This window comes from Bidens hawaiensis, unplaced genomic scaffold (assembly GCF_021521415.1).
Source record: "Bidens hawaiensis isolate Kalapana, Puna unplaced genomic scaffold, B.hawaiensis_p1.1 tig00419489_1, whole genome shotgun sequence".
NCBI lineage: Eukaryota > Viridiplantae > Streptophyta > Magnoliopsida > Asterales > Asteraceae > Bidens > Bidens hawaiensis.
The window spans coordinates 91,322-157,817 of record NW_027504877.1 but is presented as its reverse complement, the minus strand read 5'-3'; the positions used below and the strand labels follow the sequence as shown (position 1 = coordinate 157,817).

The 66,496-nt window shown below is 35.1% G+C and overlaps 6 protein-coding genes and 3 pseudogenes across 6 annotated transcripts in view; 6 read left to right on the top strand and 3 right to left on the bottom strand.

Annotated features, from left to right (window-relative positions):
* Positions 1-903: 903 nt before the first annotated feature.
* LOC143609099 (large ribosomal subunit protein eL29z-like) lies at positions 904-1,818 on the bottom strand (annotated as a pseudogene).
* A 1,437-nt stretch (positions 1,819-3,255) lies between these two features.
* On the top strand, positions 3,256-6,901 carry LOC143609061 (acetate--CoA ligase CCL3-like). Its single transcript, XM_077083926.1, has 3 exons — positions 3,256-3,572; positions 4,373-4,969; positions 5,956-6,901. The coding sequence occupies exons 1-3, from the start codon at positions 3,357-3,359 to the stop codon at positions 6,850-6,852; spliced, it is 1,710 nt and encodes a 569-aa protein (XP_076940041.1). The 5' UTR covers positions 3,256-3,356; the 3' UTR covers positions 6,853-6,901.
* Positions 6,902-18,072: 11,171 nt separating this feature from the next.
* On the top strand, positions 18,073-24,633 carry LOC143609075 (putative receptor-like protein kinase At2g39360). The gene is made up of 5 exons (XM_077083939.1): positions 18,073-18,181; positions 22,733-22,756; positions 22,810-23,741; positions 24,179-24,250; positions 24,470-24,633. Exons 1-5 carry the CDS (start codon positions 18,073-18,075, stop codon positions 24,545-24,547), a joined length of 1,215 nt encoding a protein of 404 aa, XP_076940054.1. The 3' UTR covers positions 24,548-24,633.
* A 4,316-nt stretch (positions 24,634-28,949) lies between these two features.
* On the top strand, positions 28,950-33,314 carry LOC143609074 (putative LRR receptor-like serine/threonine-protein kinase At5g48740). The gene is made up of 4 exons (XM_077083937.1): positions 28,950-29,768; positions 29,863-29,976; positions 30,652-30,971; positions 32,723-33,314. The coding sequence occupies exons 1-4, from the start codon at positions 28,950-28,952 to the stop codon at positions 33,312-33,314; spliced, it is 1,845 nt and encodes a 614-aa protein (XP_076940052.1).
* A 1,204-nt stretch (positions 33,315-34,518) lies between these two features.
* On the bottom strand, positions 34,519-35,433 carry LOC143609097 (large ribosomal subunit protein eL29z-like; annotated as a pseudogene).
* A 1,437-nt stretch (positions 35,434-36,870) lies between these two features.
* LOC143609064 (acetate--CoA ligase CCL3-like) lies at positions 36,871-40,516 on the top strand. Its single transcript, XM_077083929.1, has 3 exons — positions 36,871-37,187; positions 37,988-38,584; positions 39,571-40,516. The coding sequence occupies exons 1-3, from the start codon at positions 36,972-36,974 to the stop codon at positions 40,465-40,467; spliced, it is 1,710 nt and encodes a 569-aa protein (XP_076940044.1). The 5' UTR covers positions 36,871-36,971; the 3' UTR covers positions 40,468-40,516.
* Positions 40,517-53,428: 12,912 nt separating this feature from the next.
* LOC143609072 (putative LRR receptor-like serine/threonine-protein kinase At5g48740) lies at positions 53,429-60,605 on the top strand. The gene is made up of 5 exons (XM_077083936.1): positions 53,429-53,452; positions 56,255-57,049; positions 57,144-57,257; positions 57,933-58,252; positions 60,014-60,605. The coding sequence occupies exons 1-5, from the start codon at positions 53,429-53,431 to the stop codon at positions 60,603-60,605; spliced, it is 1,845 nt and encodes a 614-aa protein (XP_076940051.1).
* A 1,205-nt stretch (positions 60,606-61,810) lies between these two features.
* LOC143609100 (large ribosomal subunit protein eL29z-like) lies at positions 61,811-62,708 on the bottom strand (annotated as a pseudogene).
* Positions 62,709-64,145: 1,437 nt separating this feature from the next.
* The window catches only part of LOC143609062 (acetate--CoA ligase CCL3-like), a 3,646-nt gene continuing 1,295 nt past the window's right edge, over positions 64,146-66,496 (top strand). Inside the window, exons 1-2 of the mRNA XM_077083927.1 lie at positions 64,146-64,462; positions 65,263-65,859. Coding sequence (XP_076940042.1) covers positions 64,247-64,462; positions 65,263-65,859 — 813 coding nt within the window. The 5' untranslated portion in view covers positions 64,146-64,246. The remainder of the gene's footprint in view (positions 64,463-65,262; positions 65,860-66,496) is intronic.

The window sequence follows — 66,496 nt, the reverse complement described above, 5'->3', positions numbered from 1 at the left end:
AAAACCGAAGGTGAATGATTAATCAGTAATTCACACACAGAAGAAACAATTTCTGCTGACTATATTGATCAGCCCAACCTGGATACAGATGAATCGGATAAATGTCTTGATATGTCTAAAAGCCTAAAGGAGGTGAAAGATTATGTGCATGCCTATAGGTCTCTGACAAAAGAGGTCTTTATGAATTGGACAAGCCGACAAAGGGAATATTTTGTAGTTCTTTGTCGAGACCTAGAAATCAATCTGGAAGACATGGATGACGAAGAAGAGGTAGCCTCTTAAAAGGATGGTTTTGCTTAACTTTTGAAGACGTAGTTTGTTTAACGGGTATTTCTTATGTTTAAACTTAAGTTGTTTTTCAAATTGTTTGAGCTTGCCTTGCTTTTATTTTGACTCATGCTTACGAAATAAGCTTGTATGTTTGACTCTACTACATCATGCATTTTTGTATATATAGTTTTGTGCTTTCCTGATCATGATATGCTAAAAGGCATGTAACCCCATGCAGATTTCGTCTAACTTAAAACTGAAGCAGATTTATACATACTTGAGTCACCTGCTTAATAGTTGAAGGTTGCAAAGCTTAAAAAATATTGTAACATTAACTCAATAATTTAAAAAATGGATCCTTTTAGAAAATGGATTGTTCGTATAAACAATTTCAATAATTTAAAAGTACATTACATCTATTCCTTATATCAAGTCAGCTCATGAGCAAACTATGTTGTGTTGAGCTACAACTATGAAAATTATAAACCTATGTTCAAAAGAATAAATTTCATCTGGTAACACAGTCAAAACACAAAACCATAATCATCGATAACATCATATAGAATCTAGGCCAGTTTCTAAGAGACGGCATGAATATAAATGTTATAGTTAACCTAAACTGCTAAACCGAAAACATCTACTCTTCTTGAGCAGATTCACCACTCTGCTTGTTGTGCTTCCTTGCATACCTCTGGTTCCTTAAAAACTTAGGATCCATCTACAAGCCTAAACACAATAAAACATCATTAACAACCTTATTTTGTTAAGAAAGACTAATTTCCAAACACCAACAAAAAATACTCACTACTTTATTTAAACTAAAACATATTAATCCCATCCCTTAACAAGTCAACATTCAGACTGCTGTTGGCCTAAAACCGAACCAAACATTCGGATTTCGAGTTTTTGAAACTCAACCTTTTTTTTTTGGGATTTTGCGGTTTTCAGTTTGAATACATTTATTATTTGAGCTTTGAATTTTTAGGACTGAAATTTTTTGGCCCAAAAATCTTTAGGCCAAAAAATATAGTCCAGAACGTTAAATTTGGGCTTTAATATTTTTGTAAACTAAAAATTAACTAATATTATTAGACCTATAATATTTGAAAGGCACTCTATATTGAATTATTATAATCTGCTTAAAAATCCCAAAAACTGAAAGTTAGGTATTTACAAATTGAATCATTTAGTTTTCTACACGCACCAATGTTGTAAACTAGCTAGACCCTATTCGGAGGGTGAGATATGGACTAGCGATTAATATTGGAATTTGTATGTAATTTTATAAATAAAATTTTCAATTTCGAACGATTTTGATCACATAGCAATTACTCTGCAACTAATCTTAGCGATTAAGCGGTGATTAACCATAACCAAAACCATCAACCCGAATTCACAAATCCAACATAACAAATAAGAAATTAAACTAAAAAATACACACACGGAGTGTGTCTTTGCTTCCTTGGCTTTTTGATGCCGTTACGGTGAGCCTTGTAAGACTGGTTATGTGCCGTGTGGTTCTTAGACTTAGCCATCTCTCTTTCTCTCTCACACACACACTGTTAATACGAACCTTTTTGGCTTGGCTGCTACTGCTACAATGAAAAATTAGAGCTTGCAAGATAAGATAGGAACGAAGATATGTTGTACGAATTGGTCTTTAAAATCCTTAATTTGGTTTTTTGACGAAATAGCCCGTTTGGATTGGGCTCGGCCCAAAGAAAGAAATGCATGTTAAATGGATTAAAATGATTGTAAATTTTATTGAATACAAGTATACACCTTGCTTTTAAAAAATGATATTTTTCTACGAAGGTAGTTATGTTATGCTAGTTTTTTATTATGGAAAGATAAAAAAGAAGTTATAATTATAGTTATGGTCTTATGGATGTAGAAGTATTTTAAGCCATCCTTGATAGGTAGGTTTTAGGCGTTCTTCCAAGGATGAGATGGTTTGGGTTGGCGTTCTTCGTCATTGCGTGAGAATGTTTGTGTTGGCGTTCATGTGCAAAGGGTGGAGTTGGGTGTGGGTGTGTTGGCTTATACTAAAAACAATTATATATATTCTCATAAAAAAGTTTAAAAATAATATTAATTTAAATATTATAAAACTAAAGGACTTCTATATCTATATCTAAGTTTTTACTTTAGTTTTATAGCTTTTATAAAGTTTGATTCTAACTTTACAATAAATATTTACATATGTTCTATTAAACTAATAAGATTCAGTCGTAATTGCAAACTCATTCTTTTGCTATCGAATGGCGGTATTATATTCACAAAGCGGCTAACAACAACTAGCCACCATCTAATCCAATCTATTTCGAATTCCTTCAATCTTGAAACCACCCATAAGAAGCTAAGGATTTTTATATTCTCCGTGATTTGATTAGAACATATGTTAACACCATTAAAGATGTTATCGTTGCTTGCCCCTCAAATACACCAAACCATGAAACGGAAGATTGCTTGGTTTAGTTTGCTATGCGATTGATTTGGGCCCAATCCGTCATGGTAATTAAGCACATCATTGATTGAGAAAGCAAAGAAATGCATAAGCATGCACCAAGGTACAACATCATGCCGAACCAAATTCGAGGTCTAGCAAAATAACAGCAAATGGTGGTTCTGGTAGCAAAATCCGAGCAAAAAGGGCACAATGCCGTACCCACGTTTACATTCCTTCTCAAAAGAGCGGTTCTGAATGATAATGTAACAAAACTTTTTGACACATTAATGTATTTTTATTAATTGAACATTCTTTTTATTAGATAAGCATTTTACTTACGTGACACATCCGACCAGTCACGTTTTTATTTTTCCGTTATTGTAAATCTCACAAAAAAACAAACGAAGTACCCAAGTACAAATTCTCCAAGTTAAACTAAATAGTATAAAAGACAAAACTATACTCTTTTTAATAATTTTATTTTAATAAATAGTGTAACTCGTATAAATTCAACGGTTCCTGTATATCAACTCCTCATCATCACAAAAACACCATCGATTATATTATTATTATTATCAGCCATACATGCATACACAACACTCCGAGATAACCGGGGAATAATAATAATATTATTATTATGGCGGTTCAGAGAGACATCGACGATTTACCCAAAAACGAAGCGAATTACACGGCACTAACTCCGGTTTGGTTCTTAAAGCGAGCTGCTTTGGTTCATCCTGACCGTAGATCGGTGGTTCACGGTTCGGTTCAGTACACGTGGCGGCAGACGTATGAACGATGTTGCCGGTTAGCCTCTGCGCTTACCAGACGGTCCGTCGGGTTTGGTTCAACGGTAACGAGTTCCGTCTAAGATTTTAATCTTATTAATTTTTTTAATAAAAAACTTATTTTTATTCTTTATTGATTGGTGCTTGTGTTTGATGATGATAACTGATAAGTATGAAGGATGTTATATTGGGTAAGTTGTGATTAACTGATTAAGGTACTTAATATAGCATTGACTGGAAAAAAGTCAAAATCGATTGGGAGTTTGAAGTCAAAGTTGGGATTTTGAAAAAGTCAAAATTGATAGGGTGATGTGTTTAACCTGGGGTGTTGTTGTTAATGGATATAATCAAATATTGATTGAAGGTAGAGTTAAGGGGTGTTTGGATGTTATTTGATTTATTTATCAAATGGTTGATTAAGTTAGAATTAGGGGGTGTTTGGATGCTTAATTGATTTATGTCATGTAAAAATCTTGAATTTTTAAATAGATGATCGAATAGGTGATTAAAGTTAGAATTAGGGGTTTGGTTCAACCGTCTTCGATTTTAGTTTTAGTTGTATTTTTAGTTTTGGTTTTATTGACGCTTGTGTTTGATGATAAGTATATGTTGGATTTTGTGAGTTGTGGTTCTGGCGATTAATATGACGTTGACTTTGGAAAAAGTCAAAATCGATTGGAAGTTCGAAGTCAAAATCGTGATTTTGTAAAAAAGTCAAATTGATTGAGTGATTTGTTTGACCTAAGGTATTGCTGTAAGTTGATTCAAGATTGAATTAGGGGGGTGTTTGGACTTTGGAGGTTAATTGATTTATTTCATATCTCAAACAAATTTCCAAGTTCACAATTTGTATTCAATCCAACAGGTGGCGGTGATTGCACCAAACACCCCAGCCATGTTTGAAGCCCATTATGGAGTTCCAATGAGCGGAGCGGTTATAAACGCAGTCAACATTCGTCTAAACGCTCCAACCATCGGCTTCCTTCTAGAACACTCATCATCCGCAGTCATAATGGTTGACCAAGAATATTTCAAGCTAGCCGAGGAAGCTTTAAAGATCCTAAAAAATAAAATCAAAACCAATTTCAAATCTCCACTTCTGGTCGTTATCAAAGACGAAAGCGTTGAATGCAATCCAAAGAATCTCCAATACGCTTTAGCGAAAGGTGCGGTTGAGTATGAGGCGTTTCTAGAATCTGGTGATCCGGAGTTTGTTTGGACACCGCCACAAGATGAGTGGCAGAGTATTGCGTTGGGGTATACTTCGGGCACAACGTCTAGTCCTAAAGGGGTGGTGTTGCATCACCGTGGGGCGTATCTGGCGGCTACTAGTAATGTTCTGGTGTGGGGTATACCAGAAGGAGCGGTGTATTTGTGGACTTTGCCTATGTTTCACTGTAACGGGTGGTGTTTTACCTGGACTCTTGCTGCTATATGTGGGACCAACATATGCCTCCGACAGGTACTTTATGTCTACTTGTATGGGCGGTTCATGTAACAGGTTTTGGTTTAACGTATTAGAGGTGCAAACGAGCCAAGCCCAAGCTTGACTAGGCTCGAGCTCAGCTCATTTTGAGATCTAATTCTAAAACTCGAGCTTGGCTGTTGAGCAGCTTTTTAAAGCTTAAGTTCTACTTGGTTCATTATTTATTAATTAACTTAATTTATATACATCTATAATTATTTTTATATACTTTCTAATTATAATTTTTACATATAAGTATATAGCATAGTATATGTTATGTAGTTATTTTTATTACAATTTTATACATAATAATTTTTACACAAGTATATATTTAATATATTAAAAAAATTATATAAATAATAGGCCCGTTTAGGCTCGCGGACCAGATCAGGTTTGATAAGTGAAGGGTGGGCTTAGCTTGTTTATTAAACAAGCTTGTTTTTCGGTTCGAGCTCATTTAAACTCAGCCCGATTCGAGCTTTTAATGAGCCAGCCTCGAGTAGGTCACGAGCAACTCAGTTCATTTTGATATCAAAGCATGGTTTTGTCCGTTTTTTTAAGCTAATCCATTAAATGGATTAGAAGTCAATATAATTACAATAATAATGCGCTTTAGGTTTTTTGCGACCTAAATGACCTGTTTAGCCCATTTTACCTGTTCCTTTAGAATTTTCCTTAATCCTTATTTCACATGTTCAAGATTAAAGTTAACCCAAATCGACCCATTTATAAGTAAATGGGTCAATATTGCCACGTCTAGGCTTGAAATTTTGAACCACTTACGTGTGCATAATATAAAAAAAAATGTCAAAGACATAGCTTAAAAGAACCCAAAGTAGGTTTTCAAAACATAAAAACTTTTGTAAATCATTTTGTTCATCAACTAAATTTGGAGTAATATTTTGACCCGAATCCATTGTGACCCACTCCATGGCCCGCCCTTGTCGATAGCATTAAGTTCTTGTTCTTGATGTTTTATGCAGGTAACGGCTAAAGGTGTTTACTCGGCTATAGCCAATCTAGGGGTGACCCATTTTTGTGCCGCCCCTGTAGTCCTCAACACAATAGTAAACGCCCCGGCTAAAGACACCGTCCTCCCGCTTCCCCGCCTAGTCCACGTCATGACCGCTGGAGCCGCCCCACCACCATCCGTCCTCTTCAAAATGTCCCAGAACGGGTTACGCGTCACCCACACGTACGGCCTCTCGGAAACCTATGGCCCGTCAACGATATGTGCATGGAAGCCCGAGTGGGACAACCTCCCCCCCGAAACCCAAGCCAAAATGAATGCCCGCCAAGGTGTCCCATACACTGCCCTCGAACACCTAGACGTTGTCGACACGCAAACCATGAAACCGGTCCCAGCAAACGGGACCACGGTCGGTGAAATCGTGTTCCGTGGAAACATTGTCATGAAAGGTTATTTAAAGAACCCGAAAGCGAACGCGGAAGCATTCGCACACGGGTGGTTTCACTCGGGTGATTTAGCAGTGAAACACCCAGACGGGTATATCGAAATTAAAGATCGGTCGAAGGATATTATTATATCGGGTGGTGAGAATATTAGCAGTGTGGAAGTTGAGAATACATTATACCAACACCCATTAATTTCAGAAGCGTCGGTGGTGGCCCGGCCCGATAATAGATGGGGCGAGTCACCGTGTGCGTTTGTGACGTTAAAGGACCCGGTTGAGAAATCGGATGAGGGGAAAGTTGCGGATGATATTATGAAGTTTTGTCGGGAGAAGATGCCGGCTTACTGGGTCCCGAAATCGGTTGTGTTTGGGCCGTTACCGAAGACGGCTACTGGGAAGGTTCAGAAACATTTGTTGAGGGCTAAAGCTAAGGAAATGGGTCCTGTTAAGATTAGTAAGTTATAAAGTTAGTTTTTGGATTTGGGATATGAATAAGGGTTATGTTGGATTTTAAATTAAAGGGACTTTTAATAAAGTTGTATGAAATTGTTGCATTGTTTTTTGTTTTATTGGTCTATCCTGTATCATGTTATTAACTGACCTTTAAGATTTATTCTTCTTATTTGATTCGTAATAAGATAGAGTATTTGACCGTGTTTTGATTGGGTTTTCTAGGCTTTTAAGGTAGGGTAGGGTCTGGTTTTGACCTGATATTTCCGGTTATGGCGAGTCCGGGTCAGTTCGATTCCGGGTACGGCTCCGGGGAGAAATCCTATACCAAGTCGTGCCTGCGGGTCGGGTACGGGTAGAACCAGTTCTGGGTCGGGTTCGGAACCGGGTATTTTGTGCACCTCGCCTGAGTACTACCAGCAAACATTTGTTCGATCAATACCCGGAGAGATTTTACGCAATGTGGCACTGTTATTTGCTTACCAAACCCACTTGTCATCCTCATGTTTGTCACAAGGCTGCTAAGAATTTATGAGCACAGGTCTCCCTGGTGCATTTCATCCTCATTAACCAATGCTCTTGAGTCTTGATCATCTCATTCCCATTGCATACAGCCATTTGCTTCCATAAATGTACTGACGGATTGACATCAGTAACTTATAATAATAATAATAATAATAATAATAATAATAATAATAAATTAATAACAACTTAGACCTTAATGGGCTTGTCATGTGTTAGTGGGTTGTTCAGGCTACACAAACTCATATTAGGTCATGATAAATCATTTGGGCCTCGTGATAAATGTACATGATTATTTTACACTACTAGGTAGAGGTGCACAAAAAACCTGAACCTGGAACCGAACCCGAAAAAAATATCCGGAACCGGTTTTTTTATACCTGGATTTTTAATACCCGTACCCAACCCTACTCGTAGGGTACGCATAGGGTATGCATTTCGGGTGCAAAACCCGTACCCGGAACCGGACCCGATTTATACCCACTAATACCCGAAAACCGAAACCGGTTCCATACCCGGAACCGGGTTTTCCAATACCCAAAACCGGGTTTTTCAAATATCCGATCTATACCCAAAAGTAACCGAAAAATACCTGAAAAATACACGAAAATACCTCTAAAAATTGTAACCCCTTAAAAATATTCAATCTATACCCATAAAAACCCCGGAAAAAGCCCGAAAAAACACGAAAATAGGGGTTTTTCAATACCCGAAAATTGGTATCCGATTCTATACCCGACCCGAACCCGATGATAGGGTATGGTTTTTAGAGACAATGCCCGGACCTGAACCCGACCCATGTATTACAAATACCCGATTGTCTAATACCCGGTCATACCCGGAACCAACTATTTGAAAAACCCGATTTGTGCACCTCTACTACAAGGCATTGGCGCATTGCCATGTTAGGGGGTTGTTTTGGCTACACATTTACTTGTTCATTTAGTTAAACGAATGACATGAACGTTTGTCTACCTTCATTCATATATGTTTGGAAACGGTTTTTTTACGTTCGATTATGTTGTTTCGTTTGTAAATTTATTCAGTTTATTCAACTTGTTTTCAAATTACTTTTGATAATAGTTATGTTTGGATATTCATGTTTACTTTTCGTAGGGGTAGTTTAGTTAAATTCATTTTTGGTTATTTATATATGTTTGTTTGTGTTCATTTACGTTCGTGGATTGTTCGTTTATAACTAACTATAAAGAAAGAACACAAAACAACAAAACAAGAAAGCAAGCCATTCATATATGTCTTGAATTTAAGAGAGAAAGATAAAACGGATTATAGATAATTCTTGGTGAGTTATTTATTGAATTTTATATTTAAACTAGAGATAATTATTAGTTTAAATTAATTAGGCTTATCTAGGAATTTATATTTATTTATTAAAATAGAGCTTGAGTTGGGTTGAGGTTGGAATGAGTTTAGGATAAATAAATGGTTAGGGGTATTATATTTAGTATGCTTTCGTTGATCTTACTCTGCTAATAAAAGAAAATGTTGAAACTTAAGTGTTAAGCATGTATTTCTCCTAATTTCTCATCTTTTATTTCATTCATTCTATTTATCCATGGGCCGGCTCTACCCATGAATTATCCAGTAATAGGTCTTTCACAACAAGCTCTACCTATACAGTAACGGTATTTAATTATGAAGGTTGGCTGGGTAGCTGACCCTGTTAGTCCGTTCTTGCAAGAGGGGTCTATGTTAGCTAAGATTTCCTATGCTTAATGGATAACCATTTGCTACCAATGGAAAAAGGGTCAAAACTATTTAGTCAATTGGGTTATAGCATAGTGTAGATTTTATTCATTATTAAGTTAAGTGCCATTTGCATACCTGAAGTTTAACCAACTACGCAACTTTAGTACATTTCTTTAATTTCGTGCAAATCAATACATGACGTTTCCAAATCATGCTATCTTAGTATTTTTCGTTAAACCCGTTTGTTTTTTCCATTAAGTCGTGGATAGAATAGTATTTATTTCATTTATCATTTACTTAACCCTATGGTAAAAAATAAATGAGTTGAACTACTTTTTTTAACAAAAATAAACGAACCGAACTACTTTTTTTTAACAAAAGTAAATTATCTGAACCAGTTTTTTTTTAATAAACGGACCAAACTATTTTTTTAACAAAAATAAACAAACCGAAATACATTTTTTAACAAATAAGCGAACCGAACTACTTAAAAAAACAAAAAAAAACGAACCACTTTTTTTAACAAAAATAAATGAGCCCGGCCACTTTTTTTAGCAAAAATAAATGAACCGAGACGGTTTTTAAAAAAAGAAAAGAAAGATAAACAAACCAAACTACCATTAAGTTCTTATTTTCCATCATGTGTAGTACATGGGTGAAACATAAAAAAGATACATTTCATAAGTCGTGAACTGGAAAAAAAAACATAATTCATAAGTTTTACTTTGTACATTATAAAATAAGGGATTGCTCTATAGAATAATAACCAAGTTTTAAAATTATTCTAATTAGGTCACTCATAAAATATTTTGTTCAATTAGGTCACTAAAGTTCATATATGTTTCAATCGTAAATATTTTACCTGAATAGCATGTTATATATGTTTTTTTAATTTTTAAATATCTTGACATTGCTAAATATTTTTTTAAAAATTGAAAAAAGTAGCAAAAAATGAGAAAATAATTTTTAAATTGCGAAAAATGGAAAAGAAAAAAGTAGAAAATTTTAAGTTACGGTTTCTTTATAAGAAACCATCATTCTTTTAGAAAAATATAAAAAAGATAGTTAGTTGATATTAAAATATTTAATAGTAGAATTATTAATCGATTCAATACCAAAAAAAGGAATATATTAATTATCTTGTAATTTTTTGGAATTTTTCATTTTTATTTGGCAATTTAAAAATTATTTTTCTCCATTTTTACTAATTTTAAAAAAAATATTATGCAATATCAAACTATTTAAAAAAAAAACCTAAATTACCTGCTATACAGGTAAAATATTTAGGATTGGAACAAAAAATAAACTTTAGCGACTTGATTAGAACAAATTTTTTTATGATTGACTTAATTGGAACAAATTCAAACTTGGTTATTATTTTATAAAGTCATCAATTAAATTAATCATAAGTATTTTGAGAATCATAGTTGAAATAACGAACCTAATTTATTTTTATCATTCGACAATCTCGTGTAATACGCAGGTTCAAAAACTAGTTAATAATAAAAAGAGTCGAACAAGTTGTTTAATCTCGTGTTTGTGTGTTAGATCAAGGGCCCAATTTCCAACACATGTTAGATCGTTTGTTCGGTTACGTTAAAAAACAAACACAAACATGCCCCAATCATGTTCATTTGGTTCGTGTACATGCTAGTCTTCGTCGATAACCATCAATGTGCTCATGAACATGTTTACCGACAGTTTTATTCAACTCACAATTTTCATGTTTTTTGTTTTGTCGATCCGTGGGCAATAGTGTGTGGCTCACTTATTTAGTAATGTTTATTTGGGTTGGAAGGATTGATAAGGAATGTTTATTTTTATGTATGTGGACCAAATGTTTATCAGTATGTTTTGGCTAAATGTTTTCTTGTTTGCTTAATTATTGATTGATTATTGTGTATAAACTATTATAAAATGTAGCATAATATAATCTTAAACGAATATTCTCGGAGTACAACTACAAATTAGTTAGCCGAATATGTTATGTAAATGTTAATAGACAATTTATTCTATTCTAAAATATCATATTTGGCCAAGTATGTTATGTACTCAATACATTAAAATGTAAGATATTAACGTATTAATATTTAAAATTTTGTCCAAAAAATTGTCTATACGCCCGTATAGGTCTATACGGCCATATTAACATATTAATATTTAAAATTGTGTCTAAATAATTATCTATACGCCCGTATAGCCCTATACGGCCCGTATAGGGCTATACGCATTGGCGGATCCAGCATACAAACGGGTGGTTCCCGAGTTTCGAAATAATAGTGTACGGATATATAGAAGACGCGTAGGAACCACCTTATAAATTAAGAGGGAACCACCTAAAAAAAATTCCTGGATCCGCCACTGGCTATACGAGGCACTATAAACAATGACTGACAATCTATGACACAAACTGACATGATTCAGGTGCTATACGACCGTATAGCCTTATACGAGCCGTATAGGAAAAAAAAATTGTGTGGGAATCCCAAGTGGTGTGAGAGGATCCTAAACCTTACTAAATTATGAGTCCACATCTTATCAAAACTGAATTATTAAAAATAAATAGATAAATAAATATAGAGGCATAAATAACAAGACAAAACTATATTTTTCCTACCTTCATACGCTTATATACAAATAATAAGCTTAATTTGGATTTCCAGGGAAAATAATGACAAAAAAGGAGACTTAATTGTTACCATGCAATAAAAAAAATTGGTTTGGAAGGATTTCCTTGAAAAAAAGTAGTCAGTGGATAACAACAGGCTAAACTATTCTTATCTTAAATATATATAAATAAAACTTTTAAAAGCTAGTTGGTTGTTTCTTACATCTTAAATCATCATATTGTTTTATTTGTAAATGAAGATTTCTCATGCATTTGATTCGAATTCACGGCTATGGGGCTAACCAAACCCAGATAGCCTTTAAACGGGTTATCTCATTAAATTAAAAATTAATCTCACCAAATATTTGATATGAAAATCCTATTAAATAGGGATATACTGTAAGATTTGGATCAGGAAATTTAAATGAATCAAAGAAACTGGAACTAGTTGCTGCCAAAAGTAATCTTTATTATAATAGCCAAATGCTTAGGAATGATTGAAAGATTACAAAAGTGGATTTCGGCTAATTGAAAGTGATGATAAACAAAGCAAACTAAAGATGCTTAAATAGAAAAAAAAATTTAGCAAACTAAGCAGATAAACTTGGTCTTCATTCTGTTCCTTTATTCTTGGACTCCAACGTACATTCAGCCCATAACTTGGTCACCACACCAACGACTCTTTTTCTGGTGGCTTAGTCAACATTAATCCAACACTCTCCTCCTTAGTGTTGACCTCTTTGCTAAAGTTCTCCATACCCACAAGGCTCCTCATTTCTGCAAATTTAATCCGGGCCAATGGCTTCGTTAAAATATCAGTCCTCTGCAGATTCCCGCTTACATGTTCAACAGAAATTTGATCATTTTCACCACATTCACGAATGAAATGATACTTCATGTCAATGTGTTTGCTTCTTCCGTGGAAAACAGGATTTTTCATCAATGCAATTGCTGACTCGTTATCAACCAGAGGCTTCACTTTCTCTGCAGCTCTTCCAACTAAATCACTCAGCAAGTTTCTTAACCACAATGCTTGACGCGCTGCTGATGTTTCTGCCATAAACTCTGCTTCACATGAACTGAGTGCTACAGTCTTCTGTTTTTGTGAACTCCATGTGATTAGATTATTCGAGTAATAAAACGCCATACTAGTTGTGCCTCGTCGTTCTTCAATATCAGTACCATAACTGCTATCACTGTACCCGATTAATCTGCCATCTCCGCCACTATTATACTTTAGCCCATATCCGGCTGTTCCTCTAATATACCTTAGGATTTGTTTAACTGCTGCATAATGACTTTGCTTTGGAGTTTGCATGAGCCGGCTTACTGTTCCTACTGGATAACTCAGATCTGGACGGGTGTGAATCAAATAGCGAAGGCTCCCTATTATCTTCCGATACATGGTTGGGTCGATATCCTCCCCGTCTTCATCTTTAGGGTCGACTGCAATTTGGGAGTCATGGGAAATGTTGTTTTGTTGCAAGCACTCATACCTGCCATGCTAAGAATTTTTCTTGCATACCCTTCCTGTTTGAGCATTATTCCCGTCCTTGACTGCTCAACCTCAATACCAAGGTAATATGACAAATTCCCCATGTCGCTCATATCAAATACCATCTTCATTCTTTTCTTGAATTCATGAATTTTCCCTTCGCTAGATCCAGTCACTAATAAATCGTCTACATATACCCCAACAATTAAGACGAAATCTGGTTTATGTACTATGTACACGGCTTGTTCATGAACACATCTACTGAAACCGAGTTCTTTCAGCACTTTATCTAGCCTTGCGTTCCATGCTCGTGGGGCCTGCCTCAGGCCATACAGAGCCTTGTTCAGTTTGTTCACCATCTCCTCCTTACCTTTCACTACAAACCCGCTAGGTTGCGTCACATAAACCTCCTCCTTGAGATCACCATTTAGAAACGCTGACTTGACATCTAGGTGATGCACAAGCCACTGTTCCTTTGCAGCAATAGGAAGGAGTCCAATTGTTTCTAATCGGGCTACTGGTGCAAACGCATCTTCGAAATCAACTCCCTTTCTTTGTACATACCCTTTTGCCACTACACGAGCCTTGTACTTAGTAACATTCCCATTTGCATCTTTCTTCACTTTATACACCCACTTTAACCCTATTGCGTTATGACCAGGCGGCAGCCGGGCTAAAGTCCAGGTGTTATTTCTCCTAATGCAGTCGAGTTCCACCTTCATAGCCTTTACCCATTCTTCTTTGGTTGCAGCTTCATCGTATGAAGCCGGCTCGTCATCAATCAACATTAACTCTTGGTTGTACCTATCTTGTACCTCTTTGTCAGTCATGGCTGTTGAGTTACGGTACAGCCTTCCAATTGATCAAAACCCCTGACACGGAGTGTCATCAAATGGAACCGTATTAGTGTCTTGCCTTGTCTCTGAATGCTGTCTTCGGCTACTTGAAACAAACGAAATAGCTGACTGATGATTGGCTGGAGTATTAAGGATTTGGTCGTCATTCACACTCTGACTTGGGCTTTGAGTTTCTGCTACCACACTTGTAACAGGTACACTAGCCCAACTCGTTAAAGGTCTTTCAACATTGGGCTCTCCCCAGGCCCATTTCTTGTTTTCAATGAACTCTACTGATCTTGCAATCACAATCTTGTTCTTGACAGGGTCTAGCATTCGGTACCCTTTTGTGCCTTCTTCACTCCTTAAATACACCATTACTTGACCTCAATCTTCTAGCTTGGTGAGGTGAGTCTTCATTTGCTTCACGTATGCCACACAACCAAAGACCCTTAGATGGCTAAGGTTCGGTCTGTGACCCTTCCACATCTGGTACGGTGTTGCCCCTTTTAGCCCCTTTGTTGCTATTTGATCAAGAATGTAAACTGAGTGCCTCACGGCTTCCCCCCATAACACCTCAGGTACATTCGTAGATTTTAACAATGAGCGAGTCATTTCAATGATCGTACGATTTCATCTTTCCACGACCCCATTTTGTTGAGGGTTGTATGGAGTTGTTAATTGCCTCTTCACGCCTTCATTTCTGCAAAACTCATTGAAAACATGTGAAGTAAATTCACCCCCTGATCAGTTCTTAGCATTTTCAGTTTGTGCTTGCTTTCCTTTTCAACTTGGGCTTTAAACACTTTAAACATTTGGAAAGCTTGATCCTTCGAACTGATTACATATATGATATAAGGCTAAATATATATAAATCCCTTGTATATTTAATATAATATTTTATTAGTTTTCGTTCGGTTTTTATTAGAATTTGTATATTATTAATTTATTTGAATATTTTAGGTTCCGGGTTTCAACCATGTCATAAAGAGGGCGAAAACAAGCAAAATGGGAGAAGGCCCGTAGCGCGGCACTTTGGGCTCAGTTTTCTAGAATATTCTACAAATATTAAGTTTATGGGCTTAGATTTACAGAATCTTCTACTAATTTTAAGTTTATGGGCCTTAAAAGTCTATATAAACACCCATAAACTTAACCCTAATAATAACCTGAAAGCCATAAACAAAATTTGGAGCTCAAGAGGTGATCTTTTGGAGGTTTTGAAGGCTTGGAATCATACGGTGGCGTGCTTATCATCCAAGAACGAAGACCACAGGTTTTATCGCCTTTAATCTTTCGTTTCTTTTGTTTTCCACCATGAATTCCTTTATTATTGTTTTGTTTTATTTTATGATGTTAGGCTAAAAATTATAGACTGCCTAGGCTTATGATGAACCTATTTTGACGTTGTGTTTTGATTTGGGATTTATTTATCGTTATGATTTTTATGATTTGGTAAAAGGTTTAATCATATTAAATTGATGCATATGGATATTTAGGATTGTTTGATTAATTGTTATTATTCCATAGTTGCCTAGATTATTGTTTGTCATTATGATAGGTTGCTATTAGGTCATCTACTTTGTGTTTTTGACTATTTTATGATTGATATGCATTAAGATCATAGGAACAATAATTATTAATTAATTAAACCTAAGTGTGCTGCTAACCTAAATCTGTAAGGTGCTAGGTTATTGATAGATCTTTATTATTTGATCTTGCTAGATTTAGTTCTTCGTAAAGAGTCCGTCTAGGTTTGATTATTTAATTATTGTCTATTGAATCAATTCGATATATTAAACTGCCTTTGATTTCCGCGCTGTAAGGTAGGATTTCGTATAAAGGAACTAAATTGTAAACAATTGGGTGACCGTAAGCGAACTTGATTTTTAATACTGGTGTGCGTTAAAACTTGTTAGAAATCCATAGGTTTCTCTTGAGAAGGGTCAGGGGTCCTATTTGGTTTTTCTTTTAAGTGTCTATTTTACGATCCCAGTCCATAACTAAATATTTTCCCGAGTCAATTCATTACCAAAATTTAGGGGAGTCTAGCCTAGGTAGTTTTCTCATCATCATCTTATTTTCATAACAAACTTTGTTTTCGTTTAATTTATTTGTTTTCTTAATTAGTTTTAATTATAGTATTAATTTAGTATTTTAAATAAAACCCCCCTTAAACAAATATAAATAATAAGTCGTGTTTTGTAGTCGAGTCTAATTAGCTAGTAAACGTAATTTAAAGAGTCTCGTGGGTTCGATATCCGGACTTACTTAGCTGTACTAGAGTCGACTGGTTCACTTGCCGGTTAGTAGTTTAGTTAAGTTTAAGAGTCTAGAATTTATTACTTAGTGTCTAGATTAGCGTGTTTTTATATAACTACTTTTAGCACATCAATATACCTACATAAACCTTGTAAAATCATCAACAAAAAGTAAGAAATACCGGTTACCACCTGCTGTTTGTGGTGTAATTGGATCGCATAGGTCTGCATGGACCAAGCCCAATGGCTCACTAGCTCTCCACTGAGCCTCTTTGGGAATTTCTTTTGAGACCTGTTTAGCCACCAGACAGCCTTCACACACCTGCTTTGGATGGGTTATGCGAGGCATTCCCATAACCAAATCATTTCGAGCCATTGACTCAAGTTCAACAAAATTTGCATGGCCCATCCTTGCATGCCATAACCAAGCTTCATTGTCTATGTAGGCTGCCAAACAAACTGGTTTTGCAATTTTTAAATTGATTTTGTAAAGTCTATTCACTGACCCTGAATTTTCATAATGAGTCTTTCATGGTCGTCATACAACTTCAGGACGTTTCCATGCATGTGCACGTCATACCCTTCCTCAGTGAGTTGCCCCAAACTGAGGATATTACTCGTGAGCGCCGAAATGTAATACACATCAGGGATGAGTATGTGTTCGCCGGTCTTGCTTTCAAATACCAATGGACCATTCCCTTCAATTTGAACCTTGGATCCGTCTCCAAACCGAACTTGCCCAGTTACGTTACAATCTAACTCAGCGAATGATTCCCTCATCCCCGTCATATGGTTGCTAGCACCATTGTCAACGTACCACACTTCTTTGCTTTCACCCGACTTTGGAAAGACTCTATCTTCATTTAAAAGGACCATGGAGGCTGTTTCTTCACCATGTATAGTCAAGTAGAGGGCTGGTTTCTCTTCTTGAGTTCGGTTTAGATTCACCTCATCCTGTTTCTCCTTCGGTTCTTTACACTCCGATGCATAATGCCCGAGTTCATGACCTACTCGATGTGCCTTTTATCTCTGTTCCTTGACCCGTTCCTTTGATCTAGGTTCCCGGCGTGTCCACCGCGGTTACCCCTACCGCGACCACGTCCCCGAAAACTACCCCGACCACCCCGGTCAGCTTTTCCTCGTCCACCGGACTTCTGGCCCGTGAACTGTTGGTTCTTCACTTGTCCCTTCGAGCTCGTCTGACCCTCCGTTTTGGTGAGTAACAAGCTGTTGTCGGTTGCTTGTTTCAATTGAGGAAGCTTTACTCTATCTTCATAAGCTTTCAAGTGTGCAATCGCTTCTTCAAATGGCATAGTTTCAACATCTGAACTTTGCCCAATTGAAGCCACTAGGTTTATAAACCTCTCCGGGACCGTGTCAAACAATTTACGTACCAGTTCCTCATCTTCCAACTTTGCTCCAACACTGTTAAATTTTGAGACCATACCCGACAGCTTTCCTGCATACTCGTCAATAGAATCTCCATCCTTCATTTGCAACCCTTCAAACTCACTTTTTAAAATTCGTAAGCGAGCTTTCTGAACGCGTTTTGCACCCACATACCGGAATTTCAACGAATCCCATACTTCACTAGCCGTCTTTTTCTTCGCCGCCTGCGAAAGTATTTCTTCAGGGATTGCCTGAAAGATGAAAACTCGAGCCTGTTTTACTTTTCGTTCATCCGCAACCACTTCGGTTGGTGGCTCGATGGCATCCCACAACCCGTGGGCATCCATGATAGCTTCCATTTTGATGGCCCAGGTATTATAGTTTGTAGGTGTGAGGATTGGGCACTGGAATGGAATGGAATTGTCTCTTGAGGAGTTAGAGTTTGTGATGACTGACATGATGTTGAAACGTAGGAACTTTGGCATAAAAATTGGATCAGAACGTGGTTGCTCTGATACCAAATGTAAGATTTGGATCAGGAAATTTAAATGAATCAAAGAAACTGGAACTAGTTGCTGCCAAAAGTAATCTTTTTTATTAAAGCCAAATGCTTAGGAATGATTAAAAGATTACAAAAGTGGATTTCGGCTAATTGAAAGTGATGATAAACAAAGCAAACTAAAGATGCTTAAATAGAAAAAAAAAATAACAAACTAAGCAGATAAACTTGGTCTTCATTCTGTTCCTTTATTCTTGGACTCCAACGTACATTCAGCCCATAACTTGGTCACCACACCAACGACTCTTTTTCTGGTGGCTTAGTCAACATTAATCCAACCTATACTAAAAAATAATATCTGATTTTTTTAAAAAATATTATTTATAATTAAGAAACAATTTTGTAGTAAAAAAAATAAGCGGGCCATAGGTATTATCAAACCCAGATAAATTTTAAACCGGGTTATAATATCTTATTTATTTGTCAAAACTCTTTCATTATCAATCACAAGTATATTATTAACTTTCTTTACAAAAAATAAAATTAAAATAAAAAAATATATAAATATTAGAAATGAATAATTTAAAATAACCCCCCACCCCCGCGCTTCCCACACCCGTAGTAATACAGGGGATAAAAGCTAGTATATATATGAATGATATAATCAAAAAGGATCAACCATGCATCTATTTTGGATATTTGTAATATGCATAACTTATAGTTAGAAATTAATCATGGAAACTCCGTCACTGATAATCTGTAATGAAATATTTCAGAAACAAATTCCATTGGAGAATGGATGCGTTGCTGATCTCTCACAAACTAATTTGTCACCAATGTTGTAACGCATAAATATGTCGCAATTGCAGTATGTCGTAATTTAATTTCGTAAAAAAAGTATTAAGAAAATATAAATATATAGGCAGTTCAAGCCTATTTATTGTATATGCTTGATCTTATGAGGTTTTGTTTGAAAGTGTAGGGTCATAAGACCATTCTTTGTGGAGCGGGTTTTAAAACCCCTCTACAATACCACGTCACTATCACGTGAACACCGGGGACTTTAAATCCTTGAGCCTATGTTGCTCCATTGTGATTTGATGTCCGGAGGGATTTTAAACTTCTTTTTAATAAACAAGTAAATAATAATAAAACAAATAATTAAACTAAACTAAAATAAAAACCAAAAACCCACTTAATTGTTTGATGCTCCGAGGGGCCAGTATTTATTAGGGTCTGTCCCGATCACAATGCCCATGACCAATATTTTGTCAGGGTTTTGATTTACTCCAAAATGCCAACTAAGCAATCATATCAAATAAGTTCTAGATTATTAGTTTTCTTTGTAACTTATTTTAAGCATCTAGAGATGGCTTGTAAATTTGTAATTTTTAGTTTAATTTCACAAAAGAATATACTAGTCAAGGATGTCTGTTCATTCAAATTCTTACACCTACATATGCTTGAAACACGCTTGTGTGGATCTTACAGGAGTGTTCCCTCTTGTTGGGCTAAGAAATAATGAGTTTGTTGCGGGTCAAGTTGCGTTGAACGCGAAATCAGACAAAATTGCTAACACAAGAACGCTTGTTTAGAGAAACAATGTGTGTTTCTCCCCTTTGCTTTTTATACATTCTGTTTCTAACCCCGGAGGTTATGGCTTTTTTGATCAGTGTTCAGCGAGTTGTGAATATTGAAGAGTAAGTTTTTGGCTCCTAAAACCCAAAGCTTCGTTTTTAGTAGGATCGGATTTACTATTCAAAATAGGATTGTGGCGCAGCTTGTTGCCCGCTTACCTGACATTTTATTATAAATTTTTTAGTTTAGCAATGAAAGAAACTATAATAATAAATAAATAATAAAATTAAAAAAAAAAACATAAAGATACCGGGAGAAGATTAACCGTTTGCCAATGTATGCTGTATGGTAATTTTACATCACCGGACAACCCTGGGGTCTATATGATTAGCTCATTAATTTAACAAATTGATGTTGATTAGTTCATAGCTTTAGACTTAATTGATTAGCTGATGACGTTGATTGCATTCATGCTCACCTGATTGCAAAATGGTTTATATTGAGGCGATGAACAAAGTTTATAAAATTCAATATACAATCATAAATGTTGGTTACCACAAGCTCGTAGATTATGGAATTATGATTTTAGAAATTACAAAATTTAAAATATCTTGGAAGCTCAGTAGCTGTAGGACCTACCCGTCGAACCGGTTGAACCTATTTTAATATAATACTAAAATTAATTAAAAAATAAATAAAAAGTGTAAAAATTGAGAACATAAATAAACATTATATTAAAATTAAAATTTGAAAAATGCAGGAAGGTGCTCTGCCCATTCCCTGCAACACTCCAACACACTGCATATTGTCCTTAATTTTCAATATGGTGTAGTGGTAGACCGGTAGGAAGTTTGGCATTTTTAGTGAAAACTCAGGTTCGATCCCAATAAACAACACTTCAAGGACGGCATGAGTGCCTCAATGAAGAAGACTTAGATCTTTGTAATCTCTTGTTCGATCCTAAGGACGTCTGGACCTTTGAGCGAGTGGGTTTTCTCCGAAACTGAAGATAACTTTGAGAAATTAATGTTCCGTATGGTGGGTTGGGCCCGCTAGCAATAGCTTTTTGCCATTGTAACACCACGCACCAATTCTCTGTTTATTGCCGACCTAAAGAAAAACAAAACATTGAACAAGCTAAAAAAAAACAGGGCGTATCAGCCCGCCAAAGGAAGTTTGAACGAGCATCTTAACAATCCGAACCTCACATGGACTCAAAGATTGAAGATATGTGTAGGCGTGGCTCGTGCGCTGAGTTACCTCCATTATGATGAGGGGCGTGGTTATGGTGTTATACATCTTAACATCAACAGCTCCACAATTTATTAGACGAGAACTGGGAACCAAAGTTATCCGGTTTTAAAGTTTCTGTCAAACAATGGGTTAACCGGATGGACCAGGTCATCCTTTCTGAACCTTTTGGCGCAATAGGGTATGTAGACCCAGAAATTGAAAAGAGCAAGGGTGTGACGCACAAGTCAGATATCTACTCATTTGGTGTGGTTTTATTCGAATTATTGTGCGGGAGGAGTGCATATATTAAGAACAAGGCGAACAACTTTCTAGCTCGATTGGCCAAATATCATTATGAAAATGAAACGCTGCAAGATATAGTCTATCCTGATCTAAGGAATCAAATGGTATTCACTCAGATTATACTCAAAAACGGCATATTCTTGCTTAGAGAAAGAGCGAGCAAACCGCCCAAATATTCTCATTATTGTCGATAAACTAGAGAAAGCATTGAAGCAAGCATTAAATGGTATCATTATGAAAATGAAAATGAAACGCTGCAAGATATAGTCTATCCTGATCTAAGGAATCAAATGGTATTCACTCAGATTATACTCAAAAACGGCATATTCTTGCTTAGAGAAAGAGCGAGCAAACCGCCCAAATATTCTCATTATTGTCGATAAACTAGAGAAAGCATTGAAGCAAGCATTAAAGTTTCAACCGTATTTTGTAAGTCTTTTCTTATTTAACTTTTTTTTTACGTATGATATACTTTATTTCTCACCGTTTTAATTTGTTTTTTTTACGTCAATTTATTCTACCATTTTTCATCCACCAAGAGACTTAACCAACAAACACCATTTGAGAGGTCTCTCATCTTAACAAACATTTTGATAGTGTTGTACAACCCCTTTGGTTGTTTACTTTTACTATTAAAAAGAGCATTAAGAAAGAAAAATAAATTAAAATTACGATATCTTAAATTATTGTACAACGCTTGTTTATTACATAATTAATGATTTGTTATATATTGTATTTTTCAAATTACTACTATTCATAATTTAATTCTCAAAGATTTTTTTTACGATTTTACCACTATTCAATTGCACCCGCCGACCAATCTTTGCCTTATCCCTCCTGATATCTCTTACATGTTCCCAATAGTCTTGAAAGGGTACTAAATGACCTAATTGTTTTAATAGAAAGATATTCCTTTATGAGACGTGTGAGATTTTAAATCAAGATGTTTAAATTTTGAAAATAAATATATTTTTTAAGTCAAATGCATTGAAAATAACCAAATTACTCTGAAAAATAAAAAATAAAAAACTATCAAATGCTTTTAACATTTCCTGTTAATTATTCAACCACCATCTCCTATCAAAGTCCAACTACCACCAATACAAAAAATAATCACCAAATTTACAGTGGAGACAATGAGCCCAATTATATGGTTGAAGAAACCCATTAAAGATGGAAAACACAAACTACTACCATGTGAACTGTGGTGTTCGTGCGCTAGAGGAGGAAAGATATTTATTGGTGGGACCCACTAGCATAAGATATTATTTTTCTTTTTATGTTCAGCTTTTTTTTTCTTTTTTTTTTTCTGGTTATTTCGGACCGCTAAGGTTCCTAAAAGTGATTACAAATATATTAACCACCAAAAATTGATCTGACACTTCTAACAAGTATCTATAATTTCATATTTTCTAACTCTCTTTTCCTCTTGTTACATGTTTGCTTGTTACATGTTTGCAGGTAAAGAACTTGAAACACTTGAAGGTTCAGCTTCTTGATATAAAGTTAGTTACCAACAATTTTTCAGACAAATACAGAATTGGATCTAACAATTACTACACTTGGTAACACGGTAGAACTCGGTCATTTTGATAACAAAAACACTTTCTCTATAGAAGGGAAGAGTATAAGTGAACTATCCAAAAGACATAACACTGTAGTTATTAAACGCTTCATTCCTGTAGATGACGAGCAAGAAGAAGGAATGTTTTTTACAGAGCTTGAAATGCTAACTAGTGTTAAGCATCACAACATAGTCAATCTATTAGGATTCTGTGTTGAAGGTTTTGATATGATGCTTGTCACTGAGAAATTTTCAAACGAAAACCTTAGTGATTATTTGGGAAACGTCAAAGAAATGCGTACTTTGACTTGGGTAAAACGTTTGAAAATTTGCATTGATGCTGCTCGTGCGTTGAATTACCTTCACTTTGAGATGGAAGATAACAAAGTGATGATACATGGTAATATAAATGCCAATAGAATCGGGTTCAACCAGAATTGGGAGGCAAAGATTGAAGACTTTCAATGGGCGGTATTCTTGCCTCTAGATCAAAAAGACGAAGCTGAATATAGAAAAACATATTTTGACCAACGATACCATGTAGATCCAGAATATGAGAATACTGGTGAATTAAAAAGAGAGACAAATATGTATAGCTTTGGAGTAGTTTTGTTTGAAATTGTATGTGGAAGGCGTGCTGGAGACCAAATTTACCTTAACGAAAGCAAGAAAGGTCTAGTTGATGTGGCAAGACAAAACTTCTCCACGGGAACACAAGAGGACATGATAGATCCTGCAATAAAGGAAGCAATTGGTAAAATGAGTTCTATTCCAAATAGAAGAACCAACAAGGATTCTTTGCAAACATTTTTAAAAGTTGCAAATCAGTGTGTGGTAGAGACTCAAGACCAACGTCCAACAATAAAAGTTGTTCTCAAAGAACTTGAGAAAACATTATTCTTTCAAGTAAGTCAGGTGTTTATATATATACATATGTATATATATATATTTAATTTAATTCAACCATTAAATGCACATATTATTATAATGCAAAAGGAATACATATAAATTGCTACATTTTTAATAGCTAAACTATATATCAATTACATGGAATGGATCTTGAAAGACTTGACACGTAGACATCAATGTTGATCCAAACTGAAACGGTTACGTGTGTGTGATTTTCTTTTTTTCATAACGTTGTAATATTTTTATCTTTTGTTAATTTACGTTATCTTAATTTATACTTCACTAACAAATTTGACCTGTAATGCATTATTTATTTGGTGGTTTTTAAGGCATTATCTTTGAACATCAGTTTCGTCAACATTTTATCATCTATTATCCGTTTCCTCATTGTTTTATAGTTTATTCTCAATAAATATAGATATAATTTCTTAAAGGTTGAGGGAGTACAACACCTTGATAAGGATCAAGTTGTCAAGGAACTTGAGACACCAACTCATCAAATTCTCGTAAGACCTTCCTCTTTCTCATTTTTTTTTTCTTCTTCTTCTCTATTCGTCACTTCATCATTTTTCTCATTAAAATATTTGTAAAAGAATTGAGATCTGCAAATTGAATTTGTTTTCCATCACCAAATTTATAGTTTTTCATCATTAATATATAGCTTCTTATCACTAAAATGCTGCTTTTATCAGTAACTTTTTTTTATCTCATTTTTTTTCTTGAAGGAGGAGCAAGTACAACAACCGGAATATGACCAAGTTGCCGAGGAAGTTGAAAAAGCATCTCATGAAATTCATGTATGACCTTTTCTTTGTTTCTTTTTCGACTTGATTATCCTTTCTGGTATTTTTGTTTTCTAAAAAAAGTGAAATCTATAAATTTAATTGGAATGTGACGAAACTTCAACAGAAATAGTAAATTGTTATTTATGTAGTTTTTGAATTGAAACAAATACACTAATAGCAACAAAGTATAAGTATGAATTGTTTGCAATATCTTAACACTTAGATAATTAATGTTAGTTATTCTACAAATGCCAACAAAAATGATAAGTGTGAGAAGTCATAATTAATTTATATGTGTCAAGTGGGTATCAAAGAAAAAAGGGTAATAGTACATATTTTCTCTTTCCACATGCAAGTCATATGCCAATTCCCCCATCATTTTAAAACATGACTAACCTTTTCATATGATATTTTTCTTAAAATCACTATAATAAAAAACGATTTTTTTAATCTTTAATATGAGTATGACTTTGTTACATAAAAATTAAAAGAAAATTATGTCATTGTGTCTTTTTGTTTGTAATTGTGTATTTTTTCATCGTTGTGTCTTTCTGCTTGTCATTGTGTTTTTTTCGTCAATCATTGTGTATTTTTTTTAATGCTAAGAACACTGTTGTGTAATCTTAATACGTAAATATAATGTAAAATAACAACAAATTCTCTAATACATAAAATACAATGATTAATACATATTACAAAATTAACTGAAACGTAGAACACAATGATGAATACATATAACACAATGGCCTGAAACATAAAACACAATGGTGAATACACATAACACAATGACCTGAAACGTGAAACACAATGGAAACTACATGTTACACAATGACATGAACGTAATACACAATGAGCATAATACTTTTTTCTCCACAATGACTAAAACACAATGATAAGTAAAAAAAGACTCAATGACGTAATCATTGTTTTAATTGTTATCTTTAATATGAGTACCAATTGATAACACAATGACCAAAATCTATAACACAATGCATCGAAAAATCCAATTAAAAAACGCAATGAACAACCAATAACACAATATAAAAACCCACTATTTTTTTATATAACAATATGATACTCATATTAAAGATAAAAAAAATGTTTGTTATTATGGTGAGTTTTTTTTTAAAAAGAATGTTGCTTGAAAAAGTTATGGGCGTTTTTAAATGATAAGGGAATTGACATGTGACTTGCATGTGGAAAGAGAAAGTCAACAAAAGTGGGTTGTTACATTTATGCTCTTCCCATCAATTTTTTCTCTCGAATTAATCTCCACCATTAAAATCTAATATTAATAGATTAAATTGATTCTCACTCTTCTCATTTTCGTTGTCCTTTTATTTTAACTTTACTCAAATAATTAACTATAATATAAGAGTTGATATATACAAGTTATTCATGACCTTTTGTCAAAATTATTAATAAAAATAAAACTACGGTATTACTTAAAATATTGAAATTTGTTATCAAGAATTAATTTGATCAATTTATGCAATTATGCATCAATTGAAGTTGTAAATCAATAATTCAAGCCTATGGGTTAGAAGTGGAAAACAGTGAAAATAGATAACGTGGGCGTATGATGACAAACGGCTACATTGTTTTCTCTTTACTCGCATGAGTTGTTGCATGATTAATAAGGTCAGTTTTAGTAAGGTTTAGAGGACTGTTAGTGTTATGGTTCCTGTACAATGTGGGCCTAAGTACATAAACAAGGGATGAATGACCCGACTATGGTCCGAGTTATCCTTTAATTAACCATTATTAAATATAACTATGATTAATGTATGATTTGTTTTTTAGAACCAAATTTATGTTGATTATAACATCATCTAATCCACATACTAGATTATTGGGCTGAATTATGAAATGGGATAAGGATCAAACATTGTTCACGAGCCGAGCCGAGCCGAGCCGAAACAAGCGAAGGCTTGCTCGTTGCTTGGCTCGTTTACAATTGAACCGAACAGAACGGCTGAAATTCGAACCGAGCCAAAATCGAATCGAGCATTTTTCGATCGAACGGCCGAGCGATTTTCGAGCATTATTTATTTCTTTTTCACTCTAAAAATTTTAATAAGAAACAAGTTTGAATGTTGTAAATAATACATTTTGTAAACAAATTAGTAGTTTTTAGACAAAGGTGTTATAGGTTGTAAATTTTTTGGAGATACAAATTTAAAGTGAGATATAATAAACATGTAAACAAACTTTTAGTATTTTAAAAACTTGAATAGAACCAATGAAATTATAAAGTTGACGTAATAGGAAAATTTTAAAAGGTTTTAAACAGTTGTATACTAATATTTTATGTGTGTATTTGCTCATATATAATTATATAAAAATAAATTAAAAATATTCGAGCCGAACCGAACCGAGCAAACCTTTGCTCGTTTACAAACCGAACCGAACCGAGCGGCTCGTTTACAATCGAGCGAAAAACGAGAGAGTATTTTTCGAGAAATTTCCAAGCGAGCGATGAGCGAGTTCGAGCGGCGAACAGTTTGGACGGCCCTAAAACATATCGGCAGTGTTTTGAAACAAGGACAGGACCGGCCGGTCCGACCGGGACCCGCTAAGCATACCGGAACCGATGACCCGCTGGGTGGACCGGAAATTTTAAAAAATTAATAAAAGAAACCAACAAAATAAAACTGAAAACCCTAGATTCCATCTTTGAACCACGCGGCTTCGTCCCCAACTCTGCAATCGTCTCGTTTCTGAATCAATTACTTGATTGAAACTTCGTCGATTTGAACTTCCCATGTTGCTTAAGTGGTTTGATTTTAACACAAAATAAGCACGAGGATGGTAATTGACTGATTATATGACATAGGAAGAAGATGGGAAGAAGAACATGAACACCAGTCAATTTTCTCTTGGTCACTGCTCTATCTCCGTTATATCACTTAGGGTTCCTTTGTTGGACCATTTGATTGTGTTGCTTGATTGGGTTGGTTAGGCTTAGTCCACTTCATAAAACTTGGTCTGGTTGGGCTATGTTAATGAAACATGCTTCATGAAATGAAAGTTTGGTTATTATTTTATTTATATATAATATATATAATATTTAAATTATTTATGAGGTCTACCAGGTCAAACACCGATCCGTCCTCCCGGGTCGGTTCGACTTTTGACCTGGCAAGATGTCCGGGTTGACGTCCAGGCAAGGTTTGAAAACATTGCATATCGGAGCACGACCTCACCTCAGAACATTCCCATTCCATCTCATAACCTCAAATCCAAAATTATACTAAAAATCACTGCATTTTCTCTCTCCTGTTCAATTAAATAATATTTCTTTATAAATTTATCATTACTTTTTTTCTCCCCTTCACTCATAACCACTTTCAAAATATATTAAAAAGTTATAGGACTCGCTTACAACACCCTAAATCACTCCTTAACTTATAAAAAACCCATCTCACATAATTTGATGAATGGATTGAGAATGCTCTTACGATAACCTAAATCCCAGAGTTACCTCTTCACATGCCAAAAGATAAATAAAGAAAATGTATATTAAAATAACTTTTATGTTTCCTTATTATTAGGGCATCTCCAATGGTAAGGTTTTGGGTGTTTTGAATCATAGGTGTCTCCTAGGTGGAAGAGAGAGAGAGAGAGAGAGAGATAGGAGAGAGTGAAAAGAGTTTGGAATTTCAATATGGTCTGTAAGGTGTGTGTGAAAGGATGAAGAAGTGAGAATGGAAGGAGAGAGAATGTGAGTGAATGATTAGGATGGTTGGATTTCAAACCATGCATAAAGCATTGGAGATGCTCTTACTAACTTATTGTTTTATAATGTCTGTTCATATTCGTTACCATTTAGTTTAATATAACATCAATTAAAATATTTTAAATTAAATTTATGAATCATGCAATTATATACGTACGTTCAGTAATCTAAGTGCTGCAATATACTTGTTCAACTTTCCTTTTTTACTCTTTCTTAATCAATTTCATCTAATTTATATAATAAATATGAACATATATAATCCACCTTTCTTATATACCTACAATTTAAAATAACTAGTTGGTCAAACAACTTTTTTCACTTTAGTGGCAGAATACACGCATATAATCAAATACTTTGAAATTCTAGCAAATCATCTATAATTATAAGCATGAACAATTTAATTAGAGTAAGCTAATACAGAGGATTTATAATCCTTTCATATTAACATTTAATCTAGCATTAAAATAATTTGGTTTAACAAATTGTAACTTTGTATTTGGGCCTAGTTTAGAACAAACTATAAATGGTTTGTGGGCTTGGGCAAATGTGTTGAGCTGGCCTTGAATAGTTAAAAGAAGGGTCTAGTCACAAAACAAAGGGGAAAAAAGAAGCAGCTAATCGGCCATGAATTCCAATTTCTCTATAAAAATATGAACCACACAATTTCAATTTAATTGCCTTATGACATATATATATTTAAATAATTTGCAGCAGCAGCAGCAGCTAATTATTAAGAAGTTGGAACATTTGAAGATTCCTCTGGCTGATGTTCAATTAGCAACGGATGGTTTTTCAAAGGCTTACGAAATTCCAGATGGGGGTGGGTGTACTATGTACAGAGCAAAACTCGACGACCATTTTGGTAAAGAAAATCATTCATCCGTTGTTGAAGGGACTGATCATGTGCTTATTAAACGCTACCCTCCTCCTGGACATGAGTACTGGGGAGAAAAAGAGTTTTTTACAGAAGTTGAAGTGCTTAGCGCTGTTAAGCATCCCAACATAGTCACCCTACTTGGATTTTGTTTTGAAGCTTCTGAGATGATCCTTGTCCTTGAGAATGCTTCTAATGGATTCCTTGGTGATTATTTGGAAGACGTCAACAGTAGCATGCGCATTTTCACTTGGGAAAAGCGTTTGAAAATCTGCATTGATGTTGCACATGCGTTAAAGTACATTCACTATGAGATGGAGGACCAAACGATGATAATAAACCGTGATATATGTAGCTACAACGTCTTTTTGGACAAGAACTGCGGGGCAAAGATTGTTAACTTTTGGTGGTCTGTATTCCTGCCTTCAAATCAACAAGACGAAGCACTCCATATCAGCTGGATTGGCAGAATGCGCCACATAGATCCAGAATATAAGAAGACTAATAAGTTAAAAAGAGAATCGGATGTATATGGTCTTGGAGTAGTTTTGTTTGAAATTCTATGTGGGAGGATAGCCTTTGACCCAATTTACCTTAAAGAGAATGAAGCAGGGCTGGCTCATGTGGCAAAACAATGCTACTGCTCGGGAACAATACAAGACATTATTGATCATACAATAAAGGAAGAAACAAGTGAAAACAATTTTGTTCTAAATAGAGGACCCAAAGCGTATATTTATTGAAATTGCACATCAGTGCGTGGCAGAAACTCAAAATCAACGTCCAACAATGAAAGATGTTGTCAAGGAACTTGAGAAAGCATTATTCTTTCAAGTAAGTCATTGTTCTAACTTCATATTATTGATCCTAAGAAGTAGTGATTGTGATGATTCACTTTAGTTTAATAAAAATGTAAACTGATATGACATTATACTATAATTGATAAAGCACAATGGTAAAAATCTTTTCCACTTTCTGAGTTTACTTTGTTTTATCGTTGTTGCTTAAACATTTTTAGACTATCTGCAGCTTTGCTGAACTGCTGATATGAAAGTGTAAAGAAAAGAATATGATCAAAGTTCAATTTAAAACTTTTGAAAACTAAGTAAAGCACATCTTTAATGGATAAAAGGGCATTGATCAATTATCACGCATGTTAAACTCATATTGTTCATTGTTTGAAGTCTATGATATCATCAAAATTTTAATTTCATCATCATTTTTTAGTTTTTATAAAATATTTTACTGTGGTAAGGTTTTATCATTGTTTACAGTTTCTGTAAATTACCATCACCATTTTAAATAGCAGCAAAGCAACCTCATCACTAATTGTTAACTAATTTGTAGTCTTTCATTACTAACATGTATTTTGACAATTTATTGTTTTCTGATAGCACCTACTAATTTGTATATATTGTTTTCAACACCATATTAATCAGCCGTTATAATTTTAACAACATATAATTGTGATCAGTATATGTAATTTAATTGGTGTGTCATGTCTGACAGAAAAACAAGATCAACAACCCCAGAATTTCACTTGAAGACATAAAAGTAGCCACACAAAACTTCAATAATGACAATTGCATTGGTGGAGGAGGATTTGGGGAAGTTTTTAAAGGAAAGCTTCAAGACGGTGATGGAATTAAAACCATTGTTGCAAAGCGACTAGATACAAGGCTTGGTCAAGGGGAACAACAATTTTGGAATGAGGTCCAAATTCTCTTGGAGTATAAGCACGAGAACATAATTGGTCTTATAGGCTATTGTGATGAAAAAGATGAAAACGTCATTGTTTATGAGTATGCACCCAAAGGAAGTCTTGATAGGTATTTGAAGGATGTTTCTCTTACATGGGTGAAACGCCTTACTATATGCATTGATGTTGCAACCGCGTTATATTTCTTTCCAATTTTCTTATCATTTATCTAGTTGCAACTCTCTTTACAACCTTGTCACGTATTTGCAGGGAAACAACTTGGAACACTTGAAGCTTCCTCTCAATGATATTATTTCAGCCACCGATAATTTCTCAGACACATGCAGAACTAGAGTTAGCCGTTACTATACCTGGTATAGAGGTGAACTCGACTGTTTTGATAAAGAAACCCCACCATCCATAGAAGGGAAAAACAAAGGTGAACCCACAACACTGTACTTATAAGACGTGTCCATCCTAGAGATAACGAGCAAGGAGAAGAATTGTTCTATACAGAGATTGAAGTGCTTAGTAGTGTTAAGCATCACAGCATTGTCAGTCTACTTGGATTTTGTATTGAAGGTTCTGAGATGATCATTGTCACTGAAAATGTTTCTAATAAATACCTTTATGAATATTTGAACAACGGCAACAACAAGCGTATTTTGACATGGGAGAAACGCTTGAAAATTTGCATTGATGTTGCACAATCATTGAATTACCTTCACTTCGAGATTGAAGACCAAAGGAAGGTAATAATCCGTTTTTTAAGAAACTATGACATTCAGTTGGATGAGAATTGGGGGGCAAAGATCGATTCATTTGGGTTATCCGTATCCATGCCTCCAAATAAAGAAGATGAAGCTCTACATCTCAAGATGCCCGCTCAGACGCCGTACGGTAGCGAGTACTACCTTGATCCAGAATATGTGAAGAGTGGTAAGTTAAAAAGAGAATCGGATGTTTATAGTTTTGGAGTAATTTTGTTTGAAATTCTATGTGGGAGGTTAGCGAATGATCCAATTTACCTGAAAGAGAGTGACAAAGGGTTGGCCCCTATGGCAAGACGTAGCTTCAGCAAAGGAACAACAGAGGAGATGATAGATCCTATAATAAAGGAAGAAACCAATGAACACAATTTTGTTCTAAATAGAGGACCCAACAAGGATTCTTTGCACACATTTATTGAAATTGCACATCAGTGTGTGGCAGAAACTCAAGACAAACGTCCAACAATGAAAGTCGTTGTCAAGCAACTAGAGAAAGCATTATTCTTTCAAGTAAGTCAATATCCTAAAACTTTAATTACCATTTTGTACAAATGTAAAATGCTTGTTGCCATTAGATTAACTTAATGAAGTACAAAGTGAATTTCGTATGTACAAATGTACAGTAGTATCTAAACTTAAACCGTTCTGGTTAATTTTGAAAAACCACTCTTTTGAGTTTTTAACAAGCTACTTTTATCTATAAGCAATGAGTCAATCGTATTTATATATTATTTTCAAATACTAATTTAATCATCCATCGTAATTTAACAGTTCATTATTATCTTCTCGTGGTTGATAGGAAAGGACAGCCTTAGAATTCCACTTGAAGACATAAAACTGGCCACACAAAAATTCCATGATGACAATTGTATTGGTGAAGGAGAATTTGGGAAAATCTATAAAGGAAACCTTCAAGATGGTGATGAATTTAAAACCATTGTAGCAAAGCGATTGGATACAAGGCTTGGTCAAGTGAAAAAACAGTTCTTGAGTGAGATACAAATTCTTCGGGAGTATAAACACGAGAATGTTATTGGTCTTGTAGGCTACTGTGATGAATGGAAGAAAAAATCATTGTTTATGAGTATGCGCCTAGAGGAAGTCTTTATAGGTATTTGAACGATGCTTCTCTGACATGGATGAAACGAGTTAATATATGCATCGATGTTGCAAGCGCGTTGGACTTCATTCATGGAGGAGTTGGAAAACAAACAAGGGTGATGCATGGGGAGATCAAAACTGCAAACATTCTACTAAACCATGATTGGAAAGCAAAACTTTCAGGTTTTGGGCTTTCACAAATAAGCCCAATAACTCAAGATATAGAGTATGTCATCGATTATGCATGTGGCACCCAGGGATACATGGACCCACTATACAAAAAATCAAGATACCTAACAGTAGAATCTGATGTTTATTCATTTGGTGTGGTTATGTTTGAGATCTTGAGCGGAAGATCAACATTTGCAATCCACGAACATCCAGGTTACTATCTCCCCGAGCTCATTAAAAACAAATTTGAAGAAGGAAATCATATTGAGGTGGTGTTCGAGCAAATAAGGGAGCAGATTGTGCCTGAATCATTGACTACATTTCAAGAGATTGCATACCGGTGCCTACATGATGAAAAAGAAAAACGACCGACAACAAAAGAAGTTTTAATGCAACTTAAGATGGCTTTGGAATTCCAAGTGAGTAATTAGCATAGTTTTGCCACATTAGTTCCTTTAAATGCTTTAATATAAACCAAAACTTTTTACTTCTTTAATGACATAAAACTTTATGTATAAATCTTTTAAACAAATGGTGAGTCAAAAGAGGTCAAAACAAGAATGGGTCTATCTCACATTCTTATCTTTTTAAGTTTTAACCTTTTGATAGAATTTATGCAATATTAGTAAGAGCAGATTCGTCAAATTTAATTTAAATTATGTATTTTTCTTTGTATATATAATTCCCGTTTATACCTGTTTAAAAGGTCTTTTCTTATACGTAGGTACCTACAAAACCGAAGGTGAATGATTAATCAGTAATTCACACACAGAAGAAACAATTTCTGCTGACTATATTGATCAGCCCAACCTGGATACAGATGAATCGGATAAATGTCTTGATATGTCTAAAAGCCTAAAGGAGGTGAAAGATTATGTGCATGCCTATAGGTCTCTGACAAAAGAGGTCTTTATGAATTGGACAAGCCGACAAAGGGAATATTTTGTAGTTCTTTGTCGAGACCTAGAAATCAATCTGGAAGACATGGATGACGAAGAAGAGGTAGCCTCTTAAAAGGATGGTTTTGCTTAACTTTTGAAGACGTAGTTTGTTTAACGGGTATTTCTTATGTTTAAACTTAAGTTGTTTTTCAAATTGTTTGAGCTTGCCTTGCTTTTATTTTGACTCATGCTTACGAAATAAGCTTGTATGTTTGACTCTACTACATCATGCATTTTTGTATATATAGTTTTGTGCTTTCCTGATCATGATATGCTAAAAGGCATGTAACCCCATGCAGATTTCGTCTAACTTAAAACTGAAGCAGATTTATACATACTTGAGTCACCTGCTTAATAGTTGAAGGTTGCAAAGCTTAAAAAATATTGTAACATTAACTCAATAATTTAAAAAATGGATCCTTTTAGAAAATGGATTGTTCGTATAAACAATTTCAATAATTTAAAAGTACATTACATCTATTCCTTATATCAAGTCAGCTCATGAGCAAACTATGTTGTGTTGAGCTACAACTATGAAAATTATAAACCTATGTTCAAAAGAATAAATTTCATCTGGTAACACAGTCAAAACACAAAACCATAATCATCGATAACATCATATAGAATCTAGGCCAGTTTCTAAGAGACGGCATGAATATAAATGTTATAGTTAACCTAAACTGCTAAACCGAAAACATCTACTCTTCTTGAGCAGATTCACCACTCTGCTTGTTGTGCTTCCTTGCATACCTCTGGTTCCTTAAAAACTTAGGATCCATCTACAAGCCTAAACACAATAAAACATCATTAACAACCTTATTTTGTTAAGAAAGACTAATTTCCAAACACCAACAAAAAATACTCACTACTTTATTTAAACTAAAACATATTAATCCCATCCCTTAACAAGTCAACATTCAGACTGCTGTTGGCCTAAAACCGAACCAAACATTCGGATTTCGAGTTTTTGAAACTCAACCTTTTTTTTTTGGGATTTTGCGGTTTTCAGTTTGAATACATTTATTATTTGAGCTTTGAATTTTTAGGACTGAAATTTTTTGGCCCAAAAATCTTTAGGCCAAAAAATATAGTCCAGAACGTTAAATTTGGGCTTTAATATTTTTGTAAACTAAAAATTAACTAATATTATTAGACCTATAATATTTGAAAGGCACTATATATTGAATTATTATAATCTGCTTAAAAATCCCAAAAACTGAAAGTTAGGTATTTACAAATTGAATCATTTAGTTTTCTACACGCACCAATGTTGTAAACTAGCTAGACCCTATTCGGAGGGTGAGATATGGACTAGCGATTAATATTGGAATTTGTATGTAATTTTATAAATAAAATTTTCAATTTCGAACGATTTTGATCACATAGCAATTACTCTGCAACTAATCTTAGCGATTAAGCGGTGATTAACCATAACCAAAACCATCAACCCGAATTCACAAATCCAACATAACAAATAAGAAATTAAACTAAAAAATACACACACGGAGTGTGTCTTTGCTTCCTTGGCTTTTTGATGCCGTTACGGTGAGCCTTGTAAGACTGGTTATGTGCCGTGTGGTTCTTAGACTTAGCCATCTCTCTTTCTCTCTCACACACACACTGTTAATACGAACCTTTTTGGCTTGGCTGCTACTGCTACAATGAAAAATTAGAGCTTGCAAGATAAGATAGGAACGAAGATATGTTGTACGAATTGGTCTTTAAAATCCTTAATTTGGTTTTTTGACGAAATAGCCCGTTTGGATTGGGCTCGGCCCAAAGAAAGAAATGCATGTTAAATGGATTAAAATGATTGTAAATTTTATTGAATACAAGTATACACCTTGCTTTTAAAAAATGATATTTTTCTACGAAGGTAGTTATGTTATGCTAGTTTTTTATTATGGAAAGATAAAAAAGAAGTTATAATTATAGTTATGGTCTTATGGATGTAGAAGTATTTTAAGCCATCCTTGATAGGTAGGTTTTAGGCGTTCTTCCAAGGATGAGATGGTTTGGGTTGGCGTTCTTCGTCATTGCGTGAGAATGTTTGTGTTGGCGTTCATGTGCAAAGGGTGGAGTTGGGTGTGGGTGTGTTGGCTTATACTAAAAACAATTATATATATTCTCATAAAAAAGTTTAAAAATAATATTAATTTAAATATTATAAAACTAAAGGACTTCTATATCTATATCTAAGTTTTTACTTTAGTTTTATAGCTTTTATAAAGTTTGATTCTAACTTTACAATAAATATTTACATATGTTCTATTAAACTAATAAGATTCAGTCGTAATTGCAAACTCATTCTTTTGCTATCGAATGACGGTATTATATTCACAAAGCGGCTAACAACAACTAGCCACCATCTAATCCAATCTATTTCGAATTCCTTCAATCTTGAAACCACCCATAAGAAGCTAAGGATTTTTATATTCTCCGTGATTTGATTAGAACATATGTTAACACCATTAAAGATGTTATCGTTGCTTGCCCCTCAAATACACCAAACCATGAAACGGAAGATTGCTTGGTTTAGTTTGCTATGCGATTGATTTGGGCCCAATCCGTCATGGTAATTAAGCACATCATTGATTGAGAAAGCAAAGAAATGCATAAGCATGCACCAAGGTACAACATCATGCCGAACCAAATTCGAGGTCTAGCAAAATAACAGCAAATGGTGGTTCTGGTAGCAAAATCCGAGCAAAAAGGGCACAATGCCGTACCCACGTTTACATTCCTTCTCAAAAGAGCGGTTCTGAATGATAATGTAACAAAACTTTTTGACACATTAATGTATTTTTATTAATTGAACATTCTTTTTATTAGATAAGCATTTTACTTACGTGACACATCCGACCAGTCACGTTTTTATTTTTCCGTTATTGTAAATCTCACAAAAAAACAAACGAAGTACCCAAGTACAAATTCTCCAAGTTAAACTAAATAGTATAAAAGACAAAACTATACTCTTTTTAATAATTTTATTTTAATAAATAGTGTAACTCGTATAAATTCAACGGTTCCTGTATATCAACTCCTCATCATCACAAAAACACCATCGATTATATTATTATTATTATCAGCCATACATGCATACACAACACTCCGAGATAACCGGGGAATAATAATAATATTATTATTATGGCGGTTCAGAGAGACATCGACGATTTACCCAAAAACGAAGCGAATTACACGGCACTAACTCCGGTTTGGTTCTTAAAGCGAGCTGCTTTGGTTCATCCTGACCGTAGATCGGTGGTTCACGGTTCGGTTCAGTACACGTGGCGGCAGACGTATGAACGATGTTGCCGGTTAGCCTCTGCGCTTACCAGACGGTCCGTCGGGTTTGGTTCAACGGTAACGAGTTCCGTCTAAGATTTTAATCTTATTAATTTTTTTAATAAAAAACTTATTTTTATTTTTTATTGATTGGTGCTTGTGTTTGATGATGATAACTGATAAGTATGAAGGATGTTATATTGGGTAAGTTGTGATTAACTGATTAAGGTACTTAATATAGCATTGACTGGAAAAAAGTCAAAATCGATTGGGAGTTTGAAGTCAAAGTTGGGATTTTGAAAAAGTCAAAATTGATAGGGTGATGTGTTTAACCTGGGGTGTTGTTGTTAATGGATATAATCAAATATTGATTGAAGGTAGAGTTAAGGGGTGTTTGGATGTTATTTGATTTATTTATCAAATGGTTGATTAAGTTAGAATTAGGGGGTGTTTGGATGCTTAATTGATTTATGTCATGTAAAAATCTTGAATTTTTAAATAGATGATCGAATAGGTGATTAAAGTTAGAATTAGGGGTTTGGTTCAACCGTCTTCGATTTTAGTTTTAGTTGTATTTTTAGTTTTGGTTTTATTGACGCTTGTGTTTGATGATAAGTATATGTTGGATTTTGTGAGTTGTGGTTCTGGCGATTAATATGACGTTGACTTTGGAAAAAGTCAAAATCGATTGGAAGTTCGAAGTCAAAATCGTGATTTTGTAAAAAAGTCAAATTGATTGAGTGATTTGTTTGACCTAAGGTATTGCTGTAAGTTGATTCAAGATTGAATTAGGGGGGTGTTTGGACTTTGGAGGTTAATTGATTTATTTCATATCTCAAACAAATTTCCAAGTTCACAATTTGTATTCAATCCAACAGGTGGCGGTGATTGCACCAAACACCCCAGCCATGTTTGAAGCCCATTATGGAGTTCCAATGAGCGGAGCGGTTATAAACGCAGTCAACATTCGTCTAAACGCTCCAACCATCGGCTTCCTTCTAGAACACTCATCATCCGCAGTCATAATGGTTGACCAAGAATATTTCAAGCTAGCCGAGGAAGCTTTAAAGATCCTAAAAAACAAAATCAAAACCAATTTCAAATCTCCACTTCTGGTCGTTATCAAAGACGAAAGCGTTGAATGCAATCCAAAGAATCTCCAATACGCTTTAGCGAAAGGTGCGGTTGAGTATGAGGCGTTTCTAGAATCTGGTGATCCGGAGTTTGTTTGGACACCGCCACAAGATGAGTGGCAGAGTAGTGCGTTGGGGTATACTTCGGGCACAACGTCTAGTCCTAAAGGGGTGGTGTTGCATCACCGTGGGGCGTATCTGGCGGCTACTAGTAATGTTCTGGTGTGGGGTATACCAGAAGGAGCGGTGTATTTGTGGACTTTGCCTATGTTTCACTGTAACGGGTGGTGTTTTACCTGGACTCTTGCTGCTATATGTGGGACCAACATATGCCTCCGACAGGTACTTTATGTCTACTTGTATGGGCGGTTCATGTAACAGGTTTTGGTTTAACGTATTAGAGGTGCAAACGAGCCAAGCCCAAGCTTGACTAGGCTCGAGCTCAGCTCATTTTGAGATCTAATTCTAAAACTCGAGCTTGGCTGTTGAGCAGCTTTTTAAAGCTTAAGTTCTACTTGGTTCATTATTTATTAATTAACTTAATTTATATACATCTATAATTATTTTTATATACTTTCTAATTATAATTTTTACATATAAGTATATAGCATAGTATATGTTATGTAGTTATTTTTATTACAATTTTATACATAATAATTTTTACACAAGTATATATTTAATATATTAAAAAAATTATATAAATAATAGGCCCGTTTAGGCTCGCGGACCAGATCAGGTTTGATAAGTGAAGGGTGGGCTTAGCTTGTTTATTAAACAAGCTTGTTTTTCGGTTCGAGCTCATTTAAACTCAGCCCGATTCGAGCTTTTAATGAGCCAGCCTCGAGTAGGTCACGAGCAACTCAGTTCATTTTGATATCAAAGCATGGTTTTGTCCGTTTTTTTAAGCTAATCCATTAAATGGATTAGAAGTCAATATAATTACAATAATAATGCGCTTTAGGTTTTTTGCGACCTAAATGACCTGTTTAGCCCATTTTACCTGTTCCTTTAGAATTTTCCTTAATCCTTATTTCACATGTTCAAGATTAAAGTTAACCCAAATCGACCCATTTATAAGTAAATGGGTCAATATTGCCACGTCTAGGCTTGAAATTTTGAACCACTTACGTGTGCATAATATAAAAAAAAATGTCAAAGACATAGCTTAAAAGAACCCAAAGTAGGTTTTCAAAACATAAAAACTTTTGTAAATCATTTTGTTCATCAACTAAATTTGGAGTAATATTTTGACCCGAATCCATTGTGACCCACTCCATGGCCCGCCCTTGTCGATAGCATTAAGTTCTTGTTCTTGATGTTTTATGCAGGTAACGGCTAAAGGTGTTTACTCGGCTATAGCCAATCTAGGGGTGACCCATTTTTGTGCCGCCCCTGTAGTCCTCAACACAATAGTAAACGCCCCGGCTAAAGACACCGTCCTCCCGCTTCCCCGCCTAGTCCACGTCATGACCGCTGGAGCCGCCCCACCACCATCCGTCCTCTTCAAAATGTCCCAGAACGGGTTACGCGTCACCCACACGTACGGCCTCTCGGAAACCTATGGCCCGTCAACGATATGTGCATGGAAGCCCGAGTGGGACAACCTCCCCCCCGAAACCCAAGCCAAAATGAATGCCCGCCAAGGTGTCCCATACACTGCCCTCGAACACCTAGACGTTGTCGACACGCAAACCATGAAACCGGTCCCAGCAAACGGGACCACGGTCGGTGAAATCGTGTTCCGTGGAAACATTGTCATGAAAGGTTATTTAAAGAACCCGAAAGCGAACGCGGAAGCATTCGCACACGGGTGGTTTCACTCGGGTGATTTAGCAGTGAAACACCCAGACGGGTATATCGAAATTAAAGATCGGTCGAAGGATATTATTATATCGGGTGGTGAGAATATTAGCAGTGTGGAAGTTGAGAATACATTATACCAACACCCATTAATTTCAGAAGCGTCGGTGGTGGCCCGGCCCGATAATAGATGGGGCGAGTCACCGTGTGCGTTTGTGACGTTAAAGGACCCGGTTGAGAAATCGGATGAGGGGAAAGTTGCGGATGATATTATGAAGTTTTGTCGGGAGAAGATGCCGGCTTACTGGGTCCCGAAATCGGTTGTGTTTGGGCCGTTACCGAAGACGGCTACTGGGAAGGTTCAGAAACATTTGTTGAGGGCTAAAGCTAAGGAAATGGGTCCTGTTAAGATTAGTAAGTTATAAAGTTAGTTTTTGGATTTGGGATATGAATAAGGGTTATGTTGGATTTTAAATTAAAGGGACTTTTAATAAAGTTGTATGAAATTGTTGCATTGTTTTTTGTTTTATTGGTCTATCCTGTATCATGTTATTAACTGACCTTTAAGATTTATTCTTCTTATTTGATTCGTAATAAGATAGAGTATTTGACCGTGTTTTGATTGGGTTTTCTAGGCTTTTAAGGTAGGGTAGGGTCTGGTTTTGACCTGATATTTCCGGTTATGGCGAGTCCGGGTCAGTTCGATTCCGGGTACGGCTCCGGGGAGAAATCCTATACCAAGTCGTGCCTGCGGGTCGGGTACGGGTAGAACCAGTTCTGGGTCGGGTCCGGAACCGGGTATTTTGTGCACCTCGTCTGAGTACTACCAGCAAACATTTGTTCGATCAATACCCGGAGAGATTTTACGCAATGTGGCACTGTTATTTGCTTACCAAACCCACTTGTCATCCTCATGTTTGTCACAAGGCTGCTAAGAATTTATGAGCACAGGTCTCCCTGGTGCATTTCATCCTCATTAACCAATGCTCTTGAGTCTTGATCATCTCATTCCCATTGCATACAGCCATTTGCTTCCATAAATGTACTGACGGATTGACATCAGTAACTTATAATAATAATAATAATAATAATAATAATAATAAATTAATAACAACTTAGACCTTAATGGGCTTGTCATGTGTTAGTGGGTTGTTCAGGCTACACAAACTCATATTAGGTCATGATAAATCATTTGGGCCTCGTGATAAATGTACATGATTATTTTACACTACTAGGTAGAGGTGCACAAAAAACCTGAACCTGGAACCGAACCCGAAAAAAATATCCGGAACCGGTTTTTTTATACCTGGATTTTTAATACCCGTACCCAACCCTACTCGTAGGGTACGCATAGGGTATGCATTTCGGGTGCAAAACCCGTACCCGGAACCGGACCCGATTTATACCCACTAATACCCGAAAACCGAAACCGGTTCCATACCCGGAACCGGGTTTTCCAATACCCAAAACCGGGTTTTTCAAATATCCGATCTATACCCAAAAGTAACCGAAAAATACCTGAAAAATACACGAAAATACCTCTAAAAATTGTAACCCCTTAAAAATATTCAATCTATACCCATAAAAACCCCGGAAAAAGCCCGAAAAAACACGAAAATAGGGGTTTTTCAATACCCGAAAATTGGTATCCGATTCTATACCCGACCCGAACCCGATGATAGGGTATGGTTTTTAGAGACAATGCCCGGACCTGAACCCGACCCATGTATTACAAATACCCGATTGTCTAATACCCGGTCATACCCGGAACCAACTATTTGAAAAACCCGATTTGTGCACCTCTACTACAAGGCATTGGCGCATTGCCATGTTAGGGGGTTGTTTTGGCTACACATTTACTTGTTCATTTAGTTAAACGAATGACATGAACGTTTGTCTACCTTCATTCATATATGTTTGGAAACGGTTTTTTTACGTTCGATTATGTTGTTTCGTTTGTAAATTTATTCAGTTTATTCAACTTGTTTTCAAATTACTTTTGATAATAGTTATGTTTGGATATTCATGTTTACTTTTCGTAGGGGTAGTTTAGTTAAATTCATTTTTGGTTATTTATATATGTTTGTTTGTGTTCATTTACGTTCGTGGATTGTTCGTTTATAACTAACTATAAAGAAAGAACACAAAACAACAAAACAAGAAAGCAAGCCATTCATATATGTCTTGAATTTAAGAGAGAAAGATAAAACGGATTATAGATAATTCTTGGTGAGTTATTTATTGAATTTTATATTTAAACTAGAGATAATTATTAGTTTAAATTAATTAGGCTTATCTAGGAATTTATATTTATTTATTAAAATAGAGCTTGAGTTGGGTTGAGGTTGGAATGAGTTTAGGATAAATAAATGGTTAGGGGTATTATATTTAGTATGCTTTCGTTGATCTTACTCTGCTAATAAAAGAAAATGTTGAAACTTAAGTGTTAAGCATGTATTTCTCCTAATTTCTCATCTTTTATTTCATTCATTCTATTTATCCATGGGCCGGCTCTACCCATGAATTATCCAGTAATAGGTCTTTCACAACAAGCTCTACCTATACAGTAACGGTATTTAATTATGAAGGTTGGCTGGGTAGCTGACCCTGTTAGTCCGTTCTTGCAAGAGGGGTCTATGTTAGCTAAGATTTCCTATGCTTAATGGATAACCATTTGCTACCAATGGAAAAAGGGTCAAAACTATTTAGTCAATTGGGTTATAGCATAGTGTAGATTTTATTCATTATTAAGTTAAGTGCCATTTGCATACCTGAAGTTTAACCAACTACGCAACTTTAGTACATTTCTTTAATTTCGTGCAAATCAATACATGACGTTTCCAAATCATGCTATCTTAGTATTTTTCGTTAAACCCGTTTGTTTTTTCCATTAAGTCGTGGATAGAATAGTATTTATTTCATTTATCATTTACTTAACCCTATGGTAAAAAATAAATGAGTTGAACTACTTTTTTTAACAAAAATAAACGAACCGAACTACTTTTTTTTAACAAAAGTAAATTATCTGAACCAGTTTTTTTTTAATAAACGGACCAAACTATTTTTTTAACAAAAATAAACAAACCGAAATACATTTTTTAACAAATAAGCGAACCGAACTACTTAAAAAAACAAAAAAAAACGAACCACTTTTTTTAACAAAAATAAATGAGCCCGGCCACTTTTTTTAGCAAAAATAAATGAACCGAGACGGTTTTTAAAAAAAGAAAAGAAAGATAAACAAACCAAACTACCATTAAGTTCTTATTTTCCATCATGTGTAGTACATGGGTGAAACATAAAAAAGATACATTTCATAAGTCGTGAACTGGAAAAAAAAACATAATTCATAAGTTTTACTTTGTACATTATAAAATAAGGGATTGCTCTATAGAATAATAACCAAGTTTTAAAATTATTCTAATTAGGTCACTCATAAAATATTTTGTTCAATTAGGTCACTAAAGTTCATATATGTTTCAATCGTAGATATTTTACCTGAATAGCATGTTATATATGTTTTTTTAATTTTTAAATATCTTGACATTGCTAAATATTTTTTTAAAAATTGAAAAAAGTAGCAAAAAATGAGAAAATAATTTTTAAATTGCGAAAAATGGAAAAGAAAAAAGTAGAAAATTTTAAGTTACGGTTTCTTTATAAGAAACCATCATTCTTTTAGAAAAATATAAAAAAGATAGTTAGTTGATATTAAAATATTTAATAGTAGAATTATTAATCGATTCAATACCAAAAAAAGGAATATATTAATTATCTTGTAATTTTTTGGAATTTTTCATTTTTATTTGGCAATTTAAAAATTATTTTTCTCCATTTTTACTAATTTTAAAAAAAATATTATGCAATATCAAACTATTTAAAAAAAAAACCTAAATTACCTGCTATACAGGTAAAATATTTAGGATTGGAACAAAAAATAAACTTTAGCGACTTGATTAGAACAAATTTTTTTATGATTGACTTAATTGGAACAAATTCAAACTTGGTTATTATTTTATAAAGTCATCCATTAAATTAATCATAAGTATTTTGAGAATCATAGTTGAAATAACGAACCTAATTTATTTTTATCATTCGACAATCTCGTGTAATACGCAGGTTCAAAAACTAGTTAATAATAAAAAGAGTCGAACAAGTTGTTTAATCTCGTGTTTGTGTGTTAGATCAAGGGCCCAATTTCCAACACATGTTAGATCGTTTGTTCGGTTACGTTAAAAAACAAACACAAACATGCCCCAATCATGTTCATTTGGTTCGTGTACATGCTAGTCTTCGTCGATAACCATCAATGTGCTCATGAACATGTTTACCGACAGTTTTATTCAACTCACAATTTTCATGTTTTTTGTTTTGTCGATCCGTGGGCAATAGTGTGTGGCTCACTTATTTAGTAATGTTTATTTGGGTTGGAAGGATTGATAAGGAATGTTTATTTTTATGTATGTGGACCAAATGTTTATCAGTATGTTTTGGCTAAATGTTTTCTTGTTTGCTTAATTATTGATTGATTATTGTGTATAAACTATTATAAAATGTAGCATAATATAATCTTAAACGAATATTCTCGGAGTACAACTACAAATTAGTTAGCCGAATATGTTATGTAAATGTTAATAGACAATTTATTCTATTCTAAAATATCATATTTGGCCAAGTATGTTATGTACTCAATACATTAAAATGTAAGATATTAACGTATTAATATTTAAAATTTTGTCCAAAAAATTGTCTATACGCCCGTATAGGTCTATACGGCCATATTAACATATTAATATTTAAAATTGTGTCTAAATAATTATCTATACGCCCGTATAGCCCTATACGGCCCGTATAGGGCTATACGCATTGGCGGATCCAGCATACAAACGGGTGGTTCCCGAGTTTCGAAATAATAGTGTACGGATATATAGAAGACGCGTAGGAACCACCTTATAAATTAAGAGGGAACCACCTAAAAAAAATTCCTGGATCCGCCACTGGCTATACGAGGCACTATAAACAATGACTGACAATCTATGACACAAACTGACATGATTCAGGTGCTATACGACCGTATAGCCTTATACGAGCCGTATAGGAAAAAAAAATTGTGTGGGAATCCCAAGTGGTGTGAGAGGATCCTAAACCTTACTAAATTATGAGTCCACATCTTATCAAAACTGAATTATTAAAAATAAATAGATAAATAAATATAGAGGCATAAATAACAAGACAAAACTATATTTTTCCTACCTTCATACGCTTATATACAAATAATAAGCTTAATTTGGATTTCCAGGGAAAATAATGACAAAAAAGGAGACTTAATTGTTACCATGCAATAAAAAAAATTGGTTTGGAAGGATTTCCTTGAAAAAAAGTAGTCAGTGGATAACAACAGGCTAAACTATTCTTATCTTAAATATATATAAATAAAACTTTTAAAAGCTAGTTGGTTGTTTCTTACATCTTAAATCATCATATTGTTTTATTTGTAAATGAAGATTTCTCATGCATTTGATTCGAATTCACGGCTATGGGGCTAACCAAACCCAGATAGCCTTTAAACGGGTTATCTCATTAAATTAAAAATTAATCTCACCAAATATTTGATATGAAAATCCTATTAAATAGGGATATACTGTAAGATTTGGATCAGGAAATTTAAATGAATCAAAGAAACTGGAACTAGTTGCTGCCAAAAGTAATCTTTATTATAATAGCCAAATGCTTAGGAATGATTGAAAGATTACAAAAGCGGATTTCGGCTAATTGAAAGTGATGATAAACAAAGCAAACTAAAGATGCTTAAATAGAAAAAAAAATTTAGCAAACTAAGCAGATAAACTTGGTCTTCATTCTGTTCCTTTATTCTTGGACTCCAACGTACATTCAGCCCATAACTTGGTCACCACACCAACGACTCTTTTTCTGGTGGCTTAGTCAACATTAATCCAACACTCTCCTCCTTAGTGTTGACCTCTTTGCTAAAGTTCTCCATACCCACAAGGCTCCTCATTTCTGCAAATTTAATCCGGGCCAATGGCTTCGTTAAAATATCAGTCCTCTGCAGATTCCCGCTTACATGTTCAACAGAAATTTGATCATTTTCACCACATTCACGAATGAAATGATACTTCATGTCAATGTGTTTGCTTCTTCCGTGGAAAACAGGATTTTTCATCAATGCAATTGCTGACTCGTTATCAACCAGAGGCTTCACTTTCTCTGCAGCTCTTCCAACTAAATCACTCAGCAAGTTTCTTAACCACAATGCTTGACGCGCTGCTGATGTTTCTGCCATAAACTCTGCTTCACATGAACTGAGTGCTACAGTCTTCTGTTTTTGTGAACTCCATGTGATTAGATTATTCGAGTAATAAAACGCCATACTAGTTGTGCCTCGTCGTTCTTCAATATCAGTACCATAACTGCTATCACTGTACCCGATTAATCTGCCATCTCCGCCACTATTATACTTTAGCCCATATCCGGCTGTTCCTCTAATATACCTTAGGATTTGTTTAACTGCTGCATAATGACTTTGCTTTGGAGTTTGCATGAGCCGGCTTACTGTTCCTACTGGATAACTCAGATCTGGACGGGTGTGAATCAAATAGCGAAGGCTCCCTATTATCTTCCGATACATGGTTGGGTCGATATCCTCCCCGTCTTCATCTTTAGGGTCGACTGCAATTTGGGAGTCATGGGAAATGTTGTTTTGTTGCAAGCACTCATACCTGCCATGCTAAGAATTTTTCTTGCATACCCTTCCTGTTTGAGCATTATTCCCGTCCTTGACTGCTCAACCTCAATACCAAGGTAATATGACAAATTCCCCATGTCGCTCATATCAAATACCATCTTCATTCTTTTCTTGAATTCATGAATTTTCCCTTCGCTAGATCCAGTCACTAATAAATCGTCTACATATACCCCAACAATTAAGACGAAATCTGGTTTATGTACTATGTACACGGCTTGTTCATGAACACATCTACTGAAACCGAGTTCTTTCAGCACTTTATCTAGCCTTGCGTTCCATGCTCGTGGGGCCTGCCTCAGGCCATACAGAGCCTTGTTCAGTTTGTTCACCATCTCCTCCTTACCTTTCACTACAAACCCGCTAGGTTGCGTCACATAAACCTCCTCCTTGAGATCACCATTTAGAAACGCTGACTTGACATCTAGGTGATGCACAAGCCACTGTTCCTTTGCAGCAATAGGAAGGAGTCCAATTGTTTCTAATCGGGCTACTGGTGCAAACGCATCTTCGAAATCAACTCCCTTTCTTTGTACATACCCTTTTGCCACTACACGAGCCTTGTACTTAGTAACATTCCCATTTGCATCTTTCTTCACTTTATACACCCACTTTAACCCTATTGCGTTATGACCAGGCGGCAGCCGGGCTAAAGTCCAGGTGTTATTTCTCCTAATGCAGTCGAGTTCCACCTTCATAGCCTTTACCCATTCTTCTTTGGTTGCAGCTTCATCGTATGAAGCCGGCTCGTCATCAATCAACATTAACTCTTGGTTGTACCTATCTTGTACCTCTTTGTCAGTCATGGCTGTTGAGTTACGGTACAGCCTTCCAATTGATCAAAACCCCTGACACGGAGTGTCATCAAATGGAACCGTATTAGTGTCTTGCCTTGTCTCTGAATGCTGTCTTCGGCTACTTGAAACAAACGAAATAGCTGACTGATGATTGGCTGGAGTATTAAGGATTTGGTCGTCATTCACACTCTGACTTGGGCTTTGAGTTTCTGCTACCACACTTGTAACAGGTACACTAGCCCAACTCGTTAAAGGTCTTTCAACATTGGGCTCTCCCCAGGCCCATTTCTTGTTTTCAATGAACTCTACTGATCTTGCAATCACAATCTTGTTCTTGACAGGGTCTAGCATTCGGTACCCTTTTGTGCCTTCTTCACTCCTTAAATACACCATTACTTGACCTCAATCTTCTAGCTTGGTGAGGTGAGTCTTCATTTGCTTCACGTATGCCACACAACCAAAGACCCTTAGATGGCTAAGGTTCGGTCTGTGACCCTTCCACATCTGGTACGGTGTTGCCCCTTTTAGCCCCTTTGTTGCTATTTGATCAAGAATGTAAACTGAGTGCCTCACGGCTTCCCCCCATAACACCTCAGGTACATTCGTAGATTTTAACAATGAGCGAGTCATTTCAATGATCGTACGATTTCATCTTTCCACGACCCCATTTTGTTGAGGGTTGTATGGAGTTGTTAATTGCCTCTTCACGCCTTCATTTCTGCAAAACTCATTGAAAACATGTGAAGTAAATTCACCCCCTGATCAGTTCTTAGCATTTTCAGTTTGTGCTTGCTTTCCTTTTCAACTTGGGCTTTAAACACTTTAAACATTTGGAAAGCTTGATCCTTCGAACTGATTACATATATGATATAAGGCTAAATATATATAAATCCCTTGTATATTTAATATAATATTTTATTAGTTTTCGTTCGGTTTTTATTAGAATTTGTATATTATTAATTTATTTGAATATTTTAGGTTCCGGGTTTCAACCATGTCATAAAGAGGGCGAAAACAAGCAAAATGGGAGAAGGCCCGTAGCGCGGCACTTTGGGCTCAGTTTTCTAGAATATTCTACAAATATTAAGTTTATGGGCTTAGATTTACAGAATCTTCTACTAATTTTAAGTTTATGGGCCTTAAAAGTCTATATAAACACCCATAAACTTAACCCTAATAATAACCTGAAAGCCATAAACAAAATTTGGAGCTCAAGAGGTGATCTTTTGGAGGTTTTGAAGGCTTGGAATCATACGGTGGCGTGCTTATCATCCAAGAACGAAGACCACAGGTTTTATCGCCTTTAATCTTTCGTTTCTTTTGTTTTCCACCATGAATTCCTTTATTATTGTTTTGTTTTATTTTATGATGTTAGGCTAAAAATTATAGACTGCCTAGGCTTATGATGAACCTATTTTGACGTTGTGTTTTGATTTGGGATTTATTTATCGTTATGATTTTTATGATTTGGTAAAAGGTTTAATCATATTAAATTGATGCATATGGATATTTAGGATTGTTTGATTAATTGTTATTATTCCATAGTTGCCTAGATTATTGTTTGTCATTATGATAGGTTGCTATTAGGTCATCTACTTTGTGTTTTTGACTATTTTATGATTGATATGCATTAAGATCATAGGAACAATAATTATTAATTAATTAAACCTAAGTGTGCTGCTAACCTAAATCTGTAAGGTGCTAGGTTATTGATAGATCTTTATTATTTGATCTTGCTAGATTTAGTTCTTCGTAAAGAGTCCGTCTAGGTTTGATTATTTAATTATTGTCTATTGAATCAATTCGATATATTAAACTGCCTTTGATTTCCGCGCTGTAAGGTAGGATTTCGTATAAAGGAACTAAATTGTAAACAATTGGGTGACCGTAAGCGAACTTGATTTTTAATACTGGTGTGCGTTAAAACTTGTTAGAAATCCATAGGTTTCTCTTGAGAAGGGTCAGGGGTCCTATTTGGTTTTTCTTTTAAGTGTCTATTTTACGATCCCAGTCCATAACTAAATATTTTCCCGAGTCAATTCATTACCAAAATTTAGGGGAGTCTAGCCTAGGTAGTTTTCTCATCATCATCTTATTTTCATAACAAACTTTGTTTTCGTTTAATTTATTTGTTTTCTTAATTAGTTTTAATTATAGTATTAATTTAGTATTTTAAATAAAACCCCCCTTAAACAAATATAAATAATAAGTCGTGTTTTGTAGTCGAGTCTAATTAGCTAGTAAACGTAATTTAAAGAGTCTCGTGGGTTCGATATCCGGACTTACTTAGCTGTACTAGAGTCGACTGGTTCACTTGCCGGTTAGTAGTTTAGTTAAGTTTAAGAGTCTAGAATTTATTACTTAGTGTCTAGATTAGCGTGTTTTTATATAACTACTTTTAGCACATCAATATACCTACATAAACCTTGTAAAATCATCAACAAAAAGTAAGAAATACCGGTTACCACCTGCTGTTTGTGGTGTAATTGGATCGCATAGGTCTGCATGGACCAAGCCCAATGGCTCACTAGCTCTCCACTGAGCCTCTTTGGGAATTTCTTTTGAGACCTGTTTAGCCACCAGACAGCCTTCACACACCTGCTTTGGATGGGTTATGCGAGGCATTCCCATAACCAAATCATTTCGAGCCATTGACTCAAGTTCAACAAAATTTGCATGGCCCATCCTTGCATGCCATAACCAAGCTTCATTGTCTATGTAGGCTGCCAAACAAACTGGTTTTGCAATTTTTAAATTGATTTTGTAAAGTCTATTCACTGACCCTGAATTTTCATAATGAGTCTTTCATGGTCGTCATACAACTTCAGGACGTTTCCATGCATGTGCACGTCATACCCTTCCTCAGTGAGTTGCCCCAAACTGAGGATATTACTCGTGAGCGCCGAAATGTAATACACATCAGGGATGAGTATGTGTTCGCCGGTCTTGCTTTCAAATACCAATGGACCATTCCCTTCAATTTGAACCTTGGATCCGTCTCCAAACCGAACTTGCCCAGTTACGTTACAATCTAACTCAGCGAATGATTCCCTCATCCCCGTCATATGGTTGCTAGCACCATTGTCAACGTACCACACTTCTTTGCTTTCACCCGACTTTGGAAAGACTCTATCTTCATTTAAAAGGACCATGGAGGCTGTTTCTTCACCATGTATAGTCAAGTAGAGGGCTGGTTTCTCTTCTTGAGTTCGGTTTAGATTCACCTCATCCTGTTTCTCCTTCGGTTCTTTACACTCCGATGCATAATGCCCGAGTTCATGACCTACTCGATGTGCCTTTTATCTCTGTTCCTTGACCCGTTCCTTTGATCTAGGTTCCCGGCGTGTCCACCGCGGTTACCCCTACCGCGACCACGTCCCCGAAAACTACCCCGACCACCCCGGTCAGCTTTTCCTCGTCCACCGGACTTCTGGCCCGTAAACTGTTGGTTCTTCACTTGTCCCTTCGAGCTCGTCTGACCCTCCGTTTTGGTGAGTAACAAGCTGTTGTCGGTTGCTTGTTTCGATTGAGGAAGCTTTACTCTATCTTCATAAGCTTTCAAGTGTGCAATCGCTTCTTCAAATGGCATAGTTTCAACATCTGAACTTTGCCCAATTGAAGCCACTAGGTTTATAAACCTCTCCGGGACCGTGTCAAACAATTTACGTACCAGTTCCTCATCTTCCAACTTTGCTCCAACACTGTTAAATTTTGAGACCATACCCGACAGCTTTCCTGCATACTCGTCAATAGAATCTCCATCCTTCATTTGCAACCCTTCAAACTCACTTTTTAACATTGAACAAGCTAAAAAAAACAGGGTGTATCAGCCCGCCAAAGGAAGTTTGAACGAGCATCTTAACAATCCGAACCTCACATGGACTCAAAGATTGAAGATATGTGTAGGCGTGGCTCGTGCGCTGAGTTACCTCCATTATGATGAGGGGCGTGGTTATGGTGTTATACATCTTAACATCAACAGCTCCACAATTTATTAGACGAGAACTGGGAACCAAAGTTATCCGGTTTTAAAGTTTCTGTCAAACAATGGGTTAACCGGATGGACCAGGTCATCCTTTCTGAACCTTTTGGCGCAATAGGGTATGTAGACCCAGAAATTGAAAAGAGCAAGGGTGTGACGCACAAGTCAGATATCTACTCATTTGGTGTGGTTTTATTCGAATTATTGTGCGGGAGGAGTGCATATATTAAGAACAAGGCGAACAACTTTCTAGCTCGATTGGCCAAATATCATTATGAAAATGATATACTTTATTTCTCACCGTTTTAATTTGTTTTTTTTTTACGTCAATTTATTCTACCATTTTTCATCCACCAAGAGACTTAACCAACAAACACCATTTGAGAGGTCTCTCATCTTAACAAACATTTTGATAGTGTTGTACAACCCCTTTGGTTGTTTACTTTTACTATTAAAAAGAGCATTAAGAAAGAAAAATAAATTAAAATTACGATATCTTAAATTATTGTACAACGCTTGTTTATTACATAATTAATGATTTGTTATATATTGTATTTTTCAAATTACTAATATTCATAATTTAATTCTCAAAGATTTTTTTTACGATTTTACCACTATTCAATTGCACCCGCCGACCAATCTTTGCCTTATCCCTCCTGATATCTCTTACATGTTCCCAATAGTCTTGAAAGGGTACTAAATGACCTAATTGTTTTAATAGAAAGATATTCCTTTATGAGACGTGTGAGATTTTAAATCAAGATGTTTAAATTTTGAAAATAAATATATTTTTTAAGTCAAATGCATTGAAAATAACCAAATTACTCTGAAAAATAAAAAATAAAAAACTATCAAATGCTTTTAACATTTCCTGTTAATTATTCAACCACCATCTCCTATCAAAGTCCAACTACCACCAATACAAAAAATAATCACCAAATTTACAGTGGAGACAATGAGCCCAATTATATGGTTGAAGAAACCCATTAAAGATGGAAAACACAAACTACTACCATGTGAACTGTGGTGTTCGTGCGCTAGAGGAGGAAAGATATTTATTGGTGGGACCCACTAGCATAAGATATTATTTTTCTTTTTATGTTCAGCTTTTTTTTTCTTTTTTTTTTCTGGTTATTTCGGACCGCTAAGCATACCGGAACCGATGACCCGCTGGGTGGACCGGAAATTTTAAAAAATTAATAAAAGAAACCAACAAAATAAAACTGAAAACCCTAGATTCCATCTTTGAACCACGCGGCTTCGTCCCCAACTCTGCAATCGTCTCGTTTCTGAATCAATTACTTGATTGAAACTTCGTCGAATTAATGTTTGTTATTATGGTGAGTTTTTTTTTAAAAAGAATGTTGCTTGAAAAAGTTATGGGCGTTTTTAAATGATAAGGGAATTGACATGTGACTTGCATGTGGAAAGAGAAAGTCAACAAAAGTGGGTTGTTACATTTATGCTCTTCCCATCAATTTTTTCTCTCGAATTAATCTCCACCATTAAAATCTAATATTAATAGATTAAATTGATTCTCACCCTTCTCATTTTCGTTGTCCTTTTATTTTAACTTTACTCAAATAATTAACTATAATATAAGAGTTGATATATACAAGTTATTCATGACCTTTTGTCAAAATTATTAATAAAAATAAAACTACGGTATTACTTAAAATATTGAAATTTGTTATCAAGAATTAATTTGATCAATTTATGCAATTATGCATCAATTGAAGTTGTAAATCAATAATTCAAGCCTATGGGTTAGAAGTGGAAAACAGTGAAAATAGATAACGTGGGCGTAAGATGACAAACGGCTACATTGTTTTCTCTTTACTCGCATGGGTTGTTGCATGATTAATAAGGTCAGTTTTAGTAAGGTTTAGAGGACTGTTAGTGTTATGGTTCCTGTACAATGTGGGCCTAAGTACATAAACAAGGGATGAATGACCCGACTATGGTCCGAGTTATCCTTTAATTAACCATTATTAAATATAACTATGATTAATGTATGATGTGTTTTTTAGAACCAAATTTATGTTGATTATAACATCATCTAATCCACATACTAGATTATTGGGCTGAATTATGAAATGGGATAAGGATCAAACATTGTTCACGAGCCGAGCCGAGCCGAAACAAGCGAAGGCTTGCTCGTTGCTTGGCTCGTTTACAATTGAACCGAACAGAACGGCTGAAATTCGAACCGAGCCAAAATCGAATCGAGCATTTTTCGATCGAACGGCCGAGCGATTTTCGAGCATTATTTATTTCTTTTTCACTCTAAAAATTTTAATAAGAAACAAGTTTGAATGTTGTAAATAATACATTTTGTAAACAAATTAGTAGTTTTTAGACAAAGGTGTTATAGGTTGTAAATTTTTTGGAGATACAAATTTAAAGTGAGATATAATAAACATGTAAACAAACTTTTAGTATTTTAAAAACTTGAATAGAACCAATGAAATTATAAAGTTGACGTAATAGGAAAATTTTAAAAGGTTTTAAACAGTTGTATACTAATATTTTATGTGTGTATTTGCTCATATATAATTATATAAAAATAAATTAAAAATATTCGAGCCGAACCGAACCGAGCAAACCTTTGCTCGTTTACAAACCGAACCGAACCGAGCGGCTCGTTTACAATCGAGCGAAAAACGAGAGAGTATTTTTCGAGAAATTTCCAAGCGAGCGATGAGCGAGTTCGAGCGGCGAACAGTTTGGACGGCCCTAAAACATATCGGCAGTGTTTTGAAACAAGGACAGGACCGGCCGGTCCGACCGGGACCCGCTAAGCATACCGGAACCGATGACCCGCTGGGTGGACCGGAAATTTTAAAAAATTAATAAAAGAAACCAACAAAATAAAACTGAAAACCCTAGATTCCATCTTTGAACCACGCGGCTTCGTCCCCAACTCTGCAATCGTCTCGTTTCTGAATCAATTACTTGATTGAAACTTCGTCGATTTGAACTTCCCATGTTGCTTAAGTGGTTTGATTTTAACACAAAATAAGCACGAGGATGGTAATTGACTGATTATATGACATAGGAAGAAGATGGGAAGAAGAACATGAACACCAGTCAATTTTCTCTTGGTCACTGCTCTATCTCCGTTATATCACTTAGGGTTCCTTTGTTGGACCATTTGATTGTGTTGCTTGATTGGGTTGGTTAGGCTTAGTCCACTTCATAAAACTTGGTCTGGTTGGGCTATGTTAATGAAACATGCTTCATGAAATGAAAGTTTGGTTATTATTTTATTTATATATAATATATATAATATTTAAATTATTTATGAGGTCTACCAGGTCAAACACCGATCCGTCCTCCCGGGTCGGTTCGACTTTTGACCTGGCAAGATGTCCGGGTTGACGTCCAGGCAAGGTTTGAAAACATTGCATATCGGAGCACGACCTCACCTCAGAACATTCCCATTCCATCTCATAACCTCAAATCCAAAATTATACTAAAAATCACTGCATTTTCTCTCTCCTGTTCAATTAAATAATATTTCTTTATACCTTTATCATTACTTTTTTTCTCCCCTTCACTCATAACCACTTTCAAAATATATTAAAAAGTTATAGGACTCGCTTACAACACCCTAAATCACTCCTTAACTTATAAAAAACCCATCTCACATAATTTGATGAATGGATTGAGAATGCTCTTACGATAACCTAAATCCCAGAGTTACCTCTTCACATGCCAAAAGATAAATAAAGAAAATGTATATTAAAATAACTTTTATGTTTCCTTATTATTAGGGCATCTCCAATGGTGAGGTTTTGGGTGTTTTGAATCATAGGTGTCTCCTAGGTGGAAGAGAGAGAGAGAGAGAGGAGGAGGAGAGAGTGAAAAGAGTTTGGAATTTCAATATGGTCTGTAAGGTGTGTGTGAAAGGATGAAGAAGTGTGAATGGAAGGAGAGAGAATGTGAGTGAATGATTAGGATGGTTGGATTTCAAACCATGCATAAAGCATTGGAGATGCTCTTACTAACTTATTGTTTTATAATGTCTGTTCATATTCGTTACCATTTAGTTTAATATAACATCAATTAAAATATTTTAAATTAAATTTATGAATCATGCAATTATATACGTACGTTCAGTAATCTAAGTGCTGCAATATACTTGTTCAACTTTCCTTTTTTACTCTTTCTTAATCAATTTCATCTAATTTATATAATAAATATGAACATATATAATCCACCTTTCTTATATACCTACAATTTAAAATAACTAGTTGGTCAAACAACTTTTTTCACTTTAGTGGCAGAATACACGCATATAATCAAATACTTTGAAATTCTAGCAAATCATCTATAATTATAAGCATGAACAATTTAATTAGAGTAAGCTAATACAGAGGATTTATAATCCTTTCATATTAACATTTAATCTAGCATTAAAATAATTTGGTTTAACAAATTGTAACTTTGTATTTGGGCCTAGTTTAGAACAAACTATAAATGGTTTGTGGGCTTGGGCAAATGTGTTGAGCTGGCCTTGAATAGTTAAAAGAAGGGTCTAGTCACAAAACAAAGGGGAAAAAAGAAGCAGCTAATCGGCCATGAATTCCAATTTCTCTATAAAAATATGAACCACACAATTTCAATTTAATTGCCTTATGACATATATATATTTAAATAATTTGCAGCAGCAGCAGCAGCAGCAGCTAATTATTAAGAAGTTGGAACATTTGAAGATTCCTCTGGCTGATGTTCAATTAGCAACGGATGGTTTTTCAAAGGCTTACGAAATTCCAGATGGGGGTGGGTGTACTATGTACAGAGCAAAACTCGACGACCATTTTGGTAAAGAAAATCATTCATCCGTTGTTGAAGGGACTGATCATGTGCTTATTAAACGCTACCCTCCTCCTGGACATGAGTACTGGGGAGAAAAAGAGTTTTTTACAGAAGTTGAAGTGCTTAGCGCTGTTAAGCATCCCAACATAGTCACCCTACTTGGATTTTGTTTTGAAGCTTCTGAGATGATCCTTGTCCTTGAGAATGCTTCTAATGGATTCCTTGGTGATTATTTGGAAGACGTCAACAGTAGCATGCGCATTTTCACTTGGGAAAAGCGTTTGAAAATCTGCATTGATGTTGCACATGCGTTAAAGTACATTCACTATGAGATGGAGGACCAAACGATGATAATAAACCGTGATATATGTAGCTACAACGTCTTTTTGGACAAGAACTGCGGGGCAAAGACTGTTAACTTTTGGTGGTCTGTATTCCTGCCTTCAAATCAACAAGACGAAGCACTCCATATCAGCTGGATTGGCAGAATGCGCCACATAGATCCAGAATATAAGAAGACTAATAAGTTAAAAAGAGAATCGGATGTATATGGTCTTGGAGTAGTTTTGTTTGAAATTCTATGTGGGAGGATAGCCTTTGACCCAATTTACCTTAAAGAGAATGAAGCAGGGCTGGCTCATGTGGCAAAACAATGCTACTGCTCGGGAACAATACAAGACATTATTGATCATACAATAAAGGAAGAAACAAGTGAAAACAATTTTGTTCTAAATAGAGGACCCAAAGCGTATATTTATTGAAATTGCACATCAGTGCGTGGCAGAAACTCAAAATCAACGTCCAACAATGAAAGATGTTGTCAAGGAACTTGAGAAAGCATTATTCTTTCAAGTAAGTCATTGTTCTAACTTCATATTATTGATCCTAAGAAGTAGTGATTGTGATGATTCACTTTAGTTTAATAAAAATGTAAACTGATATGACATTATACTATAATTGATAAAGCACAATGGTAAAAATCTTTTCCACTTTCTGAGTTTACTTTGTTTTATCGTTGTTGCTTAAACATTTTTAGACTGTCTGCAGCTTTGCTGAACTGCTGATATGAAAGTGTAAAGAAAAGAATATGATCAAAGTTCAATTTAAAACTTTTGAAAACTAAGTAAAGCACATCTTTAATGGATAAAAGGGCATTGATCAATTATCACGCATGTTAAACTCATATTGTTCATTGTTTGAAGTCTATGATATCATCAAAATTTTAATTTCATCATCATTTTTTAGTTTTTATAAAATATTTTACTGTGGTAAGGTTTTATCATTGTTTACAGTTTCTGTAAATTACCATCACCATTTTAAATAGCAGCAAAGCAACCTCATCACTAATTGTTAACTAATTTGTAGTCTTTCATTACTAACATGTATTTTGACAATTTATTGTTTTCTGATAGCACCTACTAATTTGTATATATTGTTTTCAACACCATATTAATCAGCCGTTATAATTTTAACAACATATAATTGTGATCAGTATATGTAATTTAATTGGTGTGTCATGTCTGACAGAAAAACAAGATCAACAACCCCAGAATTTCACTTGAAGACATAAAAGTAGCCACACAAAACTTCAATAATGACAATTGCATTGGTGGAGGAGGATTTGGGGAAGTTTTTAAAGGAAAGCTTCAAGACGGTGATGGAATTAAAACCATTGTTGCAAAGCGACTAGATACAAGGCTTGGTCAAGGGGAACAACAATTTTGGAATGAGGTCCAAATTCTCTTGGAGTATAAGCACGAGAACATAATTGGTCTTATAGGCTATTGTGATGAAAAAGATGAAAACGTCATTGTTTATGAGTATGCACCCAAAGGAAGTCTTGATAGGTATTTGAAGGATGTTTCTCTTACATGGGTGAAACGCCTTACTATATGCATTGATGTTGCAACCGCGTTATATTTCTTTCCAATTTTCTTATCATTTATCTAGTTGCAACTCTCTTTACAACCTTGTCACGTATTTGCAGGGAAACAACTTGGAACACTTGAAGCTTCCTCTCAATGATATTATTTCAGCCACTGATAATTTCTCAGACACATGCAGAACTAGAGTTAGCCGTTACTATACCTGGTATAGAGGTGAACTCGACTGTTTTGATAAAGAAACCCCACCATCCATAGAAGGGAAAAACAAAGGCGAACCACCCAAGAAACACAACACTGTACTTATAAGACGTGTCCATCCTAGAGATAACGAGCAAGGAGAAGAATTGTTCTATACAGAGATTGAAGTGCTTAGTAGTGTTAAGCATCACAGCATTGTCAGTCTACTTGGATTTTGTATTGAAGGTTCTGAGATGATCATTGTCACTGAAAATGTTTCTAATAAATACCTTTATGAATATTTGAACAACGGCAACAACAAGCGTATTTTGACATGGGAGAAATGCTTGAAAATTTGCATTGATGTTGCACAATCATTGAATTACCTTCACTTCGAGATTGAAGACCAAAGGAAGGTAATAATCCGTTTTTTAAGAAACTATGACATTCAGTTGGATGAGAATTGGGGGGCAAAGATCGATTCATTTGGGTTATCCGTATCCATGCCTCCAAATAAAGAAGATGAAGCTCTACATCTCAAGATGCCCGCTCAGACGCCGTACGGTAGCGAGTACTACCTTGATCCAGAATATGTGAAGAGTGGTAAGTTAAAAAGAGAATCGGGTGTTTATAGTTTTGGAGTAATTTTGTTTGAAATTCTATGTGGGAGGTTAGCGAATGATCCAATTTACCTGAAAGAGAGTGACAAAGGGTTGGCCCCTATGGCAAGACGTAGCTTCAGCAAAGGAACAACAGAGGAGATGATAGATCCTATAATAAAGGAAGAAACCAATGAACACAATTTTGTTCTAAATAGAGGACCCAACAAGGATTCTTTGCACACATTTATTGAAATTGCACATCAGTGTGTGGCAGAAACTCAAGACAAACGTCCAACAATGAAAGTCGTTGTCAAGCAACTAGAGAAAGCATTATTCTTTCAAGTAAGTCAATATCCTAAAACTTTAATTACCATTTTGTACAAATGTAAAATGCTTGTTGCCATTAGATTAACTTAATGAAGTACAAAGTGAATTTCGTATGTACAAATGTACAGTAGTATCTAAACTTAAACCGTTCTGGTTAATTTTGAAAAACCACTCTTTTGAGTTTTTAACAAGCTACTTTTATCTATAAGCAATGAGTCAATCGTATTTATATATTATTTTCAAATACTAATTTAATCATCCATCGTAATTTAACAGTTCATTATTATCTTCTCGTGGTTGATAGGAAAGGACAGCCTTAGAATTCCACTTGAAGACATAAAACTGGCCACACAAAAATTCCATGATGACAATTGTATTGGTGAAGGAGAATTTGGGAAAATCTATAAAGGAAACCTTCAAGATGGTGATGAATTTAAAACCATTGTAGCAAAGCGATTGGATACAAGGCTTGGTCAAGTGAAAAAACAGTTCTTGAGTGAGATACAAATTCTTCGGGAGTATAAACACGAGAATGTTATTGGTCTTGTAGGCTACTGTGATGAATGGAAGAAAAAATCATTGTTTATGAGTATGCGCCTAGAGGAAGTCTTTATAGGTATTTGAACGATGCTTCTCTGACATGGATGAAACGAGTTAATATATGCATCGATGTTGCAAGCGCGTTGGACTTCATTCATGGAGGAGTTGGAAAACAAACAAGGGTGATGCATGGGGAGATCAAAACTGCAAACATTCTACTAAACCATGATTGGAAAGCAAAACTTTCAGGTTTTGGGCTTTCACAAATAAGCCCAATAACTCAAGATATAGAGTATGTCATCGATTATGCATGTGGCACCCAGGGATACATGGACCCACTATACAAAAAATCAAGATACCTAACAGTAGAATCTGATGTTTATTCATTTGGTGTGGTTATGTTTGAGATCTTGAGCGGAAGATCAACATTTGCAATCCACGAACATCCAGGTTACTATCTCCCCGAGCTCATTAAAAACAAATTTGAAGAAGGAAATCATATTGAGGTGGTGTTCGAGCAAATAAGGGAGCAGATTGTGCCTGAATCATTGACTACATTTCAAGAGATTGCATACCGGTGCCTACATGATGAAAAAGAAAAACGACCGACAACAAAAGAAGTTTTAATGCAACTTAAGATGGCTTTGGAATTCCAAGTGAGTAATTAGCATAGTTTTGCCACATTAGTTCCTTTAAATGCTTTAATATAAACCAAAACTTTTTACTTCTTTAATGACATAAAACTTTATGTATAAATCTTTTAAACAAATGGTGAGTCAAAAGAGGTCAAAACAAGAATGGGTCTATCTCACATTCTTATCTTTTTAAGTTTTAACCTTTTGATAGAATTTATGCAATATTAGTAAGAGCAGATTCGTCAAATTTAATTTAAATTATGTATTTTTCTTTGTATATATAATTCCCGTTTATACCTGTTTAAAAGGTCTTTTCTTATACGTAGGTACCTACAAAACCGAAGGTGAATGATTAATCAGTAATTCACACACAGAAGAAACAATTTCTGCTGACTATATTGATCAGCCCAACCTGGATACAGATGAATCGGATAAATGTCTTGATATGTCTAAAAGCCTAAAGGAGGTGAAAGATTATGTGCATGCCTATAGGTCTCTGACAAAAGAGGTCTTTATGAATTGGACAAGCCGACAAAGGGAATATTTTGTAGTTCTTTGTCGAGACCTAGAAATCAATCTGGAAGACATGGATGACGAAGAAGAGGTAGCCTCTTAAAAGGATGGTTTTGCTTAACTTTTGAAGACGTAGTTTGTTTAACGGGTATTTCTTATGTTTAAACTTAAGTTGTTTTTCAAATTGTTTGAGCTTGCCTTGCTTTTATTTTGACTCATGCTTACGAAATAAGCTTGTATGTTTGACTCTACTACATCATGCATTTTTGTATATATAGTTTTGTGCTTTCCTGATCATGATATGCTAAAAGGCATGTAACCCCATGCAGATTTCGTCTTAACTTAAAACTGAAGCAGATTTATACATACTTGAGTCACCTGCTTAATAGTTGAAGGTTGCAAAGCTTAAAAAATATTGTAACATTAACTCAATAATTTAAAAAATGGATCCTTTTAGAAAATGGATTGTTCGTATAAACAATTTCAATAATTTAAAAGTACATTACATCTATTCCTTATATCAAGTCAGCTCATGAGCAAACTATGTTGTGTTGAGCTACAACTATGAAAATTATAAACCTATGTTCAAAAGAATAAATTTCATCTGGTAACACAGTCAAAACACAAAACCATAATCATCGATAACATCATATAGAATCTAGGCCAGTTTCTAAGAGACGGCATGAATATAAATGTTATAGTTAACCTAAACTGCTAAACCGAAAACATCTACTCTTCTTGAGCAGATTCACCACTCTGCTTGTTGTGCTTCCTTGCATACCTCTGGTTCCTTAAAAACTTAGGATCCATCTACAAGCCTAAACACAATAAAACATCATTAACAACCTTATTTTGTTAAGAAAGACTAATTTCCAAACACCAACAAAAAATACTCACTACTTTATTTAAACTAAAACATATTAATCCCATCCCTTAACAAGTCAACATTCAGACTGCTGTTGGCCTAAAACCGAACCAAACATTCGGATTTCGAGTTTTTGAAACTCAACCTTTTTTTTTTGGGATTTTGCGGTTTTCAGTTTGAATACATTTATTATTTGAGCTTTGAATTTTTAGGACTGAAATTTTTTGGCCCAAAAATCTTTAGGCCAAAAAATAAAGTCCAGAACGTTAAATTTGGGCCTAAAAATTAACTAATATTATTAGACCTATAATATTTGAAAGGCACTATATATTGAATTATTATAATCTGCTTAAAAATCCCAAAAACTGAAAGTTAGGTATTTACAAATTGAATCATTTAGTTTTCTACACGCACCAATGTTGTAAACTAGCTAGACCCTATTCGGAGGGTGAGATATGGACTAGCGATTAATATTGGAATTTGTATGTAATTTTATAAATAAAATTTTCAATTTCGAACGATTTTGATCACATAGCAATTACTCTGCAACTAATCTTAGCGATTAAGCGGTGATTAACCATAACCAAAACCATCAACCCGAATTCACAAATCCAACATAACAAATAAGAAATTAAACTAAAAAATACACACACGGAGTGTGTCTTTGCTTCCTTGGCTTTTTGATGCCGTTACGGTGAGCCTTGTAAGACTGGTTATGTGCCGTGTGGTTCTTAGACTTAGCCATCTCTCTTTCTCTCTCACACACACACTGTTAATACGAACCTTTTTGGCTTGGCTGCTACTGCTACAATGAAAAATTAGAGCTTGCAAGATAAGATAGGAACGAAGATATGTTGTACGAATTGGTCTTTAAAATCCTTAATTTGGTTTTTTGACGAAATAGCCCGTTTGGATTGGGCTCGGCCCAAAGAAAGAAATGCATGTTAAATGGATTAAAATGATTGTAAATTTTATTGAATACAAGTATACACCTTGCTTTTAAAAAATGATATTTTTCTACGAAGGTAGTTATGTTATGCTAGTTTTTTATTATGGAAAGATAAAAAAGAAGTTATAATTATAGTTATGGTCTTATGGATGTAGAAGTATTTTAAGCCATCCTTGATAGGTAGGTTTTAGGCGTTCTTCCAAGGATGAGATGGTTTGGGTTGGCGTTCTTCGTCATTGCGTGAGAATGTTTGTGTTGGCGTTCATGTGCAAAGGGTGGAGTTGGGTGTGGGTGTGTTGGCTTATACTAAAAACAATTATATATATTCTCATAAAAAAGTTTAAAAATAATATTAATTTAAATATTATAAAACTAAAGGACTTCTATATCTATATCTAAGTTTTTACTTTAGTTTTATAGCTTTTATAAAGTTTGATTCTAACTTTACAATAAATATTTACATATGTTCTATTAAACTAATAAGATTCAGTCGTAATTGCAAACTCATTCTTTTGCTATCGAATGGCGGTATTATATTCACAAAGCGGCTAACAACAACTAGCCACCATCTAATCCAATCTATTTCGAATTCCTTCAATCTTGAAACCACCCATAAGAAGCTAAGGATTTTTATATTCTCCGTGATTTGATTAGAACATATGTTAACACCATTAAAGATGTTATCGTTGCTTGCCCCTCAAATACACCAAACCATGAAACGGAAGATTGCTTGGTTTAGTTTGCTATGCGATTGATTTGGGCCCAATCCGTCATGGTAATTAAGCACATCATTGATTGAGAAAGCAAAGAAATGCATAAGCATGCACCAAGGTACAACATCATGCCGAACCAAATTCGAGGTCTAGCAAAATAACAGCAAATGGTGGTTCTGGTAGCAAAATCCGAGCAAAAAGGGCACAATGCCGTACCCACGTTTACATTCCTTCTCAAAAGAGCGGTTCTGAATGATAATGTAACAAAACTTTTTGACACATTAATGTATTTTTATTAATTGAACATTCTTTTTATTAGATAAGCATTTTACTTACGTGACACATCCGACCAGTCACGTTTTTATTTTTCCGTTATTGTAAATCTCACAAAAAAACAAACGAAGTACCCAAGTACAAATTCTCCAAGTTAAACTAAATAGTATAAAAGACAAAACTATACTCTTTTTAATAATTTTATTTTAATAAATAGTGTAACTCGTATAAATTCAACGGTTCCTGTATATCAACTCCTCATCATCACAAAAACACCATCGATTATATTATTATTATTATCAGCCATACATGCATACACAACACTCCGAGATAACCGGGGAATAATAATAATATTATTATTATGGCGGTTCAGAGAGACATCGACGATTTACCCAAAAACGAAGCGAATTACACGGCACTAACTCCGGTTTGGTTCTTAAAGCGAGCTGCTTTGGTTCATCCTGACCGTAGATCGGTGGTTCACGGTTCGGTTCAGTACACGTGGCGGCAGACGTATGAACGATGTTGCCGGTTAGCCTCTGCGCTTACCAGACGGTCCGTCGGGTTTGGTTCAACGGTAACGAGTTCCGTCTAAGATTTTAATCTTATTAATTTTTTTAATAAAAAACTTATTTTTATTCTTTATTGATTGGTGCTTGTGTTTGATGATGATAACTGATAAGTATGAAGGATGTTATATTGGGTAAGTTGTGATTAACTGATTAAGGTACTTAATATAGCATTGACTGGAAAAAAGTCAAAATCGATTGGGAGTTTGAAGTCAAAGTTGGGATTTTGAAAAAGTCAAAATTGATAGGGTGATGTGTTTAACCTGGGGTGTTGTTGTTAATGGATATAATCAAATATTGATTGAAGGTAGAGTTAAGGGGTGTTTGGATGTTATTTGATTTATTTATCAAATGGTTGATTAAGTTAGAATTAGGGGGTGTTTGGATGCTTAATTGATTTATGTCATGTAAAAATCTTGAATTTTTAAATAGATGATCGAATAGGTGATTAAAGTTAGAGTTAGGGGTTTGGTTCAACCGTCTTCGATTTTAGTTTTAGTTGTATTTTTAGTTTTGGTTTTATTGACGCTTGTGTTTGATGATAAGTATATGTTGGATTTTGTGAGTTGTGGTTCTGGCGATTAATATGACGTTGACTTTGGAAAAAGTCAAAATCGATTGGAAGTTCGAAGTCAAAATCGTGATTTTGTAAAAAAGTCAAATTGATTGAGTGATTTGTTTGACCTAAGGTATTGCTGTAAGTTGATTCAAGATTGAATTAGGGGGGTGTTTGGACTTTGGAGGTTAATTGATTTATTTCATATCTCAAACAAATTTCCAAGTTCACAATTTGTATTCAATCCAACAGGTGGCGGTGATTGCACCAAACACCCCAGCCATGTTTGAAGCCCATTATGGAGTTCCAATGAGCGGAGCGGTTATAAACGCAGTCAACATTCGTCTAAACGCTCCAACCATCGGCTTCCTTCTAGAACACTCATCATCCGCAGTCATAATGGTTGACCAAGAATATTTCAAGCTAGCCGAGGAAGCTTTAAAGATCCTAAAAAATAAAATCAAAACCAATTTCAAATCTCCACTTCTGGTCGTTATCAAAGACGAAAGCGTTGAATGCAATCCAAAGAATCTCCAATACGCTTTAGCGAAAGGTGCGGTTGAGTATGAGGCGTTTCTAGAATCTGGTGATCCGGAGTTTGTTTGGACACCGCCACAAGATGAGTGGCAGAGTATTGCGTTGGGGTATACTTCGGGCACAACGTCTAGTCCTAAAGGGGTGGTGTTGCATCACCGTGGGGCGTATCTGGCGGCTACTAGTAATGTTCTGGTGTGGGGTATACCAGAAGGAGCGGTGTATTTGTGGACTTTGCCTATGTTTCACTGTAACGGGTGGTGTTTTACCTGGACTCTTGCTGCTATATGTGGGACCAACATATGCCTCCGACAGGTACTTTATGTCTACTTGTATGGGCGGTTCATGTAACAGGTTTTGGTTTAACGTATTAGAGGTGCAAACGAGCCAAGCCCAAGCTTGACTAGGCTCGAGCTCAGCTCATTTTGAGATCTAATTCTAAAACTCGAGCTTGGCTGTTGAGCAGCTTTTTAAAGCTTAAGTTCTACTTGGTTCATTATTTATTAATTAACTTAATTTATATACATCTATAATTATTTTTATATACTTTCTAATTATAATTTTTACATATAAGTATATAGCATAGTATATGTTATGTAGTTATTTTTATTACAATTTTATACATAATAATTTTTACACAAGTATATATTTAATATATTAAAAAAATTATATAAATAATAGGCCCGTTTAGGCTCGCGGACCAGATCAGGTTTGATAAGTGAAGGGTGGGCTTAGCTTGTTTATTAAACAAGCTTGTTTTTCGGTTCGAGCTCATTTAAACTCAGCCCGATTCGAGCTTTTAATGAGCCAGCCTCGAGTAGGTCACGAGCAACTCAGTTCATTTTGATATCAAAGCATGGTTTTGTCCGTTTTTTTAAGCTAATCCATTAAATGGATTAGAAGTCAATATAATTACAATAATAATGCGCTTTAGGTTTTTTGCGACCTAAAT

Bases quoted from the DNA above. Each gene is read 5' to 3' on its own strand.
- LOC143609075 (XM_077083939.1), top strand. From the start codon at position 18,073: ATGGAATTGTCTCTTGAGGAGTTAGAGTTTGTGATGACTGACATGATG. The intron at 18,182-22,732 runs GTAAGATTTGGA...ACATGTTTGCAG, and splicing joins TGGTTGCTCTGATACCAAAT to GTAAAGAACTTGAAACACTT. The intron at 24,251-24,469 runs GTAAGACCTTCC...TTTTTCTTGAAG, and splicing joins CACCAACTCATCAAATTCTC to GAGGAGCAAGTACAACAACC.
- LOC143609072 (XM_077083936.1), top strand. From the start codon at position 53,429: ATGGGTTGTTGCATGATTAATAAG. The intron at 57,050-57,143 runs GCAAAACAATGC...TTCTAAATAGAG, and splicing joins AAGCAGGGCTGGCTCATGTG to GACCCAAAGCGTATATTTAT. The intron at 58,253-60,013 runs GTATTTGAAGGA...AAGTCTTTATAG, and splicing joins CCCAAAGGAAGTCTTGATAG to GTATTTGAACGATGCTTCTC.
- LOC143609064 (XM_077083929.1), top strand. From the start codon at position 36,972: ATGGCGGTTCAGAGAGACATCGACGATTTACCCAAAAACGAAGCGAAT. The intron at 37,188-37,987 runs GTAACGAGTTCC...TCAATCCAACAG, and splicing joins CCGTCGGGTTTGGTTCAACG to GTGGCGGTGATTGCACCAAA. The intron at 38,585-39,570 runs GTACTTTATGTC...TGTTTTATGCAG, and splicing joins CCAACATATGCCTCCGACAG to GTAACGGCTAAAGGTGTTTA.
- LOC143609061 (XM_077083926.1), top strand. From the start codon at position 3,357: ATGGCGGTTCAGAGAGACATCGACGATTTACCCAAAAACGAAGCGAAT. The intron at 3,573-4,372 runs GTAACGAGTTCC...TCAATCCAACAG, and splicing joins CCGTCGGGTTTGGTTCAACG to GTGGCGGTGATTGCACCAAA. The intron at 4,970-5,955 runs GTACTTTATGTC...TGTTTTATGCAG, and splicing joins CCAACATATGCCTCCGACAG to GTAACGGCTAAAGGTGTTTA.
- LOC143609074 (XM_077083937.1), top strand. From the start codon at position 28,950: ATGACATATATATATTTAAATAATTTGCAGCAGCAGCAGCAGCTAATT. The intron at 29,977-30,651 runs GTAAGTCATTGT...CATGTCTGACAG, and splicing joins AGAAAGCATTATTCTTTCAA to AAAAACAAGATCAACAACCC. The intron at 30,972-32,722 runs GTATTTGAAGGA...AAGTCTTTATAG, and splicing joins CCCAAAGGAAGTCTTGATAG to GTATTTGAACGATGCTTCTC.